Here is a 72,089-nt window from a genome sequence, read left to right on the forward strand (position 1 = left end):
CATTCACGACTCGAGGGTCGGAAAACGAACCAATCACAACAGGAGGGTTGGAAACTCACGACTCGAGGGTTGGAAAACAAGCTAATCACAACACGAGGGTTGGAAACTCACGACTCGAGGGTCGGAAAACAAACCTATCACAACACGAGGGTTGTAAACTCACGACTCGAGGGTCGGAAAACAAACCTATTATAACACGAGGGTTGGAAACTCACGACTCGAGGGTCGGAAAACAATCCTATCACAACATGAGGGTTGGAAACTCACGACTCGAGGGTCGGAAAACAAGCCTATCACAACACGAGGGTTGGAAACTCACGACTCGAGGATCGGAAAACAAACCTATCACAACACGAGGGTTGGAAACTGGGCTTTTTGTAGTATGTGACTATGCTAGATAATATGTATATGCTAATGCGTATGTATATGTTTTATGAGTGAAATGAATAGAAAGGTTGCTATCATCGGTAAGGTTACCGGGATACATCAATCAGGTGATTGGGGATAAACAAACAGTAAGGTTACTATCATCGGTAAGGTTACCGGGATACGTCAATCAGGTGATTGGAAATAAATAAACAATAAGGTTATTGTCATCGGTAAGGTTATCGGGATACGTCAATCAGGTGAATGGAAATAAACAAACAATAAGGTTATTATCATCGGTAAGGTTACCGGGAAGCAGGTGGACAATGTGGTTTAGCACCAGAGTAATGACTTGGATGTTTTGATGTATGGGATAATACTTATGCTCATGCATATGTTGATTGATGTAACGAGTGGAATGAAATAATGTCTTATATAAGACTACCTGAAAAGGTTTCCGGAATGGATATGAACATTTGTCTTAAAGAAGACTACCTGAAAAGGTTCTTAGAAAGGATAAAATTTGTCTTAAAGACTACCTAAAAAGGTTCTTAGAAAAGGATAAGTAATGTATTAAAGAAGACTACCTGAAGAGGTTCCTGGAAAGGATGATGAATGTCTTAGAAGAGACTACCTAGATTGGTTCTTAGAAAAGAATGTCTTAAAGAAGATTACCTGAAGAGGTTCCTAGAGAGGATGATGAATGTCTTAGAAAAGACTACCTAGAAAGGCTCTTAGAAAAAGAATGTCTTAAATAAGACTACCTGGAGGGGTTCCTAGAAAGGATGACAATTCGTCTTAAAGAAGACTACCTGAAAAGGTTCCTAGAAAGGATCGTAATATTTGTCTTAAAGAAGACTACCTAAAAAGGTGCGGTGTAATGTACCAACCAATGTATGTAATGCAAGACTTATGTATGTTTCCAATGATAGGTTGTTGATAACCAAAGCGTATATAGCTCGCTGGAGTTGTAGGTTTGTTTGATAAGGTGGGGTGTGATGCTAGCGCGACTTCCCAATCCCTGTTTTTTTTTTAATTTGAAGATCGTAGTTAGGAGAAAGATTGGTTCGAGGTTGTAAAGTATGAAGATGTCTTTTCCTTTTGTTATGCGCCTTGCCCCAGTTTTTCTTTTTGAAATACTCCACGCCTTTAACCTTTTGAGGTTCTCCCTATGGAGTTGATATCCATTGTTCCAATATTTTTGTGGGAAAAGATGCCTCTGATCTCCAAGCCATGAAGGAAGTGCTCCAAGAGATAACCTTGTGATACATATGCTTCAACATTTAGATTGAAGGGTATTCCCTTGATCTCCAGGATATGAAGGATTCTCCATAGTGTTTTATCCTTTTAAATTTCTCCCATGTTTGACATGCCCTTGATTATTATTGCTTCGAGACGTGACCCAAGTTGATTGGACCTTAGGAAGAATGCCCCTAGTTAATAGGATATTTGAGTGCATGCCCATGTAATCCTTTGAAATTTTGCCCCTGTTTAGGAAAATCCTCTGGGCGTGGTTTCCCCATTCAAGAGTCTTTATCAGAAATGATCGCCTTTGGTTAAACCAATTTCGAGATCTCCTTGAGTGCTAAGTGTTTGTTCGTAGATGATGTTGTACCCTTTGAGAAGTAACTCCAATGCAATGCGTACGCAAGTTTTGAAATCAAAGTATGTTATGAGTTAGGACTGGATGATTAGTAACGAATGTTTGAAGAAGCGTAGTGATTAGAAATAGTTTTAACAAACCTAGGAGCCAGTATAACAAAATCCTGCTTGATATGCTTTCGTAATTAACCTTGCCTCAATTAGGACTTTTGAATGTATTAACTTGGCCTGGTTTGTGGTTTAAGAAACAACAGATATAAGGCTCAAAATTTATTTACCCCACCCCTTTCTCCTTGATGTTCTCCAAATCCTAAAAATTCGCCTAATCTAATGAATGTGCTTTGCTTGTAAGAGAATCGTTTCAGTTCTGATGTTGGGCAGAATCCTTGGTAGAGATCCAAGCACTGATGAAGAATGTTGTAGAGATATAAGCATTGATGAGACGCTTCGATGAGTTAGCAGTCGCAAGATTATCCTTTGTATTTCGCCTTTGTTTTGTTTTATCACTTATTTTTGCATGAGCCCATTCCTTTGAATTTGATCCATCGGGATGCCCTATTTTTTTTTTTGCCTAAGTTGTTTTTGTTTTCTTTCATGAAATTTTCCATTTTGACTTAGCGGGAGTTTTTCTGTTGAAAGCTCCTTTTGAGATTTGATCCTTGGATATTGAATGTTGTGACTGCCATGTTGACTTTGATTTGTAAGCTTCGACTTTGATACTTCCTCGATCTTGAATGATGTATTGAGGAAGAAGGTGTTGTGAATGTTATCTCCATTGCTTCCTCAATCTTGGATGAACGCGAGGAAAAAATATGCTTGAAACCTTGCTTGATCCTTATGCTTGAACCTTTGCTTTAACCTTTGTTCAACCCTTATGCTGGAATCCTTGCTTGGATTGACTGATTCTCTTGACAACCAAAATACACCATTGAATTAATCAAAATCTACCCTGCCCTTGGTTGAAATCAAGGTTTATTTGGAAAGTAGAAACGAACTCCAACTCTTGGCTCGAGGGGGTGACGGGGGATTAACATCCTTATATCTCCACTGTTTAGGAATTGAAATAATGCCTGTACATCGTCGACTCGGTCTTACCTCAAAAGCATATATTTAGCGAGATTTAGTTATTTGCATTCATCATTCTCCCTTAAGTTTGTTAGTAATTGAGAATTGAAATTGAAAATAGAAGTGTGCGAGTGGAAAGTCGTAGTAGTGAGCGAATGAAGCGAATGAATTGACTCCAAAACCTGCATGGTCATCCCATTAGAATTGCTAATCCGAAGGTACAACTTTTATCCTGAATAACACTTAGCGATCGTAGGGGTTGAAATTCCGAGCATGATAAAACCTATTGATCCTAGGGACAGTCTCCTTTGTAAGTCCGTTGACCTTGTTTTACTCCTTAGTTCCTAGACTTGTAGAAGTAAAATGGTAACCTCGAATTCTCCTTGGGCACCCCAGACTTGTCGGGAATAAATTTTCAGCGGTGGGTTTTCGTCGTTTCAGAACTTCATGAGTTTCCTTGACTGAACCTCTTTTGCTTTTTCTAAGGATAGTATCACACCGTCTGCAACCTTCAACGTTTGTAAATTGATGTAGAAAATTTATGATCCTTTTGCCCCTTGGTGGGCAGTCAACATATGTCGCCTTCCCTCCATCATACTTATGCATCCTTGTTCAGGATGTTGCCCCAGTTGGACTAATCCTTGCCCCTGGGTTATCGTAGAGCGTCCTTGTAAGTTTTGCTATGTTCATAGATGAACCCCTTTATGACTAGATACCCCTTGAGTGTATCTATAAGGGAAATTCTTTGTTGAACTAATCCTTGCTCGATGACAACCTTTATTGTGTTTACAATCCTGTTATGAAAAGGCATGGACATGTAACTTATGGCGAAGGGCATCCTCTTTTTTCTTAGTAAGGACCATTCTTCCTTTCTCCATAGTTTATGATCCTCTATGGTCTTCTTCGTGAGTTTCGGGAAACCGGCTAGCACGGTAAGCGTGGATGCGGGTGAAGATGCAAATGTAAATGCATGCATGCATAAAAATACGAATGCATGCGTATGCCAAATACTCCTTTTTTTTTGTATATGGTGACTCCTTATATGCAATGCAATGCAGACGTGCGATTGATATAACCTTAAGGATAGCCTATGCAGATTTAAGGATGACATTAGACCCGAGTGAGATCCTTGCAAGCTAGATGTTTATGACGCACCAATAGAAATCCCTTAGATTAGGGAGTATGCAGAAGGTAGCGGCTGGTGACCGTTCAAGATAGTCACCAAATCTCATGGCCATCAAGAGGCCGTTCGACGTGTACCAATGAAGTTGTCCCTCGTGGGAAGGTTCTCTATGCGGAACACAACCTATCTAAGGACAATGCTTGACAAAGTGAAATCCCTACAGGCTAGGGATGAAAGATGTAAAAACGAGAATCCAAACCCCACAAGTTAGGGGAACGCGGGAGCAAGCATGGGGTGACCGTTCAAGACAGTCACTATATCTCATGGCCATCGAGAGGCCAATCGACGTGTACCAATGAAGTTGTCCCTCGTGGGAAGGTTTTCTATGTGGAACACAACCTATCTAAGGACGATATTAGACGAAGTGAAATCCCTACAGGCTAGGGATGAAATATGTATAGATGGAAATCCAAAACCCTACAAGTTAGAGGGTGCGCGGGAATAAGCATGGAGTGACTGTTCAAGACAGTCACTAGATCTCATGGCCATCGAGAGGCCAATTGATGTATGCTAATGAGGATGTCCTTCGTACTAAGGATGCGATTTTAGAAATAGAATCCAAACCTCAAGTAGACCATCATTTTCGAATGAAATGGTTAAGAGTAAAAAACACTCCTAAAGATATAGAAAGACAGAGCATCAACGTTACACTCAACACGTTGAGGATGAAGGCGAGTTAGTGAGTTCAGAATAAATTCAACAAATGCATAAAAGACCATCCTCAAAATTAGAAAAGAAAGAAGCCAACATGTTTCTAATGACAAACTAATATATCGAAGAGGTAGATGTTTCTCAATCTTGCTCTTTATGTAAACATCTTGAAATAGAGTTTGATAATCTTTTAAATGAATCAAACACTTTGTCTAAAATATGTTTATCTCTAAAAAATCAACTTTATAAGATAAATAAAGAAAAAGAAAAATTTCAAATTAAGATTGATGAGTATCTTAAAGTCATTCAAAATATGCAACTGACTCAGTGTAACAATTCTGACCAACATAAGATCCTCAATGAGAGGATAAGTGAGGTTCATCCTCAAAGTCTTTGTGAAACTCAAAAAGAGAACAATTATTTGAAAACAAAATTTGAATAACTAACAAATGATCTTACTAGCTTTGTGAAATCCACTGAGACATTTCAAAAAATTATGGGATCTCAAGTTGGAATATTTGACAAAGCTGGGATAGGTTTTAGAACCTCACAAAAACAAAAGCTTTATGAAAAAAAATTTGTACCTAAAAAGGAAGATTTAAAGTTCAAAAAGATATACTCTTACTGTAAAAAAATTGGACATGTTGTGTTAGATTGCTATCATAAGAAAAAAGTTGGAAATTTCAAAAAGGGATGTTCTCACTGTGGCAAGCCTGACCATCATGAATCAAAGTGTTATTATAAATCTTTTGAAAAAATTAAGAAAATATGTTCTTTTTGTAACAATCATGGTCATCATGAATCAAAGTGTTATAATAAGAAAATATTTCATAAAGGCATTAACCATCAAGGACCCAAATCATTATGGGTACCAAAATCACTATTAACTTGTGATACAGGAATGTCTTCAGGAAAACAAGAAAAAATTTTGGTACTTGGACACTGGCTGCTCAAGACATATGACTGGAGATATAAAGTGCTTCTTATCATTCAAAGAAAAAGATGATGGATTAGTAACTTTTGAAAACAATCTCAAATCCAAAATCAAAGGTATTGGTATCATTGGTAAGATTTATTCTATTAAGATTGAGGATGTTCTATACGTGGAAGATTTTAAATATAATTTGCTAAGTATAAGTCAACTATGTGATAGTGGCTTTGAAGTTATTTTCAAACCTAACATGTGTGAAGTAAAGCAATCATCCTCGGGAAAAACCATTTTATTTGGATCAAGAAAGAAAAATTTGTATTTATTAGACTTAGATGAACTCTCAATTGATTCATGTTTTATATCCATCGAAAAAGAAAGATGGATCTGGCATAGACGAGTTGGTCATATAAGTATGAAGACTATTTCCAAATTATTCAATCTTGATCTAGTTAAAGGTCTTCCCAAAATCAATTTTGATAAAGAAAAATTATGTGAAGTTTGCATCAAAGAAAAACAAGCAAAGAGTAGTTTTCAATCCGAAAATACAATTTTTACAAATAAACCTCTTGAACTTCTTCATATTGATATTTTGGGTCCTATCAAAACTCCAAGTCTTAATGGAAAGAAATATGGTCTTGTGATAGTTGATGATTTCTCTAGGTTTATTTGGGTTTTATTTCTAAAACAAAAAGATGATTCTTTTGATGCATTTAAATTTTTTTGCAAAAGGGTTCAACATGAAAAAAATTTATACATTATTTTTGTAAGAAGTGATCATGGGAAAGATTTTGAAATTTCATCCTTTAAATCTTTCTTTGATCAAAATGGAATCACTCATAATTTTTCTTTCCCAAGAACTTCTAAACAAAATGAAATTGTTGAAGGAAAAAATAGATCTTTGCAAGAAATGGCTAGAATTTTTTTATTTGAATCAAATTTTGAAAAACAATTTTGGGCCGAAGCCATTAACACTGCTTGCTATATTTTGAATCATTTTTCAATTAGAGATATCTTGAATAAAACTCCATATGAACTTTGGAAAAATAGAAAACCAAACATATCATACTTTCATATTTTTGAATGCAATTGTTATATTTTTAAAAATAAAGAAAGTGTGAAGAAGTTTGACTCAAAATCAATCAAAGGTGTATTTTTAGGATATTCTACATCCTCCAAAAAATATAGGGTATACAATCTCAAAAATCAAACTGTAGAAGAAAATGTGCATGTTATTTTTGATGAATTTAATGATTTTGATGATAAAAGAAAGGAAAATGATGAGGAAGATGAACAACACTACAATTTTGATATCAACAAAAATAGTGAGGGTATACAAACTCCATCTTCTCAAGATCTTCCAAAGAGTTGGAAAATTATCAAATATCATCCTCAAGATCAAATTATTGGAAATATTTATGATGGAGTCAGAACAAGACAATCCTTTAAAGAAGATTCAAACAACATGATCATTATCTCTCGGTGAGCTAAAATTAACAAATGAGCCTGAGGACAATCTAAAGTACAACTTGAAGATGTGTTCACCATTGATACTAAGAATAAGAAACATCACTAAAAAAAAGGTACATGTTATTTCTATGTCTTATTTATATGCATTAATCTCAGATTTTTAGATGATTACTCTCTTTCTCCATGATATTGCATATCTTGCCTGTTTCTTTTTCATGTATTTCCCCATACTTTTTGCATGATGACAAAAGGGGATAATGACTATAGGAGAAATTATTTTAAATCAAAATATATAAAAATCATCAATTTTTTATGCCTAAATTATGGGGGAGCACAACCTATTTATTGATGCATAAATTGAGGGGGAGCACAAAATTTCCACAATTTGAAAAAACAAAATCTTAATTACAAGAAGTTTGTCATTATCAAAAAGGGGGAGATTGTTGAGGAAAAATCTTTTTAATGTTTCGAAGATAACAAACTTTTGTGTAAATATAATTAAGATGATGATCTTATTTGTTATTTGACGTGCGCTCTTTAGTGGAAATAAATAAGACAGGTTCATTCATTCTCACTCAAGATAGTATACTATGATCCTTAAAAGAATAACATTATGAAAAGTCAAGAGTAACGCTCATAGTTACCAGAGTAATTCTTAGAATGAGTCAAGAGTAACGCTCAGAGTTATCAGGAGTAATTCTCAAGAGTAACGCTCAAAGTTACCGGAGTAATTCTCAGAACAAGTCAAGAGTTACTCTCTCAGAGTTACTAGGAGTAATTCTCAGCATCTTTCCAGAGTTATTGTCCTAGAGTTACTCTCCCAGAGTTACTGTCCTAGAGTTTCTGTCCCAGAGTTACTCTCCCAGAGTTACCGTCCCAGAGTTACTGTCCCAGAGTTACTCTCCCAGAATTACTTTCTCAGAATTAGTCCTTGAATAATGAGTCAAAGGTCAGAATTACCAGATGCCAACATTACTCAGAATAAAGACCAAGTCATGCCAGCATAAGACTATGTCCTTCCAGAATAAGACAAAGCTCCCAGCATTACTCAAGTAATTCTCGGTACTTCTCATACAAATATTTCAAGGGTTATTCTGGTACTTGCACTCAAGCTTTGGCTATATAAATAGAAGACACATTCTATGCTCTCACTACCGATTTGTTGAAGCACACAAAGAAAGCCAAAATCATAAAGCCAACATTATCATTCACTCTACAAATTACTTTCAATACTCACTACCAAATAGTGAACACATAAATTTTAGAGTTATCATTCTAAATCTCAGTTCATATACTCATTGCCATATAGAGAGTATCTAGACACTTATTGTAAACATCCTGAGATCACAAAGTATATCACAACAAAGATATAAAAAACCAATTATTGTGTAAGATGTTTGTAAGCTATACCATTCAGAAGTGTAAGCCTGGTGAGGCTAAGAATACATAGAAGAAAAAGTTGTTGTAAGAAGATTCAATAAAGGATAATCTCACAAGGTGTGGGGACTGGACTAACCACATTGGTGAACCAGGATAAATCTCTTGTGTGATCTCTCTTAAACTCCACTCTATTTATTTATTATATACTATTAATCACATTGTTACGCACACTACACTAAATATTATATGAGATTTACTCTAACCATTCTTCTCCAAGGATTCCTTGAGAGGTTGTGTTTTTTATTAAGGTAAAGCTAGATTTTAAAAGGGTCACAATTCAATCGCCCCTTCTCGTGAAATTTCTTGTTACTTCAAATTATGTCTCTAAAACCCTAACTCTCTTACTATCCTTCTTTTCTTAATTGGGCTTAACCCATAATCCAATCTCATATTCTATATAGGCCCAATTGATAATATTCCGCCAATTACTCAATTAAGCCAAATAACACACATAAATAAATAATCACATAACATAACGAATATTATTTCCAATAATATTCTACAATACAATTGCTCCATAACTTAATTAATACCAACTCACGATTTGTATTTTTCTGACTAATCCGACTAATTAATCCTACCATAACTTAACTGCTCAAATCAACATATTAATCCAATTACGCATTTAGAATAATACCGATAAATTCCAACTTCGACTAATTCCAACCAATAAATCCTTGATTTAATTTAATTAAATATATAATTAAATTCGGGGCTGTCGACCTCGGTTTTTTACCGTACCTCTCGCGGAGAGATACGCGAACTGACTCTTTTCTTTATGCTTTTTGTGTTTTTGAAAATCAGAGAGTCGCACCGACTTTTATTTTATCCAATTAAGGAAAGGTTTATAAAAGAAACAAAAAAAAGACCTTTAAGAAATTCTGGGTAAGGGGGTAGGTTATACAAAGGGAAGGTGTTAGCACCCTTTGTATCCATGGTTATCCATGGGCTCTTTAGTTTGCTTAGCTCACTTGTTTTCGATCACTTTTCAATTGCTTTAAAATGCTCATATGTGGTTTCAAATACCTTTGTAAATTGAATTTGTAATGATCCTTGTGCGGATGTATACAAAGTGTTTTTTATCTTTCAAAAGATGTTTTTTTTGAAAAAAAAGAACGTTAACTTCGTAATGATCCTTGTTTGGATATATACAAAGTATTGTCTTTTTGGAAAGTTTTATTTTGAAAAACAATGATATATGAGAGATTTGTTTGTTTTGATTTGAGCAAGCAAATTAGGAGGTCTACCCTAAGTTATAAGGTCTTTTCCTATTTCCTTTAGAAAATTCTCCTTTCACCGGATGTAAACGAAAGTTCGATTTTGCATTTGAAACAGTAGAATTTGATTTTTGATTTTGAAGAGAGTAAAAGAGGGATTACCCTAAGAGGTGCAAGTGTGCTTGTGTTTTGATTCAGATATTTTATCTTTGGAAGTTAGTGACCTAACGCTTCAATTTTAATCTTTGGCATACACGCAGTTTTATATGTATTGAAAATTAAAATGCGGAAATGTAAAATGCGGAAAATAAATCTATGCTATTACATCGATTGTGCGGGAAATGTAAACTACGCTATTTACATGAATTTGACAACCTATACACTTGATCTAGGAATTTAAATTGCAAGAAAATAAAAGAAATATTTTTGGATTTTTGATAATTCATTTTAATTAGAATTAATGCATGATTAATTTAATTAAAATGAGGGAAAAGGTGGAAATAAAATTTAAACCTAAAAATTAAGTTTGAAATATGTTCAAAATGCTTGTCAATTAATTTTAAGACAAAACTAATTTTTTTGGAATTTTTGAAGTTGTTTTGAAAATTATTAAGTTAAATTAACATAATTATGCAAATAATTACATAAATAATTAAAACTTAAAGAGAAAAAAATATTCTAAATATGTACAAAATTAGCCTATAATATATAAACTATATTTAATATAAAGAACAATTTTTTTAATGATTTTTTGATTGGTTGAGATAATTAAAAAGCAAATATATACATATATACTAATTAATTAAGCAAAATATTTTAATATTTAAGAAAAAATAAAATATTTTATGTCAAAAAATAATAGATTATTTTAGAAGCCTAAAAATATTTTTATTATATTTTTTTGATTTTTGAAACTATTTAAATTAATTTTGCAAAGAAATTAAAATAAAAATAGAAAAATATATTAATAGTAATCCTGTGTGGTAATTAAATGAAGTCTATGATATGGGTGTGCATTTTGATGCGTTGGATGTGCTGGTAAGTTGATCTGATGGTTCAGAATTTGAGGAACATGGCATGTACAGAACCTGCAAGGCACTGAATCATAGGTTATTTAAAAAACACGCGCGCGCCCTCCAGCCAATGGGAAGGAGCCACGCATCATCTTCTTCATCAGAACCACCTTTTTACACCTTTCATTTGCAGGTGGTGTAAAAACTCCAACCTATTACACCTGTAAAAAATAGCGAATACAAGCAAACAATGATATAAATTTGGCGCGATGCCATGGTTTAGTTCGTCTGGTCCATACGAATTCAATGGGACATGTTTGAACTTGTAATTTTGCCTAATTTGGAAAGCCCTAATTTTGAGATGAAGAACCCTAGAATGGCAGTTTCGTATACAAGCCTCCAAACCTCATTTAAACTTCCAGAAATGATCAGAGCATCAAACTAAATTAAAATATATGTCTACATCTTATAGAACATGCATGTATGATGAGATTTTTGCAAGTTTTAGTTCGAGCAAACCGTGAGCTATAGTGCTCGATTCTTGGAGTTTTAAAGCTTGAAACTGATTGGAAAAGGTTCAATGATGCTCAGAGATGATGTTTGAATGTTTAGTTTGGATTAAAAACAACTTAAACTGAAAATTCGAATTCCAAGTTTCTTTGAAAATTTCAATTGGATTTAAGAGTGTTACAAGCAAGTGTCTGGTTCTAAATTCGTGTCTCTTGTTTACTGAAGTGTTCTAGCCATTATATAAGCAATGAAGTGCTTAAAAACTAAGCTAAAAGCATTAAGTGCTTTTGTTGAATTTTGGAATTTTTTAATATATGTAGCTTTGAATTCAAGCAACCATGGCTTGATTTTTCCACACCTTTTGCTCTTAGGCCTGCTGTACTTCTCTTGCTACAGAGCTTTAAATGTTCTTTGATGACTCATGCTTAGAAACTAAGCTACATATTATCCTTCCATTTTCCTTTTTTAATTTAATCTTAAATGTGATAAAATTAAATCAAAAAAGAAACAAAAATGCTATGGGCTTTGTCTTGGTCGTGGGATGCCCTTCACATTATGGGAAACATGTTTGGATCATGTAAATTACGTCTCATTTGGAAGAAAAACATTTTTGATCAATGTTGATTTCATGCATTTTCCAAAAATTTAGCCAACTTCAACAAGGCATAAATCCCTCAATTTTTATCATATGAAGGAGTTCTTGTACTTTTTGGAAACCTCAAAGAGTCCTCTAACCAACGTCTTTGTTCTCATATCAAAATGATTTTCCATGCTCCTTGTTAGCCCTTTTGTAAAAAGTGACTTTTTGTTGACTTTGAAAATGAACTGTAATGTCTTGATTCATATTTTTCAAATGGTGAATCTAATGACCGTGGGACCAATTGCATTTGAAAGATAATTTAATTTCCTTCAAAATGAGCTTTGGTTTGATTTTTTTGGATGAAGGATGAGAGAGTTATGACCAGTCAAAGTTCAGTTGACTTTTAAGGAGAAAACCCTAATTTTGAAACTTAGGGTTTTGTTGATTTTTGATCTTTCCTTGATGAATTATGATCAACCAATGATCAAATGATAAATCCTTTGACAAAATATGGATGTTGACAAAAAATTTCATTTTTGACTGTCTGTTGACTTTTTTGGTCAAACGGGTCGTCTATTGACTGTTTGAGCTACTGACTGTGCGTCTGAGCGAATTGAAGTTTGAAAATTTGTATGGTGGTACTTTGAGATATATGGAGGTCCATGAAATCCATTTGAGGTCTCAAAAACATGTTCTCCTGAAAAAAAACAAGAAACCCTAGTTAGGGACTGTTTCTGTAGGAGAAAGTTAAGCGTACCTGATTTTTGTGCAGTGCTGAGTCTCTGCTAATCATGTGATATTCAGAAGACTTTTAGAACAAAAATATTGGAATTTTGAAATGCAAAAGTTTGATTTGATTGATGGTACAAAACACGGAGAATTGCACTTTCAGCAGTTTGACTGTCAACTGACTGTTCAGGTATTAATGTAGCAGTTAGAGTGAAAATTCAACATGAGTTGTTTTTGTTTTGTGATAAAAAATTTATTTACATGAGTTGTTAGAAAAACACAGACATAATAAATAAATAATATATATTGTATGCGAGCAAATTTACCGATAATAACCCTGAAAATCATTTAATGCACAGAAAAATAAATATGTAACTCGCAGAAAACACACAAAATATTATCTGGATAATTAAGCAACAGTACGACAAATAGTAAGACATTTAATACTGACAGTACAAATATTACATACTATAATGAACAGTACGACGAATGAACGGTACGTTAAAAAAATAAAAGATACGACAAACTTTAAGAATGACGATTAATAACCCAAGCTACAAATAATAACATGTAGATGATTGGGAGTGTAAACATCCCAAGTCCACATTTTTCAGGACTATGCAGACAGAAGAAGGACATGATTACCACCACGACGGTGATGACCATAAGAAAACACGTTTCCATCTGCTTCGCCATTTTGCCGGGGAAGAAGAGAGAATGAATATGAAGTAGAAATTTGAGAGATGAGTTAGAATTTGATGTGAGATTTTATGGAAAAAATGAGAAGTATTTATAGAATGAAAAGAAAGATAGAGACGTTGGGGAATGAAGTGATTCCGTACAAAAGGAAAATTTAAGTGGAAGTAGGATTTGAAAGAAAGTGTATGATAATGTTGGAAAAAAGAGAGATGTATAGAATAAAGTTAGGATTTGATTTTGAAAGAAAGAGAATTGAATAGAAAGGAAAAGATTTTGAAAATAATGGAGTATTGTACAAAAATTAGTGGGAAACAAAAATTAATAATAATTTACTTGTTACCAGTACAGTCTAAATCCCCGGACTCTGCGCCTGCAAAAGATTTAATTCTGTACCAATTGCGTCAGTACTATTTATCTTTAAATAAATCCCAAATAAATAGCGTGTGTGAAGTAATAAACAGTAATTGGCGTTTGCGTAAGAATAAACTCAACAGCGAGCCAAAATACCGTATAAGAAAAATTCTAAAAACCAAGTATTCATAAATCAGGATATAAAAATCCAAGATTATATGAAACTCTTAATTTTTAGATTGAAGTTTCCTTGAAAAAAGATGCGGGCAAATTTTGGGGTATAACAGGGGCGTTACACCTGATAGGCTCAAAACCCTAATCTGGTGACTTTGATGGATCTAAGGCTTGATGCCTTGAGATTTGAAAATCATAGGTGGATGAATGAAACATCTTGAGCCATATGATTGTGTTGAGGATCATTCCCATCTTTAGTTAACCCATTGCCTGAATCTCCTGACTTAAAAAAACCTTGATTTGAGTACTTGGTGAACAAGTGGCTCCTCTGGGTCTTTGCCGTGGATTGATGAAGTAATTGAGACGTGACATCTCAAAGGGGTAAACAAATAGGGTATGACACAATCCTTTAAAATTATCATCCCTTTTCAAGCTAGCCTAGTTAGGATTCCTTTTGAAATATGTTCATGGTTTGTAGATAGAATTTGTTGCTACTTTTTCCAATTTTTTGAATCTTCTTTGTGTGACATAGAAGGATGAAAAATGATGTTATCCTACTGACCTATGATGTATATTCATGTATTCTTGTGGACATTTTTGTACGATGTTATAATGCTTTGGTGTTTGGTTTAAAACACACAATTAATTGGTTTGCTACTTCCCTAGGGCTATCTTTCTCCATCCATGATTTACTAATTCTTTCATACATTGATTGTTGTTAGCTTGAATGGTGATGAATGTTTGTTCTCCTTCCACCTTTTGTGGATTGTATTATTTGAGTTTCAATGGTATGGTTTCTCTTCTTTAAGACTAGACATTCCTCAACACTTAGGTGATTGAGAGGAGTTTTATCTCTTTGCTATCTTATTCTTTATGTTTGCCATGATCCCTTAGGATGGTTACTCACTCTTAGGAGAAGTCACATAGACCTTAGGCTCACATCCATGCATGCTACATTAAATAGGGATTCCCCCTTCATCCATTGAACTTAGGGCCATCATTGTATGATAACATTAGGATAGAGATTCCCTTTGTTAGTCATTCCCCATCTTTTTCTTTTCTCTTTAAAATTTCAAAACACCTAATAAATAATAGTGTGAATCATACTATTACAAATCTTAGTGGGAGAGAAACGAGTGGGTGTAGTCCCTAATCTATTTCTCTATCACTCATATACTTTTGTGTGATAGAGAAACAGATTAGGGACTACATACTTAATAAATATTGATGAGAATCATGATTTCATTTACTTAATAAATATTGATGAGAATCATGCTTTCATTTACATAATGGAGAGAAACGAGTGAGTGCAGACTCTAACCCGTTTCTCTTCCATTCACACACTCACATGGTTCAAATATCAGAGTTTAAACAAAGTAGAGAGGTGGTGAGTGACCCGATAGTGGTATTCGTTCATCACTTATTTAAATCAAAAAATACAAACCGATTCACTTTCTCTTGCTTTTAAGAACATGTTAATTCCTTTCCACGATTAGGCGTGTAAGTCTCCAAAGTTCGAGCGACGGTGGAATGTGAACTTAGCATTGTTCACCTAAAAAACACAAAACAAATGGAAACTATTGATCAGAACTACGACCCTCTAATTCCTGAAAGGGATACGTAGGCATCACGTCGCGGGGCTTGAACGAGCATTATTTTGTAAATATTCCTTCTTTTCCCGGTGTTTTCTTTTCTCTCTTTTGCATGAATCTCCCTTAGCATTATGCTTTAGACTCATAGGTTACACCCTTTGATTAGAAAAAAACATAGGTGGATCCCATCGAGTACGACAGACATGAGAGGTGCTAATCTCTTCCTCTCGTGTAACTGACTCATGTACCCTATTTTATGGTCGTAAGACCTATGTTCCTTGCATTTTGAGGTTAGCTGATATTCCTTTCTCTTTATGAGATAAATATATTAGTGGCGATTCTGGTTATTTTTTTGTGGTAGCGACAGCTGGCGACTGTGTTGGGGACAGTTGACCTGTTGCGGGTCCATCCTTAGCGAGTCGATCCTAGCATTTGTTTGTTTTGTTTATCGGGTGTTTCTTTGTTTGTTTTTTCCTTGTTGTTGTCATCCTGTATGTACATGCTTGCATGCATTTGCATATAGCTTTATCGCTTTCCATATATTATGTTGTGATGCTATTTATTTTGGTGGGTGGGATGATGTTCTTTGAGGTAAAAGGTCCAATACCTAGGCTAGAGTTATTACTTAGGATACCTAAGGATAGAGTGGATAGTCATGACGCCAATAAGATGTCAGGTCTTGTTGATTGCGATCATGAGATCCACGACCACTTGAGGTTCAAATGGGATACCATAATTGGCATGTAGATGTAACGATGATGGTATTTCAAGAGAACTGTTAACACTGGAGCCCTTTTGACCTACCCTGACCTAGATTCACCTCTGAGTGGGGAAGGATGGATCATACAGGTACAGTTGGTGACTCAGGTTGTTGGTGATTGTTCAGTTCTGTTGGTGATTGTTATTCCATTGGTTCTGTGATACATATGTTTAAACTTTGATCTCGTGACATCCGATTATTCAGAAATAGTGCAACCGTTCTCCAATGTTATGGGGATCTTAATTGCACCATTCTCATCATAGCATGTTTAATTTAAAAAAAAACGGTATCCAAAAGTCACTACTTTCATCAAGAATGGATGATAATGTGATCATCAACAAGGAGGCCACCAGGCACACATTTGCGTACAACTTCTATCTTGAGGACATGACTCCTTTGGTTAAGCTAGGTACTCTGGTTACTGGCCATAATATGGAAAAGTTTGGTGAGAGTTATGGCAATATCCTACCCATGCTGTCCTCCCATGTTAATGAATGGGCTCTGTACACTCTCCTCCAATTTAATGATCTCATTCTGTGTTGTTTTACTTTCCAAGACTACCCGCTAGCTCCTACTCTTGAGGAGTATGCATACATCCGTCAAATTAAGGTTCAACATCGAATCTCTTTCGTCTGTGTGCTGGAAAAATCCAAGATGGATCGTATTGCTGGTGCTCTTTATTTGAGCATGAAGGACGTTAGTGATAATTGGAAGCCAAATGGTTACACCCATGGTTTTTATTTGAGGTTTTTGTTGAGGAAGGCCCGAGTACTTGCTGGTGAGGGAAATTGGAAAGCTTGCAACGCTCTTCTAGCTATCATGATCTATGGGGTAGTACTATTTCTTAACTGTAATACGGTGGGAGAACTTACTTTTTGATTTTTTATTTCGCAAAACATGTTGCGGTTAGCAAGAGTCCCCACCGACTTTTATTTTATCAAATTTTACTAGGAAAGACATAAAAGAACAGGAAAGACCTTTAAAAGATTTTGAGTTCGCGGGGTAGGTTATACAAAGGGAAGGTGTTAGCTTCAAGGAGATCTAGTCGAGCATATTTGGAAAAATTTCGGACATGAGAATGATGAAAATTAAATTTGAATAATTTTGTTATGTTATTTATTTTTATTGTTTTTAATTATATGTCATGTATTTGAGATTAATTTTAATTATCATTTTAAATTTTATGTTTAATTTTAATTTTATTTATTTTATATTAACTTGAATTTAAATAATTTAAATAATTATTTTAAATCAAATAAAATTTAATATAAATAAAATATTAATATATAGAGTAAAGATGTGGAACCTAATATGAGTTCTTTAGTATTGCACTATTGGAGTGAAAATTGAGTGAGTTGCTTCAAGATGATGTGGCTTAATGGGTCCCACAAAAAACCCAAAATTGGTTTGCACCATTGGAGATACTCGGAAATCTTCAATTTTACTTACGTGGCATGTCCACATAGATTTAATTTTATTATATATTTATTTTTTTAAATCCACGTGGAATTTTTTTTTTATTATGAGAGTATAAATCAAAATTCGCTAACATTGGAGGGGTAAAATATATTTTTTTTGTTTTAGATATAAAAATAATTATTTTTTAAAATTTTTTTTAATTAAATTACATTTTTATTTATTTGATATAAATGTTTTTTTTACTATGTTTTTTTTATATTATCTCAATTATTTATTTGAATTTTTTAATGTTAAATAAATATTAATATCATTTATAATTTGAACATTAAAATGGATGCTTCCATTTAACTTAAGTATTATGATGCTTCCCACAAAATTTGTATAATTTAAGAAGAATTAGGACGATGAACTTTGACATTGAAATTCTTGATGATGGTGAAGTCATTGATGGAGGAGTTAGAAAACTTTTTAGTAATGTTTCCTATAAATGAGACCTTATAAGGAGCATGAATAACCACCTTACATTGATTTAATATGTCGTGATCCTATTAGCAATACGCACCTTTAACAAGTGTTTTGTGGTTTTCTGATGGAACATGCACAAACTGCACATAGAAGAAATATTGTAGTATCACAATCTTAAGTTATCATCATTATGTATTTTACTATGACACAGTTTTCAAACAAGGAAGTTCTTAGAGAGAGGAATGGTTAGATTCCACAAGTACTTGCTCCAAGTGCGAGATTGAAAGTTAATAGATTCGAAGACATATGCTTTTTTCATGGACAAATTACCAGAAGATGAATGATTTCAATTTAGATAGTATTCAATTAAATCTAAGGATGAGATTACAATCATAGTAAGCATAGAATGATTATTCTCTCATTGACATAATTTTTTCTTAATAATTGTTTTTATATCCAAAACAAAAAAAAATGTATTTTACCCACGAATTTTGATTTACCACCTCATAATAAAAAAAATAAAACTATAAAAACAATTTCAAAAAAAAATTTAAAAATAAAAATATTCTACGTGGAGTTTAAAAAATAAAGAAAATCCACGTAGACATGCTAAGTAAGCAAAATTGAAGATTTGATGCCACTTGGTCTGAGAGAAAATTTAATTTTTTTTAATAAGGTTAAAATCAAAATTCGCTAACATTACAAGAAATTTGTATATTTAACCATATTTTTAATGAAATTTTTTATCTATAATTATATATAAAGGGGATAAAGGATTTTTGAATGACCTATTTTTATTCCTATTTTGCCCATTAAAAATTAAAATTTATTTAAAAATTAAACATAAAACACTAATAAAAATATGCAGTTTTTTTAATTTGTAAAAATTAAAAAAATTGATTGAAGATTTGTTCTATGGTGATTGTTCTCAAAAATTGTATGGCACATTTAAACGTTTTTTTCCTTTCTCTTTTTTGGTTGAACTTCTTCCTTTGTTTTTGATTTTTTATCATTCTTGCTTTTATTTATCTTTATTTTTTTATTTTTTAGGAGAAATTATTTTTTTATTTTTTAGGAGAAATGATTTCATAAATATAGAACAAAGAGACTGCAATCCGATGATGGTAAGATAAACCGTGATTAAATTGTAAGGATAAATATATTCTTTCATGTTTTTTTTCTTATTTGTTTGTTTTAATTTTTTTAGTATTTATTCTGTCATCTTTTGTTATATAAACTTTCAGATGATGCTTGATGACATATAATTATGTTTTATATATCGTTTTGTGTTTGACACGTTTAAATTTATATAAAGCACAACTTGACGATGACAAGATAAACCTTGATTAAATTGTAAGGATAAATATATTACACTCATATTTTTTTCTTCTTCTTATTTGTCTGTGTTAATTTGTTAGTATTTATTCTATTATGTTTTGTTATAGAAACTTTTAAATGATGATGACATATGATTATATATATATATATATATATATATATATATATATATATATATATATATATATATATATATATATATATATATATATATATATATATATATATATATATATATATATATATTGTGTTTGACATGTTTAAATTCACATAAATCACAATAAATATAATTTAAAATTATTTGTTTCTATTTTTTATTTTAGCTTATATTTTTTAGATTTATTTAGTCTTTCACTTTTTTTCTTACAACCTATAAAAATATTTGAGACAATTTGTTAGAAATGGTGCAGATGAAAATTCTAGTGAAAGTACTATAATTTTTAAAGAGAGGGAGAAAAAGAGAGTGGGAGAGAAAGGGGAGGGAAGGAGAGGGAAGGGAGAGAGGGAGAGGGAGAGGGGGAGGGGAGGGAAAGAGAGAATGAGGGGGGTGGGAGAGTGAGAGAGAAGAATGGAGGGGAGAGGGAGAGGGAGGGAGAGGGAGAGGGAGGGGGAGGGGGAGGGAGAGGGAGAGAGGGGAGGGGGAGGGGAGGGAGAGGGGAGGGAGACTTCACTACTAAAATATTCGCTTTTAGTATCCGATTTAGTGATCGAAAATTTTTGGTCACTGTAGTGACCGAATTAGCCACCAAAATTTTATATTCATGAGCAAATTTTAAGAGGTCATTAAATCGGTCACTAAAATAAATCAGCCACCGATTTAGAGACCGAAATTTTGTGACCGAAATTTTGGTCACTATAGGGACCGAATTAGCCACCAAAATTTAATATTCATGAGCCAATTTTAAGTGGTCACTAAATCGGTCACAAAAAATAATTTTATATACAATTTAAATTTTATATATAAATTAGAGACCGAAATTTCGGTCACTAATATTTTTTGTTTTCTTTTTCTATTTTTAATCCTCTTTATTATTTTACTATTTCATTTCCATTTTTTTAAAGATTTTAATTCTCTTTCAAATTTAAAATTTTACTAAAATTTTTATATTTTTATTGTTTTAACGTATAATATATTTATAAAAAACTATATGTATATATGTTTAAATATAAAATATAACAATATTTGTTAAGTGGTGTAGTGACAAGTTGTTATTAAAATACACGGAAGTCACAAGTTCGATTCCTAGGTATCACAATTTTTAATTTTATTTTATGAAAAATAATATTACAATTGGTCTCTAAAATCGATCGCTGAATTCGGTCACAAATTCGGTCTCTAAATTTCGGTCACTAAATTCGTTGCAAAAGCTTAGCGACTAGCACTTTTTCAACTGAAAAATAATGATCGCTAAATCGGTCTCTAAACGTTTTAGTGACCGATTTTTAAGCTTTTTCGGTCTCTAATTCGGTCACTAAAAGCGAATTTTCTAGTAGTACATTATTTAACATTTAATCCTTTAAAGTTGTTAAATGGATTTCAAAAACACTTTTTTTTTAGTGTTGAAGTGAATATTTTAGCATCTTATTTTATTTTTAAATAATTGTATTTAAATAATATTCTTTTTAAGAGAATATATGTGAAAAACATCATAAAATAGGTACTTTCTCAATAGAATTTTATTAGTTTGATATCATAGAATAATAAAATTACTATTTATAGAAAATTCACTAAAATACTTTTAAAACATACATTTTTTATTTTGATTTTAATTTTGTTAATTGCGTCTATAAAATATTATTCTCAAGACAAAATACAATTAAAATTTCATATAAAGATATACACATTTATTTTTCTCTGCTATGTGCGATAAAAAAAATTAACAAACGATACGAGAATGCTTGTTTGAACGCTAGTATGTATAAATTTGCTTCCACTATTTAAAATATGGGTCATGCTAACGAGTGTCCCAGGGGCACTGGTTAAGCATTCCAAATAAAAAAAATATTCTATATTCAACCCATTAAATATACCTAATCTTCTTTAAAAAAGTTAATTATTTATGTTTTCAATACATTTAATACATATATTTTGGGTATAAACATATCTTATTAATCTATTAAACAATGCACGATGCTTAAAATATTTTGCTTCGTTCAATGCTTCAAATATGCTTTCAAAGTGACTTTTAACTTCTTGATTGATTTCATCAACACCATCTAGAACCCTCCATTTTTTATACAACAATAATTCTTAATAAATAAATCAATAAATACTGGCATCACATGTGTCCGGGAAAACAGATCAAGTAGTGGGTCTCATATAATTTAATTTGTGGGGTCAATTTATATTTGTATATTGTAATCAAATTTCTATTTAAGGCATGGCCTTGCATACATTTTTCTCATATCATAACAATAACATCTCTTTTATTTCTTCTGTTATTATACATTTAGTTTCTTGTCAAAAATGGTGCTAGCTGGTAAGCTTATTACCGAGCTTGGGATCAAAACACCAGCTGATAAGTTCTTCAAACTCTTTGCTTCAGAACTTCATGAAGTGCAAAACCTTTGTGAAAGAGTTCATCATACCAAGCTGCATGAAGGTGAAGACTGGCATCATTCTGATACGGTTAAACACTGGACTTATGTCATAGGTAATTATATTTCTTGATAACCAAATAATCATCTTGTTTTATTTGAAGTATTATTATACTTCTATACAGAAAATTTAATAGAGATTACCCTATCAACTAGTCTATTAAAATTTGTCTATCCAAATGAAAAGTTATTGTACATGGAGATTTTTTTTTAATAAACAATTTGTGCAAATAGAATTCGAACCTGAGAGACTTTGAGAAGAACACACCCTCTCAAAACTAGGCAACATTTGCCTTGGAGGTTAAATCTGTGTGAGATTAAGAAGCTGACATATATAGACAGATAGAAACTGTTGTATACACTACCTAAACCCTCTCACCTGAAGACCAATGATAGAGACCTAATAATTTAAAATTTATTTTAAAGCATATAATAAGGTTTTCCAGCGTTTTAATAAGATCCATGTGATATGGACATGTACAAAAAGTTTCTTTATTATAATTTAATTAAAAAAATTAAGATCTACATCAAATGAAATAAGATAGAGATGAAGTGATACTAACGATATAAAACTAATTTGGGTAGATGTGGTATAATTTGGTTAGTTATTTTGTGGATATTATGGTTATCTAGGAAGGGTTTTTGCTTCCGGAATGAAGGGTGGGATGTCGATAATACGGTTTGGAAGATTAAATCTTTATTATGGAAGTGGTCGTTTTTTGGAGAAATTACGCACCCGATATATAGCTTTTATGAGTTTACAAAAGATCATTTGTATTTCCTCTCATAATTATATTTGGTTTGTAATTTTCTTTTGGCAGTCTTTTGGCTTTTGTATCCGTCTTTCGTGTAAACAGGTTTGAGAACCCTTAGTTCTCCTATTAATTCCATCTTGCTTAAAAAAAAAACTAATTTACATTTGAATAAATGTGTTTAATTTTACAATAATGATATTTTTCAAGTTGGACTCTACAGACTGAAAAAATACTTTTCAAGTCAACAACCACACTCATCTTTCTATTTAAGTATTTTTCGAGTTACAAAAGAAAAATATATGTATCAATTGGTGTCCATATATGGAAACTTGGCATCTTTGACAACTCTATGTATTAATTGTGTCTGACATGAGAACAGATGGGGAGGTACACACATGTAATGAAAGTATCGAAGAGGTTGATGAAGAGAACAAAAAAATCACTTACAAGCTGTTTGGTGGAGATATTGACAACTTTAGTGTTTTTAAGCTGATTCTTGAAGTAATTAATAAGGCTGACGGCACTGCTGCTGTTAGATGGACAATTGATTATGTGAAAAACAATGAAGATGTTGATACTCCAAATGGCTGGATGGATTACCTTAGCAAAAGCACTAGAGACATTGATGGTCATCTTATCAAGGGGGAAAAGGTTGCTCTATAAGTCATAAAGACATTATATTATATAAAGAGTAGTGGTTTTGTGGATATTCTTAAATATTGCCTCTTTGTAATTAGTGTGATGTTTGTAATGCCATGCATGTATCATATATAATCATGCATCGTGTTTGCTTCTCTTGATGTTTCCTTTGTATGGAATAAATTTATAATGTCTTGAAGATTGTTTTTATATGTTATGTAATGCAAATTAAAGTAATATTTTTGTTTTTACACACTACTATAAAATATATATACATATTAACAATTTTTTTACTATGTTATTTTATATATAATCTTTATACGTCTTGTCACGATTCAAATTTACAATTGTGATGATATGAAGGACTAGCACTAATAAAAAAAATTTCCTATCAAAACTATTAATTATGGTTTCAAAGAAAGAACACTAAAAATTATCTAAAGAATTAAAATTAAAGATAACATTTTTCATTTGATTGACGATTTTTCATCTCTTAGTGAGAGTACATATATAGAACTACTAATAGATAGTAGAATAAAGGTCCAATGACTAAAAAACTCAACTAAACAACAAAAGGCCGACTAAGATAAATTCCACTTCTAACTTTAATAATTTCATGATCATATATTATTACTCACACTTTCGAGAACAACCTTGTCCTCAAAGTTGTAAAAAATGTTATTGTTAAATTAATCTTTCCAAAAACCCAATGTTTGACTTGGAAGGCCCCTTTAATATGTACAAATTAGTCAACACCATCTAAGTTCCATTTGATATATGTCTGACAACTACTTCAAGAAGCTAGTTCTTTTAAAAATAATGGCCGAACAGTGACAACCTTAACATAAAAATCCAATTTTGGGAGTGTAATAAAATAAAATAAATAGCAGGTGCAAAATGATTGGATGGTGACGGGTAGAGGGGACTTCGTTTTGAAAGAAACATTCGGCTAATCAAAGATAGATTGAAGTGGTGGAACAAGACAATCTTCGGAAGTACGATTTGGAAGTGGAGGAAGGAGTTAGGGAGTTGAATGATTGGGATGATGACATTGACTTGAACGCAGAGGTGTTATCTATCAAAAGGAAAGCTAGTAAAAGGATTTGGTTGAATTTAAAGATCAAGGAGAATATGTTAATTCAAAAGTCTAGATTGAAGTGGTTGAATGATGGGGATTGTAATAGCAAATATTTCCATAGGGCATTGAAGGAAAGGAGGAGGAGGAACCGTATTGGGTCAATCATTATTAATAGGGGCGTTGCCAATTCGGTTAGGGAGGTGAAAGAGGCGGTGAAGGAACATTTTGAAGAAAAATTTGTGGAGAATTTTTTGGTAAGACCTTCATTAGTGGGATTCTATTTTAATTCTTTGAGTATGGAAGATAGCTTTTCTCTTGGATTCCTTTTTTCGGAGGAGGAAATAAAGGAAGCGGAGTGGAGTTGTGATGGTTCGAAGAGTCAGAGACCAGATGGTATGTCTCTTCTTTTTCGTAAAAGTTGCTGGAATTTTATTAAGGAGGATGTTGTTGCTTGTTTGAAAGACTTCCACTCCGAAGTGGTGCTATCCAAATCTGTTACTTCTTCTTTTCTCACTCTAATTCCGAAGGTTTCTAATCCTTTGGGGTTGGATGACTATCGGCCTATATGTTTGGTGGGAAGTATATACAAGATTATAACCAAGTTGCTATCAAGAAAGATTAAAAAGGTTGTGTCTTCGGTCATCTCTAATTGTCAAGTGCTTTTGTGTCGGGTAGGCAAATGATCGATGGGGTTTTAGTGGCGAATGAATTGGTTGACTATGCTTCTAAGGAAGGGAAGGAATGCCTTCTTTTTAAGGTAGATTTCGAGAAAGCTTATGATAAAGTTAATTGGAATTTCCTTAGATTCATGATGAGGAAATTAGGGTTTAGAGATATTTGGATGAAATGGATGGAGGCTTTAATTTTTACGAGTACAATGTCGGTGTTAGTGAACGGTAGTCCTACTAAGAAATTCGAGGTGGGAAGGGGATTGAGCCAAGGGGATCCTATTTCTCCGTTTCTTTTTGTTATAGTGCCGGAAGGTTTAAAGCTTTTGGTGAATAAGACGGTTAGCAACGGTGACTCGGGTTGTAACGTCAATGGTAGGTGTTTTGTGGATGTCCTTCAATTTGCCGATGATACATTGATGGTAGGGGACGGAAGTTAGAAGCATCTTTGGGCTATGAAAATGGTTTTGAAAGGTTTTAAATTAGTTTCGGGTTTTAGTATTAATTTCAACAAAAGTAAGTTGATCGGCATAAATATTAGTTCCAATTTCATGGATATAGCTACTTCTTTTTTAGCTTGTAGGAAGGATTCAAAGGAATTTCTTTTTCTTGAGATTCTAGTTGGATATAATCCTAGAAGGGTTCATACTTGGGGACCTATGGTGGACATGATTAGGAATAGGTTGTCTACTTGGAAGAGCCGTTGGTTAAGTTTCAGAGGGAGGATTACGCTTATAAAATCGGTATTGAGTAGTTTGGTCATTTTTACTCTATCCTTTTACAAAGCACCGTTGAAGGTGATTAGGGAGATCAATACAATTCAAAGTAACTTCTTGTGGGGGGGGGGGGATCATAGGAGAAGCGGAAAACTCATTGGGTCAATTGGAACAAGGTGTGTTTACCGGTTGACAATTGAGGTCTTGGTTGTAGGAGGATGGAAGCTTTTAATATGGAATTCTTGTATAGTATAGTATATTGAAGGGCCGATACAGAGATGTTAATCTTTGTGCCACAAATGGAAGAGGTAACTTGAAGTTTCTTAAGACTAAATTGATTTGGTGGTCGGATTTATCTTCTCTGGAGTCCAAGCTTCCGGAGGAGGTTTTTGCATGGATATTCTACATCCTTTTGGCATTCTAGATGGTTGGAAGAGGGGATTCTTAAAGAAATTTTTCCGAATTTGTTTCACTCTTCTTTTTGCAGGATGTATCAATTGCTAGCATGGGAGGATGGAGGAATGGCCAATGGTTTTAGCTTGATTTCGGGATCCAGCCCGCGGCTGCCTTGGCCACCGCAAATGATATCCAACAGCTTGGCGCGCTGCTACCAGGGGCTGTTTCAACAGCCGATACGGACCAGGTTAAATGGAGGCAGACGGAAGATGGACTCTTTTCCGTTTTGTCAGGCTATACCGCTCTGAGTAAAAGGTTTATTCCTTACGGCCTGACCAACCAATTCGATCAAGCTTACGCCTCAATTTTGAAAGTGGAAGCCCCTTTAACGGTAAAAGCTTTTGGTTGGAGATGCTTTATAAATAGGATTCCTACAAAAGACTTGATGGAAACTAGAGGAAGGGGTGTTCAAAACCAAACCAACCCAAGAGAAAACCGCAAACCAAACCGAAACCGCAAAAAACCGCATTTGGTTCGGATTAGTTTGGGTCATCTTTTAACAAAACCGCACGGTTCAGTTCGGTTTGCGGTTTGTATTTTGTAAACCGAACCAAACCGAATCAAACCGCATTATGTTACAACCTAACTTTTACTTAACTCACATCCAACTCAAACTTAAATCTATTATGAAGGATAGAAAAACACTTAGAAAGGGGGGGTTTGAATAAGTGTAGCTTTAAAAACTTGACAGATAAAAATAAATTGCACAGTTATTTTTATCCTGGTTCGTTGTTAACTAAACTACTCCAGTCCACCCCCGCAGAGATGATTTACCTCAACTGAGGATTTAATCCACTAATCGCACGGATTACAATGGTTTTCCACTTAGTCCGCAACTAAGTCTTCCAGAGTCTTCTGATCACACACTGATCACTCCAGGAACAACTGCTTAGATACCCTCTAAGACTTTTCTAGAGTCTACTGATCAACACGATCACTCTAGTTACAATCTGCTTAGTTCACTCCTAAGACTTCCTAGAGTATTCTGATCCACACGATCACTCTAGTTCCTTACAACTTAATGTAATCAATTCTAAGAGTATTACAAATGCTTCTTAAAAGCGATAATCACAACTGTGATATTTCTCTTAATCGTTTAAGCTTTATCTCACTAATATATTACAACAGCAATGTAGTGAGCTTTGATGAAGATGAAGATTCTGAGTTTAGATTTGAACAGCGTTTCAGCAAGTTTGATATGAGTTGTTTTGGTGCAGAATCGTTAACCTTGCTTCTCATCAGAACTTCATATTTATAGGCGTTGGAGAAGATGACCGTTGAATGCATTTAATGCTTTGCGTGTTCCGTACAGCATCGCATTTAATGTTATACGCTTTTGTCAACTACCTCGAGCCTTGTTCACGCTGTGTCTACTGACGTAGCCTTTAATAGCTTTTAACGTTCCTTTTGTCAGTCAGCGTAGCTTGCCACTTGTACTTCCTTCTGATCTGATGTTTGTGAATACAACGTTTGAATATCATCAGAGTCAAACAGCTTGGTGCATAGCATCTTCTGATCTTCTGACCTTGAAGTGCTTCTGAGCGTGATACCATCTTCTGAGCTTCAGTGCTTCTGATCTCATGTTCTTCTGATGCTTCCATAGACCCATGTTCTGATTCTGCTTCGACCATCTTCTGATGTCTTGCCAGACCATGTTCTGATGTTGCATGCTGAACCCTTGAGACAAAGCTTCTGAGCGCTGAATTATGCGTACTCTTTATATATTTCCTGAAAGGGAAATTGCATTGGATTAGAGTACCATATTATCTTAAGCAAAATTCATATTATTGTTATCATCAAAACTAAGATAATTGATCAGAACAAATCTTGTTCTAACAATCTCCCCCTTTTTGATGATGACAAAAACATATATAAATGATATGAATTTGCGATCAGAAAGAGTAGACGGCAAAAGACAAATTACACAGCTATAGCATAAGCATATGAATATGTCTCCCCCTGAGATTAACAATCTCCCCCTGAGATAAATAATCTCCCCCTGAAATAAATACTCGAAGAACTTTAATAAAAGACTTCCCTGATTATTTCGGTAGAGACGATCATATAAGCTTCTGTCTTTAGAGAATTCATAGCTTCTGACTTCTGCTTCCATAGGACAGCTTCAGAACTAGAATTTCTTTAGATCCCTAGAACACTCACAGCTTCTGATTTTTGCTTCCATTCAGGACAGCTTCAGAACTTGAATTTCTTTAATCTTCAGAACATTCACAGCTTCTGATTTCTGCTTCCATTTAGGACAGCTTCAGAACTTGAGTTTTCTGGATCTTTAGAACATTCGCAGCTTCTGATTTCTGCTTCCCTCGGATAGCTTCAGAGCTTTGAATTTCTACCAACATCACTTCATGCTAGATTTGTATCAGAACATTGTTGAATGTACCAGAGCATCATCTGAGCATCTCTACATCCTGAAATGTTACAGAACAAAAACTAAACGACAAAAGTCAGCATGAACGAGTTAGAACATAAAATATATGTTTGAGCACATTATATGTATCAGATCCATAACATTATATGTATCAGAGCAAACAATATATCAGAGCAAATAGAATTTTGTCAATTCAAATGGACAAATATGGATCAAATTCTATTATCAGTGCTTCTGATTCTTTCTTCTTTCTTGCTTCTGATCTCTGAAGCTTGACAGCACTCGGCTTGCTTCAGTTTCCATGGTTTTGCTTCTGTGTTTGCTTTTTGCTTTGAAGATTCCCTTCACTTCTTTATACCTGCAAAACACTTAAACCATGTAGAACTTGCAGTTCTTGTTAGTGAATGTGTGGGAGCTTTACCCAGCAACTGATAGATTAATCAAATCATTTATCATTTATCTTCTCCCCCTTTTTGTCATAACATCAAAAAGAATATTTCAAAAGATTTAGATGCATAAAACGACAAATAAAATCACTGGAATGTAAATCAAAGAAAGTTTTTCATTGATAATTAAAAAGGATTACAAGAAATTCCTATGTTTAACAAGCAGATGCAACAAGGAAAAGAAAACTACAAAGACCAAATCCTAAGACCCTAGCTAAGACAAAGTCTGTGCCAGCATGCCATGAAGGAGTGAAACGCTTCATTGACTGCTTCTCGGGCTTTCAGGCGAGGAGTCAGGGAGACTTGGTTCTGATGCAGATCTTCCACCATCTTTACCAGAGACAGCATTCCCAGCAGGTGAAGATGAAGAGATTTCTTCGGAATCGATTGTTAGAACAAGATTTGTTCTGATCAATTATCTTAGTTTTGATGATAACAATAATATGAATTTTGCTTAAGATAATATGGTACTCTAATCCAATGCAATTTCCCTTTCAGGAAATATATATAAAGAGTACGCATAATTCAGCGCTCAGAAGCTTTGTCTCAAATGGTTCAGCATGCAACATCAGAACATGGTCTGGCAAGACATCAGAAGATGGTCGAAGCAGAATCAGAACATGGGTCTATGGAAGCATCAGAAGAACATGAGATCAGAAGCACTGAAGCTCAGAAGATGGTATCACGCTCAGAAGCACTTCAAGGTCAGAAGATCAGAAGATGCTATGCACCAAGCTGTTTGACTCTGATGATATTCAAACGTTGTATTCACAAACATCAGATCAGAAGAAAGTACAAGTGGCAAGCTACGCTGACTGACAAAAGGAACGTTAAAAGCCATTAAAGGCTACGTCAGTAGACACAGCGTGAACAAGGCTCGAGGTAGTTGACAAAAGCGTATAACATTAAATGCGATGCTGTACGGAACACGCAAAGCATTAAATGCATTCAACGGTCATCTTCTCCAACGCCTATAAATATGAAGTTCTGATGAGAAGCAAGGTTAACGATCCTGAACAAGATTATTCAAAAACACTTGCTGAAACGCTGTTCAAATCTAAACTCAGAATCTTCATCTTCATCAAAGCTCACTACATTGCTGTTGTAATATTTTAGTGAGATTAAGCTTAAACGATTAAGAGAAATATCACAGTTGTGATTATCGCTTTTAAGAAGCATTTGTAATACTCTTAGAATTACATTAAGTTGTAAGTAACTAGAGTGATCGTGTGGATCAGAATACTCTAGGAAGTCTTAGGAGTGAACTAAGCAGATTTTAACTAGAGTGATCGTGTTGATCAGTAGACTCTAGAAAAGTCTTAGAGGGTATCTAAGCAGTTGTTCCTGGAGTGATCAGTGTGTGATCAGAAGACTCTGGAAGACTTAGTTGCGGACTAAGTGGAAAACCATTGTAATCCGTGCGATTAGTGGATTAAATCCTCAGTTGAGGTAAATCATCTCTGCGGGGGTGGACTGGAGTAGTTTAGTTAACAACGAACCAGGATAAAAATAACTGTGCAATTTATTTTTATCTGTCAAGTTTTTAAAGCTACACTTATTCAAACCCCCCCTTTCTAAGTGTTTTTCTATCCTTCAATTGGCATCAGAGCGCCGGTTCTAAGGTGCAAGCACTTAACCGTGTTTAGAAAAGATTCAGGAAGAGAAAAACGCTTCAGTAAAAGATGGTTGATGAAAGTGAAAAGTCTACACCTACACCTGCATCTACATCTGGCTCTGCTGAGCAATACAACGGTAACAATGGTTATACTAGACCGCCGGTATTTGATGGTGAAAACTTTGAATACTGGAAAGATAAACTGGAAAGTTACTTTCTGGGTCTAGATGGTGATCTATGGGATCTTCTGATGGATGGTTACAAACATCCTGTAAATGCCAGAGGCGTAAAGCTGACAAGGCAAGAAATGGATGATGATCTGAAAAAGCTTTTCAGGAATCATCATAAATGCAGAACTGTTTTGCTGAATGCTATCTCTCATGCTGAGTATGAGAAGATATCTAACAGGGAAACGACTTATGACATATATGAGTCCTTGAAAATGACTCATGAAGGAAATGCTCAAGTCAAGGAGACTAAAGCTCTAGCTTTAATCCAGAAGTATGAAGCCTTCAAGATGGAGGATGATGAAGACATTGAAAAGATGTTTTCAAGATTTCAAACTCTTACTGCTGGATTGAGAGTTCTTGACAAGGGATACACCAAGGCTGATCATGTAAAGAAGATCATCAGAAGCTTACCCAGAAGATGGGGTCCTATGGTGACTGCATTCAAGATTGCAAAGAATCTGAATGAAGTTTCTCTGGAAGAGCTTATCAGTGCCTTGAGAAGTCATGAAATAGAGCTGGACGCAAATGAGCCTCAAAAGAAAGGTAAGTCTATTGCATTAAAATCTAATATCAAGAAATGCACTAACGCTTTTCAGGCTAGAGAAGAAGATCCTGAAGAATCAGAATCTGAAGAAGAAGATGAACTGTCCCTGATCTCCAGAAGGCTAAATCAACTCTGGAAGACCAAGCAAAGGAAGTTCAGAGGCTTCAGAAGTTCAAAGAAATTTGAACGTGGAGAATCTTCCGATGACAGAAGATTTGACAAGAAGAAAGTCATGTGCTATGAATGCAATGAGCCTGGACACTACAAGAACGAATGTCCAAATCTTCAGAAGGAAAGTCCCAAGAAAAAGTTTCATAAGAAGAAAGGTCTTATGGCAACCTGGGATGAGTCAGAAGATGACTCAGAAGATGAGCAGGCTAACTGTGCGCTGATGGCGACAGAAGATGACGGATCAGAATCTACATCAGAATCAGATTCTGAAGAGGTATTTTCTGAACTTACTAGAGATGAGTTAGTTTCCGGTCTAACTGAACTTCTGGAACTCAAGTCTCAGATTAGTCTCAAATACAAAAAGCTGAAAAAGCAATTTGAATTTGAAACAAAGAAGCTTGAGTTGGAAAATTCTGAATTAAGAGAAAAACTTTTAAAATTATCCAACAATGTTGGATCTCCTTCTGATTCAGAAAAATCCACTCCTAGTCTAAACCATATTCTGAAAGAATATGATTTAAGTTTCAGGAAGTTCTTGTCTAGAAGTATTGGCAGAAGTCAGCTAGCTTCTATGATATATGCTGTGTCTGGAAACAAAAGAGTAGGCATTGGTTTTGAGGGTGAAACCCCATACAAACTTGAACCTGTTGATGAAATGAAAATCACATACAAGCCATTGTATGATCAGTTCAAGTATGGCCACTCTCATGATATTAGGCACACTTCACATGCTCAAAGTTTTCACATAACACACACCAAAAAGCATGTGACACAACCTAGGAAATATCATGAAACTCACATTAAAAATTATCATGCTGTTCCTCCTATTGCTTACAATGTTAAACCTAAGTTCAATCAGAACTTGAGGAGAACTAACAAGAAAGGACCCAAGAAAATGTGGGTACCAAAGAAAAAGACTATTTCTTTTGCAGATTCTCTTGGTGACAAAGAAGATAAAAGTCAACATGACATGTCTCCTGGACTCAAGTTGATCTCAACACTTGAAGGGAAGAAAGATTATCTTCCAAGTTCTGGTTCTTAAATCTGTTGAAGAAACTATGTTCGTAGGAAATCAGAAAAGAAGTTTATTAGTCTTGGAACCATCTGTATTGTTTGTCTCTAAAGCTTTGATGCTTCTTTCTTGATTATTCTGAATGCTCTAAATGCTACAGAATATACAACATTGAAACATTGATTGTGGACAAATCAATAAACATCTGTTTTGATGATAAACTTGTTTCTGATGAAACAAAGAGCTTAAGAATTTCTGCAGATACAGTTTTGTCTTATCAGAAGCTGCAGAACAAAGAAGTGAACCTCCAGAAGCTGTGTATATCAGAAGTAATGGATCAGAAGATCATTCAGATTTATATCAGCACACTTCAGAAGGAGTGTTTCCAGAAGAGAAAGTAGATCAGATCAGAAGCAGTGATCAGAATCTGAAGGCGTAAAGTCTATTCTGAAATTTACAGCTGTCGTCTATTATCTGATGGTGAACACGTGTCTGTACGGTTAGTACAAAGCGTGCAGTTGAAAAGACGCCGACCTAGGTAACTGTTTCAAATCATTTCATTTACCACGTTCTCTCTCCTCACGTCACTCATCATTTAATAAAATTGATTTCCTTTGATTCTGGAACTGTTCAATTTATATTTCTTATTATTTTCCTTTTCAAATCCGTCTCTATATATTTTTTCAAATCATATCGTACATCTTTTTCGCTCCTTTGTCTCTCTCTCTCTCTCTCTCCTTGCATTCTCTCGTTTGAAAAGTTCCTAGCCGTTTTCTAAAAACCCTAATCGAAAACCCAGTTCGCTTCTCGTGCTCGTTTTTTTGGTCATTCTGCATCAATGGCTGCATTCTCATCCCAAAATGCTGAGTCATCTGTTCCTCATCATCTCCAAGAAGAAACGTTGCAACTTACTCCTGTTGTTGCATGCTCTATTCCCAAGAACAAATTAGAAGTTCTATGTGAACTTATTGTTGACTTTGACAACCTTGAAGAACATGGATTTAATCTTAAAGAAGACATCATCTTTCAAGGATGGACCTCGTTGTTTGCTGAGTTCGTTGGCCCAGTTTATCCAGATCTTGTCAAGGAGTTCTGGGCACATGCTGTGGTTGCTCCAAAATCAATACTTTCTTTCGTCCATGGAAAGTTTGTTGTTATTACTGAAAACATCCTTAGAGTGATGTTTGATTTGAAGAACGCGGAAGGAGCTTTTGAAATCGATAAAAGGGAAGATTGGGAAGATGTTCTATCCACTCTCTATTCAAATATCAAGAAAACAAAACACGTCAAGGAGTTGAGAGATATCTACAAAATCTGGACAAAGATCATTCTTGGGTGCTTCTACCATAGGAAAGCGACACATGCCGCTGACTTCATAAACAATGAGCAAAAATATATTCTTTATTGCATTGCCACTCAGAAGAAAGTTGATGTGGTTTACATTATCTTCAACCATATGTGGAAAGCAGTAAAGGATTCCAGAAACGCTTTCAGAAAAGAAAATGGTGGAACAATCATTCCTTTTGGTAGAATCATTACAAACCTTCTGGTGCATTCCAAGATTGTTGAGAGTCTGGAATCTGAAGGTATTGTGAAAGACCTTGCTGTCACATCTGGGGCTTGTCTGAACGCATTCACTTTAAAGAGGATGAACGTGATTAAGGCTATCATTAAGACTCCTCAACCTCTTGCTGGAACAACAATCAGAAGAGAGCCAGTTCTAGCTGAATTCAAAACCTTCTTCAATAGTGAGGTACCACAAGTCAGAACTAAGTATCTGAAATCACAAAAAGAGGATAAGAGTCTTAAAGATCAAGACAAAGGTGCTCCTATTAAAGTGAATCGTAAGAAGGAGGAAAGGACCAAAAGAAAGTTTGATCATCCTGCTGCTACCACCAATAAAGAAGTGATCCCAGAAGAAGTCATTGCAAAGGTTGCTAAGGCTGTCTCTGCTGATTTTGAGAAGAAAAAGAAGGAAGCTGAGAAAAAGAAGAAGAAGTCAAATAACGATGCTGAGATTGTTGAAGTTGTTGAGAAGAAGAAAATCAGAAAAAGGAAGATGATTATTCAAAGCTCAGATGAAGAAAATGCTGCTCAAGAGGCTGAGAATCAACCAGAAGTTCTGGCTTATGTCAGAAGGAAAGAAATCGCTAGCGGCAAAGCAAAGGTTATTGAAGAGCCGAAGAGTAAGAAGCAGAAAAAGACTGAGGATGTGGCCAAAGCTTTTCTGAGAGGTTCCAAAGGTATATGCATTTCTGAACCTAATTCTGTTCCTGCTGTTTGTTCAGAAGCTGCACCAATAGAGATTGTCCCTACACCTGAACCAGAAAAAGCCACATCAGAATCACCTGTTTTTGTCCATGTTCTTACACCTCCATCTTCTCCTTTAACTATTCCTTCCTCTCCACCTACCATAAATCCTGTTCTGGATATACCACCCCTTCAAACTCTCTTTCCATCTCAACCTTCTCTCAATACCACTCTTGAACATACTCCCTCCACCTCTCAAAACAATCCTTGTGATTCTCCTTTTCCAACCTCTGCATCACATGAGCAGCTGCTCCGTGATTGCAACTACACTCCCAAGCCTCGTCCTGAAGCTGAAGTGGTAGTGTTAGATTCTGATACTGAAGCAGAATCTTCTTATAGGTTGGATAGAGAACCTCATCCGTACTTCACTTCCAAACCTGCCTTTTCAAAAACCCAAATAAAATCCCGCCCCGTATATCCTATTGGTGTAGTTTTTGAAAACATAAAGAGGAATCTCAGAAGTACCTTTGATACTCTCAGACTCGCTGAAAGTTCTGGATTGAATGATGTTGCTATGCGGAACTTCTGGAGGATCTTTCGCAGAGAATCAGATGCTCTGTTTTTAGAACTTCAGGAAGCCTGTGTAGCTGCTGCCCCACGGCCTCGTGGAATTCTGAGGAATTATGAAGACTTCTGGTTTGCTCGTCTCAAAGGAAGATATCTTTTGGAAGAGAAGCCCTTCTTGGATGAGATGGAACAATTAAGACTCGCTGCTGCATGGGAAGCAAATCCTTGCAGGGAGATTGTGGTTTGGATACCTCAATATCCTGTTCTGCTCGGAGATTTCAAGACTCTCTTTGACTATCTGAGGGAAAACCCGTCTGAGAAAGATCCAAACTTGGTCATTCCAGAAGTTGTTGACCCACCAGTAGTTGAAGGTCCTTCTGCTCCAAGGAATCTAGCTGCCATTCTTCAGGCACTTGAGAATGGAGACTCGGAAATTCCTGCTGCAGAATATGGAGATGCTTCTATGCAAGAAGCAGATGCTGAAGATCATGATGCTAAAACTGTCCCTGTTGAGGAAATTCCTGCAAATGATCTATCTATGGAAGCTGCAGATCAACATGCCATTCCTGTGGTTGAAAGCGGTGAAGCTTCTTCTGGTGAATCTTCTCGTCTTGCAAGGACTCTAGAAGAAATTCAGAAGAGACAGGATGAGCAAAGCTCACTCAATGATCAGTATAGCGCTTTCATGGTGAGACAAGAAGGACACAACAATATGGTTCAAGAGATGCTGACCAAGATCTTGTCAAGACTAGGGCCATCTTAGATTGAGTCTGTGTTGTTTCTTTCCTTTCGTTGCATCTGTCTTTGTGCATCTGATCTTTCTTATCTTCATGTACTTTTGTACCTGCTGTTTGCACTTCAATGAAATCGTCTTCTTTCTCCGTGTGTTTCATTTTATTTGTCGTTTTATGCATCTGAATCTTTTGAAATATTCTTTTTGATGTTATGACAAAAAGGGGGAGAAAGATAAATGATAAATGATTTGATTTAATCAGTTGCTCTTACTAACAAGAACTGCAAGTTCTACATGGTTTAAGTGTTTTGCAGGTATAAAGAAGTGAAGAGAATCTTCAAAGCAAAAAGCAAACACAAGAAGCAAAACCATGGAAACTGAAGCAAGCCGAGTGCTGTCAAGCTTCAGAAATCAGAAGCAAGAAAGAAGAATGAATCAGAAGCACTGATAATAGAATTTGATCTATATTTGTCTACTTGATTTGACAAAATTCTATTTGCTCTGATATATTATTTGCTCTGATACATATAATGTTATGGCTCTGATACATATAATGTGTTCTAACATATATTTTATGTTCTAACTCGTTCATGCTGACTTTTGTCGTTTAGTTTTTGTTCTGTAACATTTCAGGATGTAGAGATGCTCAGATGATGCTCTGGTACATTCAACAATATTCTGATACAAATCTAGCATGAAGTGATGTTGGTAGAAATTCAAAGCTCTGAAGCTATCCGAGGGAAGCAGAAATCAGAAGCTGCGAATGTTCTAAAGATCCAGAAAACTCAAGTTCTGAAGCTGTCCTGAATGGAAGCAGAAATCAGAAGCTGTGAATGTTCAGAAGATCAAAGAAATTCAAGTTCTGAAGCTGTCCTGAATGGAAGCAGAAATCAGAAGCTGTGAATGTTCAGAAGATCAAAGAAATTCAAGTTCTGAAGCTGTCCTAGATGGAAGCAGGAATCAGAAGCTGTGAGTGTTCTAGGGATCTAAGGAAATTCCAGTTCTGAAGCTGTCCTATGGAAGCAGAAGTCAGAAGCTATGAATTCTCTGAAGACAAGAAGCTTATATGATCGTCTCTACCGAAATAATCAGGGAAGTCTTTTATTAAAGTTCTTCGAGTATTTATTTCAGGGGGAGATTATTTATCTCAGGGGGAGATTGTTAATCTCAGGGGGAGACATATTCATATGCTTATGCTATAGCTGTGTAATTTGTCTTTTGCCTTCTATTCTTTCTGATCGCAAATTCATATCATTTATATATGTTTTTGTCATCATCAAAAAGGGGGAGATTGTTAGAACAAGATTTGTTCTGATCAATTATCTTAGTTTTGATGATAACAATAATATGAATTTTGCTTAAGATAATATGGTACTCTAATCCAATGCAATTTCCCTTTCAGGAAATATATATAAAGAGTACGCATAATTCAGCGCTCAGAAGCTTTGTCTCAAATGGTTCAGCATGCAACATCAGAACATGGTCTGGCAAGACATCAGAAGATGGTTGAAGCAGAATCAGAACATGGGTCTATGGAAGCATCAGAAGAACATGAGATCAGAAGCACTGAAGCTCAGAAGATGGTATCACGCTCAGAAGCACTTCAAGGTCAGAAGATCAGAAGATGCTATGCACCAAGCTGTTTGACTCTGATGATATTCAAACGTTGTATTCACAAACATCAGATCAGAAGAAAGTACAAGTGGCAAGCTACGCTGACTGACAAAAGGAACGTTAAAAGCCATTAAAGGCTACGTCAGTAGACACAGCGTGAACAAGGCTCGAGGTAGTTGACAAAAGCGTATAACATTAAATGCGATGCTGTACGGAACACGCAAAGCATTAAATGCATTCAACGGTCATCTTCTCCAACGCCTATAAATATGAAGTTCTGATGAGAAGCAAGGTTAACGATCCTGAACAAGATTATTCAAAAACACTTGCTGAAACGCTGTTCAAATCTAAACTCAGAATCTTCATCTTCATCAAAGCTCACTACATTGCTGTTGTAATATTTTAGTGAGATTAAGCTTAAACGATTAAGAGAAATATCACAGTTGTGATTATCGCTTTTAAGAAGCATTTGTAATACTCTTAGAATTACATTAAGTTGTAAGTAACTAGAGTGATCGTGTGGATCAGAATACTCTAGGAAGTCTTAGGAGTGAACTAAGCAGATTGTAACTAGAGTGATCGTGTTGATCAGTAGACTCTAGAAAAGTCTTAGAGGGTATCTAAGCAGTTGTTCCTGGAGTGATCAGTGTGTGATCAGAAGACTCTGGAAGACTTAGTTGCGGACTAAGTGGAAAACCATTGTAATCCGTGCGATTAGTGGATTAAATCCTCAGTTGAGGTAAATCATCTCTGCGGGGGTGGACTGGAGTAGTTTAGTTAACAACGAACCAGGATAAAAATAACTGTGCAATTTATTTTTATCTGTCAAGTTTTTAAAGCTACACTTATTCAAACCCCCCCTTTCTAAGTGTTTTTCTATCCTTCATCGATTAAGGGAGAGGAAGGGTTAGATGAAGAGGAAGCTGAGTCTTGAAGGTCGAAAGATGAGGAAGAAGATGGAGATGATGGAGGGCTTTCACCAGGAGGATGAAACACTCGTCTAGAATAATTTCCAGACAACATTGCTTCGAATGGATTCACCTTGAGAGGATCATAGGTGATTTTGATCTTTTTGGGTTTGGAAGGTGATGTTTCAACAGCTTTTCTTTTGTTGTTTTGATCATTTTCATTATTTCCTGGGCTTGATGAAGAGTTCATGATGGGTTTGCAGAAAATGAACAGGTAGGGTTTGATATGGAAGAGAGAGAGAGAAAAACTTGATGAAGAAATGCAAGGAGATAGAGAGAGATGAGAGGGAAAGAGAAGAGTTTGAAGAGTATTTAAAAGAAAATAAAATGAAACGAATGATGAATAGCATTTAATGTTACGTGACGTGAGGAGAGATAATAAAGACAAATGAGGTGACTAGCACAGTTACCTATGGTCGGTGTCCCTTCAACTGCACGCACGTTTATCCACGAATGGTAACGACAGGTTTACCATCCCGAGATAAAACGTAACAGCTGTTTTGCTTTAAAAGAGGTTCTGAATCAACTTAGACAATGAAACGTTAGTAATAACCGAATCATAATTTCTAAAAGATTTCAATCAGAACTTCTGATATAAAAAATAATCCATTTTCATTTCAGAAGATACTCATACATGAGAACTTCTCATCTTCTCATTCTGGGCATAAATCCATACTGATGTTCTTCAGAATGAACTTAAACCTATCTTCAGCCAGGGGTTTTGTAAAGATATCAGCCCATTGATGGTCTGTATCAACAAAGTTTAAAGATATAACACCCTTCTGAACATAGTCCCTTATGAAATGATGTTTAATCTCAATATGTTTAGCTTTTGAATGAAGAATAGGATTCTTAGATAAACATATAGCAGAAGTATTATCACAGAATATAGGAATGTTACTCTCAAATATCTGATAATCTTCTAACTGACTCTTCATCCAGAGCATCTGTGTACTACAACCAGCAGCAGCGACATATTCTGCTTCTGTTGTTGATAGAGCAATAGTTGCTTGCTTCTTGCTATACCAAGAGATCAAATGACTTCCAAGAAACTGGCAACTTCCTGAAGTACTTTTTCTTTCAATTCTGTCTCCAGCATAATCAGCATCGCAGAATCCTACTAAGTTGTATTCTTTAGATTTTCTGTAAACTAAGCCAACATTAGTAGTTCCTTTCAGATACCTTAGAATTCTCTTAACAGCAGTTAAATGAGATTCTCTAGGATCTGATTGGAATCTAGCACACAAACAAACACTGAACAGAATGTCAGGTCTAGAAGCAGTCAGATATAGAAGAGATCCAATCATACCTCTGTATAACTTCTGATCTACCTTCTTACTTACCTCATCCTTACCTAGGATGCATGTTGGATGCATAGGAGTTTTGGCTTCTTTGCAGTCTAGAAGATTAAACTTCTTCAGAAGTTCCTTCACATACTTGGTTTGATGAACATACGTTCCTTCTGATGTTTGATTTATTTGTATTCCAAGGAAATACTTGAGTTCTCCCATCATGCTCATTTCAAACTCAGCCTGCATAGACTTAGCAAACTCCTTTCCAAGTGTAGCATTAGATGTTCCAAAAATAATATCATCTACATATATTTGACAAATTAAAATATCCCTTTTAAAGGTTTTACAAAAGAGAGTAGTGTCCACTTTTCCTCTAGTGAAACCATTATCCAGAAGGAAAGAACTTAAGCGTTCATACCAAGCTCTGGGAGCCTGTTTCAATCCATACAATGATTTCTTAAGTTTAAAAACATGATTAGGAGACATAGAGTCTTCAAAACCAGGAGGTTGATGGACATAAACTTCTTCATCTATATAACCATTTAAGAAGGCACTCTTGACATCCATCTGATAAAGAGTGATGTTATGTTGAGTGGCAAATGAAATTAATAGACGAATAGATTCTAACCTGGCCACTGGTGCAAAGGTTTCTGTATAATCAATCCCTTCTTGCTGACTATAACCCTGAGCCACCAGTCTGGCTTTGTTCCTTACCACTTCACCTTTCTCACTGAGCTTGTTTCTGAAGACCCATTTTGTACCAATTATATTGAATCCATCTGGTCTAGGAACAAGATCCCAAACATCATTCCTTGTAAACTGATTCAGTTCTTCTTGCATAGCAATTATCCAGTCTGGATCTTCTAGAGCATGATCAACAGAAGTTGGCTCGATCAAAGATACAAGACTTAATTGACAGTCTGCATTGTTCTTAAGGAATGCTCTTGTTCTGATTGGATCATCCTTCTTTCCAAGAATGACATCTTCTGAATGACCAGAGATGAGTCTGGATGATCTTCTGACAGATGGTTCTTCAGAAATACTTAGATCCTCCAGAGAAGCTGATACTTGATCTTCAGATTCTTTGCTTCTGAGAAGCTCTGCTTCTGATGCGTTGCTTCTTGGCTCAACAACTTCTGATATATCAATATCACAATCTGCAAAATTATCAAACTGCTTTGGTTTTTCAGAACCAAGCTTATCATCAAACCTGATATTGATTGATTCTTCTACAATCAATGTTTCAGTATTGTATACTCTGTAGCCTTTTGAGCGTTCAGAATATCCAAGAAGGAAACATTTTTGTGCTTTGGAATCAAACTTACCAAGATGATCTTTAGTGTTCAGAATAAAGCATACACATCCAAAAGGATGGAAATATGAAATGTTGGGCTTTCTATTCTTCCACAATTCATAGGGAGTCTTATTTAGAATAGGTCTGATAGAGATTCTATTCTGAATATAGCATGCAGTGTTTATTGCTTCTGCCCAGAAATGCTTAGCCATATTGGTTTCATTGATCATGGTTCTGGCCATTTCTTGCAGAGTCCTATTCTTTCGTTCTACAACCCCATTTTGCTGTGGAGTTCTAGGACAAGAGAAATCATGGGCAATACCATTTTCTTTGAAGAACTCTTCAAAGGATCTGTTCTCAAATTCACCACCATGATCACTTCTGACCTTTATGATTTTACACTCTTTTTCAGATTGAATCTGAATGCAGAAATCAAAGAACACTGAATGAGTCTCATCCTTGTGTTTCAAGAATTTTACCCATGTCCAGCGGCTATAATCATCTACGATGACTAATCCATATTTCTTCCCTCTGACAGATGCTGTTTTGACTGGGCCAAACAGATCAATGTGCAAGAGTTCTAATGGCCTTGAGGTAGAGACAACATTCTTGGACTTGAATGCAGGTTTGGAGAACTTGCCCTTCTGACATGCTTCACAAAGAGCGTCTGATTTGAATTTCAGATTAGGGAGTCCTCTGACCAGATTCAGTTTGTTAATCTGAGAAATCTTTCTCAAACTAGCATGACCTAATCTTCTGTGCCAGACCCACTGCTCTTCAGAAACAGACATAAGACAAGTCACCTTCTGACTCATAAGATCTTGCAGATCTGTCTTATAAATGTTGTTCTTCCTCTTGCCTGTAAATAGGATTGAGCCATCCTTCTGATTTACAGCCTTGCAAGACTCTTGATTAAAGATTATATCATAACCATTGTCACTTAATTGACTGATAGATAAGAGATTATGTGTTAATCCTTCTACAAGAAGTACATTAGAAATGGAAGGAGAGTTACCAGACTTTATAGTTCCAGAGCCAATTATCTTGCCCTTCTGATCTCCTCCAAACTTGACTTCTCCTCCAGACTTAAGCACCAGGTCTTGGAACATAGACCTTCTTCCTGTCATGTGTCGCGAGCATCCAGAGTCCAGGTACCATGACATGTTGTGCTTTGTCCTTTTTTGCAGTCAAGGATATCTGCAATAGGAATAATCTTATCCTTAGGTACCCACATTTTCTTGGGTCCTTTCTTGTTAGATTTTCTCAAGTTCTGATTGAACTTGGGTTTAACATTGTAAGCAATAGGAGGAACAGCATGATAATTTTTAATGTGAGTTTCATGATATTTCCTAGGTTGTGTCACATGCTTTTTGGTGTGTGTTATGTGAAAGCTTTGAGCATGTGAAGTGTGTCTAATATCATGGGAGTGGCCATACTTGAACTGATCATACAATGGCTTGTATGTGATTTTCATTTCATCAACAGGTTCAAGTTTGTATGGGGTTTCACCCTCAAAACCAATGCCTACTCTTTTGTTTCCAGACACAGCATATATCATAGAAGCTAGCTGACTTCTGCCAATACTTCTAGATAAGAACTTCCTGAAACTTAAATCATATTCTTTCAGAATATGGTTTAGACTAGGAGTGGATTTTTCTGAATCAGAAGGAGATCCAACATTATTGGATAATTTTAAAAGTTTTTCTTTTAATTCAGAATTTTCCAACTCAAGCTTCTTTGTTTCAAATTCAAATTGCTTTTTCAGCTTTTTGTATTTGAGACTAATCTGAGACTTGAGTTCCAGTAGTTCAGTTAGACCGGAAACTAACTCATCTCTAGTAAGTTCAGAAAATACCTCTTCAGAATCTGATTCTGATGTAGATTCTGATCCGTCATCTTCTGTCGCCATCAGCGCACAGTTAGCCTGCTCATCTTCTGAGTCATCTTCTGACTCATCCCAGGTTGCCATAAGACCTTTCTTCTTATGAAACTTTTTCTTGGGACTTTCCTTCTGAAGATTTGGACATTCGTTCTTGTAGTGTCCAGGCTCATTGCATTCATAGCACATGACTTTCTTCTTGTCAAATCTTCTGTCATCAGAAGATTCTCCACGTTCAAATTTCTTTGAACTTCTGAAGCCTCTGAACTTCCTCTGCTTGGTCTTCCAGAGTTGATTTAGCCTTCTGGAGATTAAGGACAGTTCATCTTCTTCTTCAGATTCTGATTCTTCAGGATCTTCTTCTCTAGCCTGAAAAGCGTTAGTGCATTTCTTGATATTAGATTTTAATGCAATAGACTTACCTTTCTTTTGAGGCTCATTTGCGTCCAGCTCTATTTCATGACTTCTCAAGGCACTGATAAGCTCTTCCAGAGAAACTTCATTCAGATTCTTTGCAATCTTGAATGCAGTCACCATAGGACCCCATCTTCTGGGTAAGCTTCTGATGATCTTCTTTACATGATCAGCCTTGGTGTATCCCTTGTCAAGAACTCTCAATCCAGCAGTAAGAGTTTGAAATCTTGAAAACATCTTTTCAATGTCTTCATCATCCTCCATCTTGAAGGCTTCATACTTCTGGATTAAAGCAAGAGCTTTAGTCTCCTTGACTTGAGCATTTCCTTCATGAGTCATTTTCAAGGACTCATATATGTCATAGGCCGTTTCCCTGTTAGATATCTTCTCATACTCAGCATGAGAGATAGCATTCAGCAAAACAGTTCTGCATTTATGATGATTCCTGAAAAGCTTTTTCTGATCATCATCCATTTCTTGCCTTGTCAGCTTTACGCCTCTGGCATTTACAGGATGTTTGTAACCATCCATCAGAAGATCCCATAGATCACCATCTAGACCCAGAAAGTAACTTTCCAGTTTATCTTTCCAGTATTCAAAGTTTTCACCATCAAATACCGGCGGTCTAGTATAACCATTGTTACCGTTGTATTGCTCAGCAGAGCCAGATGTAGATGCAGGTGTAGGTGTAGACTTTTCACTTTCATCAACCATCTTTTACTGAATCGTTTTTCTCTTCCTGAATCTTTTCTAAACACGGTTAAGTGCTTGCACCTTAGAACCGGCGCTCTGATGCCAATTGAAGGATAGAAAAACACTTAGAAAGGGGGGGTTTGAATAAGTGTAGCTTTAAAAACTTGACAGATAAAAATAAATTGCACAGTTATTTTTATCCTGGTTCGTTGTTAACTAAACTACTCCAGTCCACCCCCGCAGAGATGATTTACCTCAACTGAGGATTTAATCCACTAATCGCACGGATTACAATGGTTTTCCACTTAGTCCGCAACTAAGTCTTCCAGAGTCTTCTGATCACACACTGATCACTCCAGGAACAACTGCTTAGATACCCTCTAAGACTTTTCTAGAGTCTACTGATCAACACGATCACTCTAGTTACAATCTGCTTAGTTCACTCCTAAGACTTCCTAGAGTATTCTGATCCACACGATCACTCTAGTTCCTTACAACTTAATGTAATCAATTCTAAGAGTATTACAAATGCTTCTTAAAAGCGATAATCACAACTGTGATATTTCTCTTAATCGTTTAAGCTTTATCTCACTAATATATTACAACAGCAATGTAGTGAGCTTTGATGAAGATGAAGATTCTGAGTTTAGATTTGAACAGCGTTTCAGCAAGTTTGATATGAGTTGTTTTGGTGCAGAATCGTTAACCTTGCTTCTCATCAGAACTTCATATTTATAGGCGTTGGAGAAGATGACCGTTGAATGCATTTAATGCTTTGCGTGTTCCGTACAGCATCGCATTTAATGTTATACGCTTTTGTCAACTACCTCGAGCCTTGTTCACGCTGTGTCTACTGACGTAGCCTTTAATAGCTTTTAACGTTCCTTTTGTCAGTCAGCGTAGCTTGCCACTTGTACTTCCTTCTGATCTGATGTTTGTGAATACAACGTTTGAATATCATCAGAGTCAAACAGCTTGGTGCATAGCATCTTCTGATCTTCTGACCTTGAAGTGCTTCTGAGCGTGATACCATCTTCTGAGCTTCAGTGCTTCTGATCTCATGTTCTTCTGATGCTTCCATAGACCCATGTTCTGATTCTGCTTCGACCATCTTCTGATGTCTTGCCAGACCATGTTCTGATGTTGCATGCTGAACCCTTGAGACAAAGCTTCTGAGCGCTGAATTATGCGTACTCTTTATATATTTCCTGAAAGGGAAATTGCATTGGATTAGAGTACCATATTATCTTAAGCAAAATTCATATTATTGTTATCATCAAAACTAAGATAATTGATCAGAACAAATCTTGTTCTAACATATTACACCTTAGCCTTATGATTACGAACACTTTTCTCATCCTTACACATATGATTTTAGTCTCGATCTTCTCAAATCTCTAATAGCATTATCGCGCCTTCTTTGTCACATACATCTTCCCTCTTTTTCTATAATCTCCACTCTCTTATATTCTTTCTTTTTCACCTTCTCATTTTTGAAGGATAGAAAAACACTTAGAAAGGGGGGATTTGAATAAGTGTGACTTTAAAAACTCTTAAGATAAAAACAATTGCACAATGATTTTTATCCTGTTTTGTTGTTAACGAAACTACTCCAGTCCACCCCCTTAGAGTGATTTACCTCACCTGAGGATTTAATCCACTAATCGACCTTGATTACAATGGTTTTCCACTTAGATACCTTCTAAGTCTTCTAGAGTATTCTGATCACACCTTGATCACTCTAGGAAATACACTACTTAGAATCTTCTAAGTCTTCTAGAGTCTACTGATCACAACTTGATCACTCTAGGAACCTTTTACAAATCAATGTAAAATAAATGTTTACAAGAGTATACAAATGCTTCTTAAAAAGCTATAATCACAATTGTGATATTTCTCTTAAGTTCTAAACTTAAAATCTCACTAAGATATTACAAGAGTAGTGAGGTTGAAGATGAAGTTTGAGAGCTTTTGAATTTGATAGCGTTTCTGTATTTTGCGTAAGAGTTGTGTATCAATTCGTAACATTGTTTCTCATCAGAACTTCTATTTATAGGCGTTATGAGAAGATGACCGTTGGGAGCATTTAATGCGTTGCGTGATCCGTACAGCTTTGCATTTAATGTTTCACTCTTTTGTCAACTACCTCGAGCCTTGCTTTTCCTGCTTTAACTGACTTTGCCTTTAATAGCTTCTAACGTTCCTTTTGTCAGTCAGCGTAGCCTGTCATCTTGTACTTGCTTTTGATCTGATCTTTGTAGATACAACGTTTGAATACCAGATTCATACCAGCTTGGTGCAGAGCATCTTCTTGTCTTATGACTTTGAAGTGCTTCTAGCGTGATACCATAAGAACTTCAGTGCTTCTGCTTCTGAACTCAAGTTCTTCTGATGCTTCATAGACCATGTTCTGATTCTGCTTGACCATCTTCTGATGTCTTGCGAGAGCATGTTCTGATGTTGCATACTTGAACCTTCTGAGTCAGTGCTTCTTGCACTGAATTGTGCACACTCTTTATATATTTCCTGAAATGGAAAATGCATAGGATTAGAGTACCACATTGTCTTATACAAAATTCATATATAATGTTATCATAAAAACTAAGAATATTGATCAAAACAATTCTTGTTCTAACAATCTCCCCCTTTTTGATGATGACAAAAACATATATAATTGATATGAATTTGCAATCAGAATATCAGATGACTAAAGAAATTTACATAGTTATAGCATAAGCATATAAACATAGTGTGTGAATATGTCTCCCCTTGAGATTAACAATCTCCCCCTGAAATAAATACTAGAAGAATTTATAAATAAAAGATTTCCCTGGGTATTTTCCATTTCAGTCGAGACATTCACATTTGCCTAGAACTTCAGAACATTCAGAGCTTCGGCTTCTTGCTTCCATATGACAGCTTCAGAGCTTTGAATTTCTTCTTGAATCATATCATGCTTGATTGTATCAGAACATTCTTGAACGTATTAGAGCATCATCAGAGCATCTTTACATCCTGAAATGTTTCAGAACAAACTAGACAACAAAAGTCAGAGCATGACTGAATCAAAACATTCTTTTAAGAAATAACATGTATCAGAGCAAACTTTGGTAATTTCTTAAAAAGAATATGTAATGTCTTCAATCCTGCAAAAAAATATCAAAGACATAGAACTTGCAAATAATGTTAGGAATGTTGAGACTTAATCCCAGTAACGGATATAGTAAACCAAATCAATTATCATGTTTCTCCCTCTTTTTGTCATAACATCAAAAAGCATTTAAAAGATTCAGATGAACAAAAATATGAGTGAAGAAGATAATATTTCATTGATTCGATAAAATATCAGAAGATACAAAAGAATAGAAGCAAATGCAAGAAACAGATGCAAGAAACAAAAAAACAACTAAGACCAAGACACAATACGACTAGCCTAGCTTAGAAACTATTTTGGCCAGAAGGTTTTGAATCTCAGAAGTGCTTTCTGTCTGCGTCTTCGTGAATGAGTGAAACTCATGTATCTTCATGCTTATCCTAACGAGAAGCTAGATCAGCTTGATTCTTTTGAAGAGCCTTCATGGCGTTCACCAGAACAGAAGATTCATCAGAAGAAGCTTCACAACTATCATTCAACGTAGTAGCATGCTCAGCAGCAACATCAATCATGAGAACATCGTCTTGATTTTCCTGAAAAGGAAGTTTCTCAGCAGGATGATTCTCAGCACTTTGCTTCTCAGCATCAGCTTCTGACATAGAAGCATCTTCAGCAAATTTTGGAGCAGGGATATCAGAATCAGAATTTTCAAGAGCCTGAAGGATCTCAGCTAGATTCCTTGGAGGTGTAGGAGCAGCAATTTCTGATGGGTATTCAACTTCTGGATATACCATATCTGGTGCCTTAGCAGAGGGATTCTCCCTTAACCAATTGAATAAAGACTGAAAGTCTCCAGTTAGAACATGAAACTGAGGCTTCCATACAACCATAGCAAGAAGCTACACTTCCTCAAGTTCATCAACAAACTCTTTTTCTTCAAGTGATTTCCAAATTCTGATTGGATGATAGTACCTACCATCATCAACTTCTAAGAAACAACCAGTAGAACCAAATGCCTCAGCCAAGCATCTCTTCTGGATGTTCAGAGCATCAATCAGGAAGTCCTTCTTAAAGATATTCCATAAGCTTCGAATAGCAACATGATCCAACTTGGAGTCATGAGCAGCTTTCAAAGTTTCCATCCTTGTTCTGAATAAAAGCTTTAGCAGGTCAAAGCAGGTATCAATAGAGGGTTCAGGAGGGTTAAAGGTGAAATGATAATCAGGGTACAGACGGCAATAGGGTTTGGATTTTCTTGAGAACAAAGCAGGGGTTAAAGAAGGTGGAGAATATGTGGTGAAGGTGGATGAAGATGAATTTTAAGAAGGTGCTGGGGGAATGGCATTTAATGTTTGAGGGTTCAGAATTTGTGTAGAAGGAGGTGGTTGGTAACTGTTTGGGATAGAGAAAGAATTGTGGGGTTCAGAATGAGGAGGCTGTTTCTGAGAGAAACAGGAAGAAGAATCTGCACGAAAAGCTTTCTTAATGTGCTTCTCTAGGTATTCATCAGATTGTACTTTGAGAGGATCGAAGGGTTGCTTCTGCTTCTTAGCTGGCTTAGCATTAGGTCTTGCTTCTGAGGCCTTTCTCTTTAATTTATTTTCTTTCTTCTTCTGTTCTTTCTTTCTCAACTCATCCAGAGATGGAAGAGTTCTCCCTCGAATCCACGCAGGATCAACAGAAGTTTGAGCTTTGACACATGACTTCAAATAGTGCTTAACAGACTTATCTAGCTCTTCTTTGAACATGTGAGAGAAGCTCACAACAGGAGTTCTTCTAGTCAGAATTTTTGGAAATATTCTTGGAATAGAAGTTACCTTTTCAATCAGCTGCATCCTTTGTAAATCAAAAGCATTCAGAATACGCCCTTGTATGACAGTTAAGAACTTGGGTGAACCAACAGCTCTCAGAAGATCCATCAAGTCACTTTCCATCAGAATATCTGAGATCATTCTGGCAAGAGGGATAGTGTTCTTCTTGAAATTTGGATTCTTCTTACGTTCTTCATCTCTTGATTCTTCAATATTTGTCTTCAAATGTTGAAAGAGAGTGTTTGAGAGATTAACTTTCATACTTTTTCCAATACAGAAAAGTACATGCTTCTGATCCTGATTTACATACATAGCAGCAAGAGATAGCTTTCTATGATAGAGAGATCCCAGAATAATCTCAGCCCAAACTCTATAGGAAGGCTTCAAAGAAGTAGTTTGATGAGATGCAGATCCAGAGGAAGATAATTCTCTATCAACTTTCTCCCAATCAACTCTACCAAGAAGAGCACCTGTGATTCCATCTATGTCATCAAAACCATACAGCTTCCTTATCATCTTCTCAGTCACAACAACTTCATGCCCTAATACGAAGGAGATGATAGTAGTTGGAGTAACTGTTGCATAAGTCCAGAAATCCTTAACCAAGAGAGGATAAAGTGGTCCAACCAATATTTCAAAGTAGTTTGACCAACTTGTATCAGCATTGTAGCCTTGGTTTTGAAATCATGTTCCAAAAGATTTTAAAAAATCCACCATTGTTTCGCCGAGAACTTCTAGTTCATCATATGGAGTAGAACAAGTTTTCAAGGGATGATATTCATATTTGTGTTGAACAAGATGTGCCGAAGACATTTTGTGTTGAATACTTGAGGATGGAAGCATGAACTCACTCTAAGATTCGGTTTAGAAACTAGGGTTTATGCAAAAACAAGAAAGAGAGAGATGAATGAAAGAGACAATGAATTAAGAGAGAGAATGTAAAGAGATGAATTGTTATGGAGATGAACAGGATTACAGAAAAACATAGAATCAAATGCATTTAATGATAAATGACGTTAGAAGAGATAACGTAATATTTGAAATGATTTGCACAGTTACATAGGGCGGCGTCTCCTTAACTACATGCGTACTTGTCTAAATAGAGTGAACACGTTTTCATATTCTGGAAAAGCTGGTGACAGCTGTTTTGCTTTAAAAGAGATTCTGAATCAACTTAGATAATGAAATGTTAGTAATAACATAATCAGAACTTCTAATTGATCAACATCATAACTTCTTATAAGAAGATAAAACAAAATCATTTCAGAACTAATCCACACGTCAGAACTTCTCATCTTCTCATTCTGGGCATAAATCCATATTGATATTCTTCAGAATGAACTTAAACCTATCTTCAACAAGGGGTTTTGTAAAGATATCAGCCCATTGATGGTCTGTATCCACAAAGTTCAAAGATAGAACACCCTCCTGAACATAGTCCCTAATGAAATGATGTTTAATCTCAATATGTTTAGCTTTGGAATGTAAGATTGGATTCTTAGATAAATAGATAACAGAAGTATTATCACAGAAGATAGGAATGTTACTCTCATATATCTGATAATCTTCTAGCTGACTCTTCATCCAGAGCATTTGTGTACTACATCCAGCAGCAGCAACATATTCTACTTCTGTTGTAGAAAGGGCAATTGTAGCTTGCTTCTTGTTGTACCAGGAGATCAGATGACTTCCAAGAAATTGACAACTTCCAGAAGTACTCTTTCTTTCAATTCTATCTCCAGCGTAATCAACATCACAATATCCTACTAAGTTGTATTCTTCAGATCTTCTGTAGCGAACCAATCCACCCAAGAACTTTGGCGGATCCATCCGAAAGAAGGCACGAAAGTCAGGCCCTGCTGCAGCCTGAGGAGTAGGAGCAGGAGCGGTTGGTTGTTGCCCTTGCATGCCTTGCATCATTTGCATCATCATCTGATTCTGTTGTTGCATCTGTTGCATTATCTGCACCCAAGGCACACCCGCATTCTCAGTTTCAGGCTCAGTCTCCACATTCCTTGTTCTGGGCCTTCCGGGACCTCTGCGTTGTTCAACCATCTTCCTGTTTGTCCTACACACGGAATCAAGTTGATCAGGCTTAATGCAATAAGTAAGACATAAGGAATCATGCCGACACTACACATATGAGGCAGAATTATGCTGACTTATGATGTTTCGTGGCAAAGACGAGAATCGACCTGCTTTGATACCAACTGTAACACCCCATACATACATTGCCTAGGATATACGTATATGGCATTAAAATGGTACTCGAAAATCATAAACATAAGCAGCGGAATAGATAATGTATAAGTACAAGTACAAAAGCCCAAACTGTCATGGCCAAAATACAAGAGTTCAAACTGGTACAAATACATGTCCATAATACAAAAGATGGAGATACAAAGATCATAGACTACAACGGAATGCATCGCCAAGAAACATCAACTCGAAGCTAAGTCATCTTACCCTTTCCACGATCCTGCCTCGAATCACCTGTAAAAAGAATAATTGGAATGGGGTGAGATTACTAAATCTCAGTGAGCCTCCCTATCTTACGGGTTCACTCGGTTCTACAGGGAACATGCAATCAACAGATTCACCAAGAATCCGGGTCATCCTCACGGATAGGAACAAGTACAAGCAAGGGTACACCGTCATTGGTAGTCCCATAACTATCCAATGAGGTAACAATAACAAATACCAAGCCAAATCATTCATTATACAACCCGTACCCATGTACGAGGAATCCAAGAGTAAGTTACATGCCTGCTACATAGACTACGCATCCACACCCTCGGTGAGTTACACCCATGTCTATTGTCAAGAGACTTGTACATGCACATCGCCAGTGAATCAGATGATTCCTATATGGTTTATCCGTGACGAGTTACAGCGGTGATTTACCTACATGGTTTCACGGCCCCGTCATTCACCATACGCCAATGTGGTCGCCACAATGTACAAAACGCCATCAAGACTACATGAGCTCACCGGGCGAAAGCTTAGTGATTATCTATGTGACATCACTAAAGGTGAGTTAACCGAGAAGTGCATCCTATGTGGTACCACTACCTCACCATACCAAGCACGCCGATGCTATTAACCGTTGGTGGAACGCCTTTGAAGACCCACACAAGCACATCGCAATGGTAGCTCAGGAGCGTAAGACATACCCAGATCACAAAGCAAGGTATCCAAGATCACAAAGCATGGCACGCACTAAAGATCACAAAGCATTAGTCGTGGTCTTAAGCGATTTATCATCTATTAGCCAGGCCTACTCTGATTCAAGTATATGTATACATGTCAACACAATCAGGCCACACAGGCAAGGCATCTCCGAACGTTTAACCGGAATGAACGGGAATAACGATGATCACATCAAACACAATTAACAATTGAATCTCTCGAATATACATGCATACAAGCAAGATAGTGATTATATCATAGTCTCATACACTTAAAACATGCACCAGCATATCATACAAGTCATAAGAGGCCTTCGATTCCGATACGAAACGAAACTACACTCAAATAGGGGAAATATCAATTCTGCATCAGACTATTTCGCTACAGCAAACTTCTGTTCGCTACAGCGAACTCAAACAGAAGAAAACTTTCTCAAATCTAGGTTAGTTCGCTACAGCGAACTCCCAGCGAAGCCCCGATTCGCTACAGCGAAGGAAAGTTCGCTACAGCGAATGAATTAATTCAGCTCCCAGGTTTATTCGCTACACAGTTCGCTACAGCGAATGAAAGTTCGCTGCAGCGAACTCTGCAAAATCAGCAAAAATGCAGAAATGTATTTGGGGTCCCCAAGCCCCAAATTTCCACATGCATCCATTCTTAAACGAAAATGAGACATAGAAACAATATGTAAACGAATTATTGCTACCAATAAGGTCTAACACATGCAAAAGAATGAGGATCAAAAGCATTTACTCACAAACCCTTAATCCCCAAAGTTAGCATAAACCCTCAAATATTCCCCATGGTCTCTATCTATGAGACTCACCTGAAAATGGGGAGAAAGTAAGCTGCAAACAGGTAGCTTGATGATGGATTAGAGCTGAGATGATGATCTTCTAAACATGCAAGGTCGATGATGAAGTTGTGATATGGGTTTTCTTCTTCCTTCTTCCTTGTTTCACGTTTCCTTCTTCTTCTTTCTCCAAATTCTGTTTTGGTTCACAAAAATGGAATGAGTCTCTAGCCAAACACTCCCTTAAGCCTTTGTTATTGGATGAAATGACCAAAACAACCCCCTACTAAATTCTATTTACCAAAATTCCACTTAGTTATATCTCAACTAAATGCAATTCTTATTATTAAATCTCTTGAAATAAAAATAAGGATATTACATTCTCCCCCCTTAAATTGAATTCGTCCTCGAATTCGAAAACTTACCAGAATAGGTGAGGATACAACTGCCGCATCTCCGATTCTAGCTCCCAAGTGGCTTCGTCAGGACGCGACTCTTCCCACAACACCTTCACAATAGGTATCTCCTTGCTTCTCAACGACTTACTAGCATACTCCAAAATACGACACGGATTCGGTTGGAAGGAAAGATCTGGCTCTACTTCAATCGTATCTGGTAGGATAGGATGAAACGAATTCGGCACAAACTTCCGCAACTGAGACACATGGAATACGTTATGCAGCCCGGATAGTGGAGGAGGCAACGCTAACTGGTATGCGACTTCACCTATCCGTCTCATGATCTGATAGGGTCATACGTATCTCGGACTAAGCTTGCGCGTTTTAAACGGTCCTTTCAACCTCAACCTCGGAGTCACCTTCAAGAACACATGATCTCCTACGTCAAACTCCAACGGTCTCCTTCGTTTGTCCGCATAACTCTTTTGTCGATCTTGAGCTTGTTTCATCTTATCTCGGATCATCTTAACCTTCTCCGTGGTCTCTTGAATTATCTCCGGTCCAAGAATTCCTTTCTCACCAACTTCAGACCAACACAACGGTGATCGACACTTCCTCCCATACAAGGCTTCATATGGGGCCATACCATTACTCGCATGATAACTGTTGTTATACGCGAATTCTATCAAAGGTAAGTTATCTTTCCAATTTCCACCAATTTCCAAGATACATTCCCTCAGCATATCCTCAATGGTCTGAATAGTCCTTTCTGTTTGTCCATCTGTCTGGGGGTGGTTAGAAGTGCTCAAATTCAGATCTGTACCCATCTCTTGATGAAAAGCTCTCCAAAATCGGGAAGTGAACTTCGGATCTCTATCTGACACAATGCAAGAAGGTACACCGTGCAATCTTACAATCTCCACTACAAAAAGCCTCGCAAGGTGAGAAACCTAGTGAGTTGTCTTAACCGGTAAGAAATGCGCGGACTTAGTCAAACGGTCCACTATCACCCATATCGAGTCATGCCTACCTAATACCCGTGGTAGTCCCACAATAAAGTCCATAGATATGCTGTCCCATTTCCAAACCGGAATATCCAATGGTTGCAACATACTACCAGGCCTTTGGTGCTCAATCTTCACTTGTTGGCAAATCACGCACTGCTCTACATAATCAGCCATATCTCTCTTCATACCAGGCCACCAAAAATTCCCTTTTAAGTCTTGATACATCTTGGTAGATCCGGGATGGATGGTGAATCTGCTCTTGTGAGCCTCGTCTAGAATTAACCTCCTTAACTCCGCATCATTTGGCACACACATCCTCCGTCCAAAAATAATTAGTCCATCAGATGTACGAACGAATTCTGGAAGGTTTGCTTTAGCCTGCAATTCCACATCACCCCACCGTGCTTGACGGATCCTTTCCCTCAACTCATTCGCAATACACAAGTTACTAATCAATACACCCGTTGGTGCCCATTCAAATTGCAGATCCAAATTTCTAAACTTCTCCATAAGGCCAAATTCTAACATCATCAGCTCTGCAACTTTAATCTCCTTTCTACTCAAGGCATCCGCTACCTTATTAGCTTTACCGGGATGGTACTTCAAATCAAAGTCGAAGTCCTTCAAGTACTCCATCCATCTCCTCTGACGCATGTTAAGTTCCTTCTGATCAAAGAGGTACTTCAAACTCTTGTGATCACTAAACATCTCAAAGTGAACTCCATACAAATAATGACGCCACACCTTGAGTGCAAACACAATTGCGGCGAGTTCAAGGTCATGAGTAGGATAATTCTCTTCATGCGATCCCAACTGTCTGGATGCATAAGCTACGACTTGCCCATCTTGCATTAACACTCCACCTAAACCTTTCTTAGAAGCATCACAGAAAACTTCATAAGATCGGTTTGGATCTGGGATCACCAACGCTGGAGCCGTAGTTAACTTCTCCTTGAGTTTCTGAAAACTCTTCTCACATTCTGAATTCCATTCGAATGAAACATCCTTCCTTGTAAGCCTGGTCAAAGGTAATGTCAATTTGGAAAAGCCCATAATGAACCTCCGATAGTAACCTGCTAAGCCTAGGAAACTACGGACTTCAGTTGCATTCTTGGGTCGTTCCCAATTTATCACTGCTTCTACCTTTGAAGGGTCTACAGCTACACCGCCGCCAAATATGACATGTCCAAGAAACTTGACTTTCGACATCCAGAACTCACATTTACTAAGCTTCGCGAACAACTGCTTTTCTCTAAGAACCGACAACACAATCCTCAAATGCTCCATGTGCTCTTCAATAGTCCGAGAGTAGATCAAGATGTCATCTATGAAGATTACCACGAACTGATCCAAATACGGTTGGAACACTCGGTTCATGTAATCCATAAAGACAGCAGGAGCATTGGTTACCCCGAATGGCATAACCAAGAACTCATAATGACCGTATCTCGTCCTAAAAGTAGTCTTGGATACATCCGAACTCTTAACCCGAATCTGATGATATCCCGACCTGAGGTCAATCTTCGAGAACACACAGGCTCCTTTTAATTGATCTAGGAGGTCATCAATCCGCGGTAGAGGATACTTGTTCTTTATGGTTACCTTGTTCAACTGACGATAGTCAATGCACAAACGCATACTACCATCCTTCTTCTTCACTAATAAGACTGGGGCTCCCCATGGAGAAATACTAGGACGAATAAAGTGTTTTTCCAACAACTCTTCTAACTGGCCCTTCAACTCCCTTAGCTCTGTAGGAGACATTCGATAAGGGGCAATAGAAACTGGAGCGGTACCCGGAACAAGATCAATAGAGAATTCAACTTCCCTTTCCGGCGGAAGAGAAGTAACATCCTCAGGAAATACATCGGAAAATTCACACACGACCGGAATCTCCAACATACTCTTCTTGTCTTCAGAGTCCGACGTAAGAACCAAGAGGAAAGACTCCTCTTGAGCAAAAAGGTAGTTGACCATGTTAATCGTACCTTCAAGAAGATGTTCAATGGCATCGGTTGGTGCAGTCTCCTCAGCAGGAATGAAGATAGCCTTCTCTTTACAACCAATGTACACCGAGTTAGCTGACAACCAGTCCATACCCAGTACTACATCGATCTTCTTAAGCGGTAGACAGATAAGGTCAATCAAGAATCTACGACCATTGAAGGTAATAGAACACTCCCTACAAATTTCCCGAGCTTCTACTACATCATCCGTAGCCGACGAGATAATCATAGGATCAGGAAGAAGACTCGTCTCAAAACCAAGCCTCCGCACACAAGGATAAGAAATAAAAGAATGTGTTGCTCCACAATCAACTAACACAAACAAGGGCTGATCATTAACATAACACGTACCAGCAACAAGATTAGTGTTTCCTTGGGCCTTCCTAGCGTCCAAGGTGTAAACACGACCTGTAGTCCTTTCTGGGACATCCGGGGTTGCACAGTCTTTCATAAAGTGACCCGTCATCCCGCATTTGTAACACTTCTTTGAACCTGTTGAGCAATTTCCATAATGCTTCCTGTTGCACTTGCCACGTTGAGGGGGCTGATTAGAGCGATCCCCATAAACTGGTTTCTTCATTGTTGGAGAATTACGGGGTCTCAAATGCTGCCCCGACCTTACTTGTTCCCTACGAATCGGCTTATTATGTTCTCTTTCATCTTGGACTCTCTTCAACGTGTTCTCGGCAACATAGCATTGCCTTAAACACTCAGCATAGGTGGTGAACTCCCTCTGAGACACACTGTGTACAATATCGGAATTCAGCCCCATAAGAAACTGATCAATCTTCCACAACTCATCTGGTGCATAAGCCGCTTGTCTAGAATAGGCAGCCATGTCTTCGAATTTCTCAGCATATTCAGATACCGACATGTTGCCTTGCTTGAAAGATTGAAATTCACGCTCCTTCAAAGCACGCACACTGTTGGGATAGTACTTCTCCAAGAAAGCTGTCTTGAAATGTTACCAATACTTTGGAATCCCCCGGTTAGTGAAATACGTAGACTCCGTATTCCACCATCTACCTGCTGGTCCCTTCATTTTCAGAGCAGCAAAGATCACCTTCTCTTCTTCTGTGCACTGAATAGCCTGGAATATCATCTCCATAGCATATAGCCAATCATGAGCAATCACCGGATCCAAGCCACCCAAGAACTCTGGCGGATCCATCCGAAAGAAGGCACGAAAGTCAGGCCCTGCTGCAGCTTGAGGAATAGGAGCAGGAGCGGTTGGTTGTTGCCCTTGCATGCCTTGCATCATTTGCATCATCATCTGATTCTGTTGTTGCATCTGTTGCATTATCTGCACCCAAGGCACACCCGCATTCTCAGTTTCAGGCTTAGTCTCCACATTCCTTGTTCTGGGCCTTCCGGGACCTCTGCGTTGTTCAGCCATCTTCCTGTTTGTCCTACACACGGAATAAACTTGATCAGGCTTAATGTCATAAGTAAGACATAAGGAATCATGCCGACACTACACATATGAGGCAGAATTATGCTGACTTATGATGTTTTGTGGCAAAGCCGAGAATCGACTTGCTCTGATACCAACTGTAACACCCCATACATACATTGCCTAGGATATACGTATATGGCATTAAAATGGTACTCGAAAATCATAAACATAAGCAGCGGAATAGATAATGTATAAGTACAAGTACAAAAGCCCAAACTGTCATGGCCAAAATACAAGAGTTCAAACTGGTACAAATACATATCTATAGTACAAAAGATGGAGATACAAAGATCATAGACTACAACGGAATGCATCGCCAAGAAACATCAACTCGAAGCTAAGTCATCTTACCCTTTCCACGATCCTGCCTCGAACCACCTGTAAAAAGAATAATTGGAATGGGGTGAGATTAATAAATCTCAGTGAGCCTCCCTATCTTACGGGTTCACTCGGTTCTACAGGGAACATGCAATCAACGGATTCACCAAGAATCCGGGTCATCCTCACGGATAGGAACAAGTACAAGCAAGGGTACACCGTCATTGGTAGTCCCATAACTATCCAATGAGGTAACAATAACAAATACCAAGCCAAATCATTCAATATACAACCCGTACCCATGTACGAGGAATCCAAGAGTAAGTTACATGCCTGCTACATAGACTACGCATCCACACCCTCGGTGAGTTACACCCATGTCTATTGTCAAGAGACTTGTACATGCACATCGCTAGTGAATCGGATGAGTCCTATATGGTTTATCCGTGACGAGTTACAACGGTGATTTACCTACATGGTTTCACGGCCCCGTCATTCACCATACGCCAATGTGGTCGCCACAATGTACAAAACGCCATCAAGACTACATGAGCTCACTGGGCGAAAGCTAGTGATTATCTATGTGACATCACTAAAGGTGAGTTAACCGAGAAGTGCATCCTATGTGGTACCACTACCTCACCATACCAAGCACGCCGATGCTATTAACCGCTGGTGGAACGCCTTTGAAGACCCACACAAGCACATCGCAATGGTAGCTCAGGTGCGTAAGACATACCCAAATCACAAAGCAAGGTATCCAAGATCACAAAGCATGGCACGCACTAAAGATCACAAAGAATTAGTCGTGGTCTTAAGCGATTTATCATATATTAGCCAGGCCTACTCTGATTCAAGTATATGTATACATGTCAACACAATCAGGCCACACAGGCAAGGCATCTCCGAACGTTCAACCTGAACGAACAGGAATAACAATGATCACATTAAACACAATAAACAATTGAATCTCTCGAATATACATGCATACAAGAAAGATAGTGATTATATCATAGTCTCGTACACTTAAGACATGCACCAGCATATCATACAAGTCATAAGAGGCCTTTGATTCGATACGAAACGAAACTGCACTCAAATAGGGGAAATATCAATTCTGCATCAGACTAGTTCGCTACAGCGAACTTCTGTTTGCTACAACGAACTCAAACAGAAGCAAACTTTCTCAAATCCAGGTTAGTTCGCTACAGCGAAATCCCAGCGAAGCCCCGATTCGCTACAGCGAAGGAAAGTTCGCTACAGCGAATGAATTAATTCAGCTCCCAGGTTTATTCGCTACACAGTTCGCTACAGCGAATGAAAGTTCGCTGCAACGAACTCTGCAAAATCAGCAAAAATGCAGAAACGTATTTGGGGTCCCCAAGCCCCAAATTTCCACATGCATCCATTCTTAAACAAAAATGAGACATAGAAACAATATGTAAACGAATTATTGCTACCAATAAGGTCTAACACATGCAAAAGAATGAGGATCAAAAGCATTTACTCACAAACCCTTAATCCCTAAAGTTAGCATAAACCCTCAAATATTCCCCATGGTTTCTATCTATGAGACTCACCTGAAAATGGGGAGAAAGGAAGCTGCAAACAGGTAGTTTGATGATGGATTAGAGCTGAGATGATGATCTTCTAAACATGCAAGGTCGATGATGAAGTTGTGATATGGGTTCTCTTCTTCCTTCTTCCTTGTTTCACGTTTCCTTCTTCTTCTTTCTCCAAATTCTGTTTTGGTTCACAAAAATGGAATGAGTCTCTTGTTAGACGCTGGCCTAAGGATCTAGAGGGGGGGGTGAATAGATCCTACACAGTTTTTACGGGATTATTACAGACTATAGCGAAAGCGGTTCTGAATTGACTTGCGTCTATTCCGGACCGCAATTGCAAAGGGTTATATATGTTACAAAACCACAAAATAGTTGAAATTACAGATAAAGAGATATGCTATCGAATCAATACGTGTCACAGCTGAATATCAATTAACTTCTAGATTGACAAACTTTGATTTGCAATGCAGTAATAGTGGATTAAGCAAATAGACAAACACTTGGTGACAATATTCAAATTGATGCTAATTCAAGGTGTGGTGAATTGTGATGTTTATGCAGAACTTTTAATTCACAATTTTAACACTTGATTCATTAATCAATTTTACAATTATACCAATTATGAACAGAATGTAAAGGAAAAGATAAAAGCGATAAGAACACGATATTTGTTTAGGCAGTTCGTCGACCGTCCTCGCTACGACTACGTCTGCCCCCAATTCCAAATTGAAATTGGGAAAACTTTCATTAATGTTGAAAGCAGTTTATACAAAGAAGATAACAAAGCGATAAACGATAAACCACTTATGTCGATCCTTTGAATCTTCTTCCCCCTTAATCTTGAGCAAGATCAAGGTTATCCAAGAGTCTCACTTTGATTCCTTTCTGCAGTGTCTTGATTCCTTGAACCCTTGTTCCTCAATCGTTACACTCAGCCGAATCCTCAATGATGACCTCTTGATAAAAACCCCCAAGAACCACCTGTCGTGGAGAACAAAACCCGCAGATTTTATTCACCAAAAACCCCACAAATCTTCACCCACTAGGAATCTTCAATTCCGTTCCATGGACGTTATCGAACTCATCACTAACCCTCAACGCAAGAATGATTATGTGTAATTGTGTTGGAGATGACGAAGAACGAAGATGAGAAGCCTTTGTGTATCTTTCAGTCGTTGGTGTTGAATGTAATGAATGAACACTTGATAATATATATGAGTGCTTGACAGTTGGAGAGAATAGAAGCAGAATTTTTGCATTCTTGATCAGTTAGGTCGACCTCTTGTAGAGGTTAGGTTGACCTAGCAGTGCTTGCAGAAATTTACTCCCAGTTAGGTCGACCTGTTTAAGGAGTAGGTCGACCAGAATCCCCTTCAGATGCGTTCTGGGAACAATTTCTTAGATTAGGTCGACCTAGTTGTTGTGTAGGTCGACCTAGCAGACTGATATGTTGATTTCTTCATTTTAGGTCGACCTAGATGATCTGTGAGTCGACCTAGCAGAAGTATATGGATTTTTCTCCATTTTAGGTCGACCTGGGTTGACAGTAGGTCGACCTAACTGCTTATTTTCTGCATTCTTCTTGTTCTGCTTGTGTTGAGTCGACCTATATGCATAGTAGATCAACCTGTACTATCATGAGTGATCAATGCTTGCTTTTCTTTGAGTTTTCTGCTTCCGCCTTGTTGTTTGAATGCTTATTTGAGTTTTCCATAAATCAAAAACATCTTTGAGTGTAATCTTGTATTCACATACTCCCCCTTTTTTATGATGGCAAACCATTTGTCGAAGCTTTGGTGATAAGTGATAAGGACTCAACAAAGCTCCCCCGTACATCTAGCATCTATCTCTCAACCAAGCAATCTCTTCACAGAGCTCCCCCTTACACTCAGCATCTATCTCCCCCTTTGTCAACATCAAAAAGAGAAACAGAGAAACAAAAGAGGAGAGTAGCAAGAGAAACATAAAGAAGATACCGGCATTCATAGAAATAGATAACATGTAGATAGTGAAACTATAAGAACCAAACATGTTTTAAAGAAACACCACAACATACATAGGAATCCAAGAGATTAACAAAACAAAAAAATACGACAACATTTATGGAAATAATAATGAGATGAGATGCAATGAAATGATGATGTGATGGAGAATGCATCCTAACGCCGGCCCCTTCTTCCTCTTCCTCTTTGAAATGTATGAGGTCGGTCTTCTTCAACTTGTTCCAACAGATCCAGCACAGACATGTTGAGAGTGTTGAAGCTTTGGCTTATGTTAGCATGACAATGCAATGCCGTTTCCTCAAACTGATTCTGTCTTAGAGTGGAGTTGGAAGCAAACGTCTCAAAATCGCTTTTGTGGTCTTGAACTAAGTTGAACAACGATTGATATTGTTGTTGTTGTTCGTCATAGCGATCTTGTTGGAGTTGTTGCATATGTTGGAATTGGAGCTGTTGAGTGTCGAAATGTTGTTGTTGTAGGAGTTGCATGTTCTCTAACATGGAAATGATGTTGGTTTGATCCGGCTGAAGCGGAGCTGTGTATCCCCAAGGAATATCCTCTTGTTGTGGTGGAACATATCTCCAATTTGCATCCGTATCTTGTGCTACATCTTCCATGTGGTGATCATCATCATTTGCATTGTCTTGATCAAGTCCTTCTTCTTCATTTCCTGCATTGTTTCCAAACTCCGTGGGATCATCATAATTGTAAATGATCTTTCCGGTTCCTTTTTGAATGAGATAGTAGGTTTTCCTAACCGGATTCCAGTGGTATCCCATGAGAGTCAAGGTAGTTTGTGAGAATTCTTGAGATTGGTGTATGCTGATGTAGTGTAAGTGATTAAGCCGCATACCGAAGTGATTGACAATTGTTTGAATGATTGATCCATAACACAGGGCTGTAGTTTTCTGTTGAACCTCATGAAACTTAGCAGCTAGGAAGTAAGGCCAATGTATACGCGTTCTGTTTTGCAGCAGATACATGAGTATGACTTCATTCCTTTCAATTCTTGAGTAGCCTCCTGCTCTTGGTCGAATGATTCTTGAAATGACCCAATTTAGGAGCCTAGGATCTCTCTTCAGGTGACCGGCTGTTATTGTTTCATTAGGTTTGTCAAAGACGGAAGGGTCTTTGAGGATAGACTTCATGTAGGCCACATGGTCATAGATTCCCGGTATATCCCCGTCTTCTATACATAATTCATCACCTACAATTTTGAGGCCAAAGATACTAATCCAATCCCGTTTGTCAACAACATGCGATCTAGAGCCCATTTTGAAACGGAAATTACAACCATCCCCTTTTGTAAATCCGGCATAGAAGGCCCTGACGGTATTTTCACAGTACGGAGTATCACATTGTACTAAGGGATGAATATTTTGATGTTCAATCAAAGCAGCGACATCAGGGATATTCATGTTTTTGACAAGATTTGGATCATAGGTATATTGCTTAACGATTTTTCTTTTCATCTGCCATTTCTCAAAATTTTCCTTACAATCAGGATGAACAAGAGCACTTACCGGTTGAGATTATGAACTCGAAGCAATTTCCTTTCCCTTTCTTGATTTTGGAGGCATGGTTGTTGAGTGGTAGAGAAAAGGAGATGATCTTTGACACTCTTTGAACTTGGAGAGTTAGGGTTGGCCGTACACAATGATATGAGAATGAGGGGGAAAATAAAGATGGATGATTATGAATGAGTGGGTTGGGTCGGGTCGACCAACAGACCCAAATTTGGAAATGTAACAGCAGTAGGTCGACCTAAAAAGAGGCTGGGTCGACCTAACAGAAGTAACATGAAGACAGACCAATTTAGGTCGACCTGAATTATGAGTAGGTCGACGCAACTGGACCTTTTTAGTTTCTGTAAAGAAAATTCTTCTGTAGGTCGACTCAAAAACAGAGTAGGTCGACCTAAGTTCCCTTAAATGATGAAAATGCCTTAGAAATGTTTCTATATGATGTATTTTTGCTTTGTTATTAGCTTGCATGCCTAAACATGATATGTTATGAATGAAAATGATGAACACATATAGGTAATCGAGATATATGGATAAACATACATGAAGTCACTATAAGCATGTTAATTGATAGCATATTATAGTATCAATGAAATTTTTGGAAGTGAACAGTGAACATGTTACCGTTTTCTCAATGTGTATGTGTTTTGTCTTGTTAGAGAGTTTCATGTCTTGGTTTCTTGATTTTGCGAAAAGCTCATCTGGTGTCGATATACTTGATGTTCTCCCGGATGTGGGACAGGGTCCCAACCATTTTTCTGATAAGAGTAGGTTTAACTTTCCTTGCAATGCAATTTGCCAATTGCTCATCAAGTAATGCGTCCTTTGGGTTTTTCGAGTTAGCTTGTATGCGTGATGTATCTTATACATTTGTGGTTGCCAAGTCAGCTACATTTCTTTGCCAAGTATAGTTCTTTGATTTTCTGTCTTTATAGATGACATACCAAGAGTGATATGTCGTCCTTTATGTGTCTTGAGCATCAGCTATCAAGGGACCATCACCTTTAGGCGATGTCAAGACACTTTTCCTGCAAAAATTAATTTAGAGAGGAAGGTCCCCAATCTTCATTGGGTCCTAGATGGTGAGTACAGACATTGTTACACTTAGGCAACCATTGAAATACGCCTTTAGGAACTAAGATTCTCCTAAACTTGCATTTTTCAATAGTATGTCCCTTTTTGCAACAATAATGAGAGGTAATATGAGGAGAATATACCGTTTTACCGGTTGATGCTTTAGGTACGAAGGAGTATTTGCTATATGGCGGAGTATAAGTTCTCTTGAATTTGTTTGGATCAACCGCAAAAGTCACTTTTGGTTGTAGAGCCTTGTCTAATTTGGTCTTTAGATTTCTCACTTCTTTTTGCCAAATGTGACATGTCTCACAACCAAACCATGACGTAGGATCAATATCAACTTTATCCTTTTGAATGTCCAACATAGATTGTTTTAAAGCTTCCATATCCTTTTCGGTCTTCTCAACTTTTGATTCAAGGTATGAAAAGATTTTCTTATTTGAAGCCAAAAGTTTGAAAGCTTCAATTGCATCTCTATGTAGTTTTTCAAAAGCTAATTTCAATTTATCATGAGATACCTTATCTACAAGTTCAGGTTTAAGATGACTTACAACTTTCTTTCTCTTGTATTGATGAGCCATAAAGCATAAGTTTGCTAATTCTTCTTCATCGCTTGATGAGCTTTCACTAGATGAATCACTTTCCCATGCTATGTAGGCTCTTTTAGATTTGCTATGACCTTTGCTTTGGTTCTTCTCTTTTTCTTTCTCAAGGTATGGACAGTCCGGTTTGTAGTGACTGGCTTTCCCACAATTGAAGCATAGCCCTTTGATTTTTCCTTTGTTGTTGTCATCTTGTTTGAACTTGGTTGATTGCTTTCTATAGTTGATCAGTCCTTTGTTAGAATGCTTTGCTCCATTTTTCTTTAGATATTTGTTATATATTCGCACAAACAGTCCCATATCCTCATCATCGGAGTCTTCGTCATTACTTGTATCACTATCCTTTGGCTCTTGTCTTGAGGTCTTGGCGCTCGAAGCTTTTAGAGCTATTGACTTCTTCTCTACCTCCTTTTCCATGTTCTTTTCTTTCTTTGCCCTTTTCTCATGCATGTCAAGGCATTTTAGGTGTTGTTCATGTTCCTCTAGTTTACCAAAAAGAGTGGTAATATCTAAAGTGTTGAGATCATTTGCTTCCTTTATTGCTGTAACTTTGGGTTGCCATTCCCTGTTCAAACACCTTAAGATTTTATTAGTAGCAACTGCATTGGAAACAATTCTATCAAGAGAATTTAACCGATTTTTCAGGTGAACGAATCTTTTCTGCATGCTTTCGATGGTTTCACCATCTTCCATGTGGAATAGTTCGAACTCTTGAGTTAGCGTATTGATCCTAGCTAGTTTGACATCATCAGTTCCCTTGTGGGCAACTTGCAATGTGTCCCACATAGCTTTAGCGGATCTACAATGGGAAACGCGATAGTATTCATCAACTCCTAGAGCTGAGATTAGAATGTTTCTCGCTTTCCAATCGTATGCATATTTCTTTTCATCTTCAGCATTCCAAGTATTTTCTGGTTTTGGAACAACTGCACCAGCTTCATTTGTCATAGTGATCTGAAATGGACCATTGACAATAGCTGTCCAGATGTTCCTATCAATTGCATTGATATGGACACACATACAATCCTTCCAATAGCCGTAGTTTTCACCGTTGAAAACTGGAGCTCTATTATGAGCCCCTTTAGGTCCGGAAGCCATCTTTCCAATAAGTGTTTCACGTAGCACGGAATTAACCAAGCTCTTGATGCCACTTGTTAGACGCTGGCCTAAGGATCTAGAGGGGGGGTGAATAGATCCTACACAGTTTTTCCGGGATTATTACAGACTATAGCGAAAGCGGTTCTGAATCGACTTGCGTCTATTCCGGACCGCTATTGCAAAGGGTTATATATGTTACAAAACCACAAAATAGTTGAAATTACAGATAAAGAGATATGCTATCGAATCAATACGTGTCACAGCTGAATATCAATTAACTTCTAGATTGACAAACTTTGATTTGCAATGCAGTAATAGTGGATTAAGCAAATAGACAAACACTTGGTGACAATATTCAAATTGATGCTAATTCAAGGTGTGGTGAATTGTGATGTTTATGCAGAACTTTTAATTCACAATTTTAACACTTGAATCATTAATCAATTTTACAATTATACCAATTATGAACAGAATGTAAAGGAAAAGATAAAAGCGATAAGAACACGATATTTGTTTAGGCAGTTCGTCGACCGTCCTCGCTACGACTACGTCTGCCCCCAATTCCAAATTGAAATTGGGAAAACTTTCATTAATGTTGAAAGCAGTTTATACAAAGAAGATAACAAAGCGATAAACGATAAACCACTTATGTCGATCCTTTGAATCTTCTTCCCCCTTAATCTTGAGCAAGATCAAGGTTATCCAAGAGTCTCACTTTGATTCCTTTCTGCAGTGTCTTGATTCCTTGAACCCTTGTTCCTCAATCGTTACACTCAGCCGAATCCTCAATGATGACCTCTTGATAAAAACCCCCAAGAACCACCTGTCGTGGAGGACAAAACCCGCAGATTTTATTCACCAAAAACCCCACAAATCTTCACCCACTAGGAATCTTCAATTCCGTTCCGTGGACGTTATCGAACTCATCACTAACCCTCAACGCAAGAATGATTATGTGTAATTGTGTTGGAGATGACGAAGAACGAAGATGAGAAGCCTTTGTGTATCTTTCAGTCGTTGGTGTTGAATGTAATGAATGAACACTTGATAATATATATGAGTGCTTGACAGTTGGAGAGAATAGAAGCAGAATTTTTGCATTCTTGATCAGTTAGGTCGACCTCTTGTAGAGGTTAGGTTGACCTAGCAGTGCTTGCAGAAATTTACTCCCAGTTAGGTCGACCTGTTTAAGGAGTAGGTCGACCAGAATCCCCTTCAGATGCGTTCTGGGAACAATTTCTTAGATTAGGTCGACCTAGTTGTTGTGTAGGTCGACCTAGCAGACTGATATGTTGATTTCTTCATTTTAGGTTGACCTAGATGATCTGTGAGTCGACCTAGCAGAAGTATATGGATTTTTCTCCATTTTAGGTCGACCTGGGTTGACAGTAGGTCGACCTAACTGCTTATTTTCTGCATTCTTCTTGTTCTGCTTGTGTTGAGTCGACCTATATGCATAGTAGATCAACCTGTACTATCATGAGTGATCAATGCTTGCTTTTCTTTGAGTTTTCTGCTTCCGCCTTGTTGTTTGAATGCTTATTTGAGTTTGCCATAAATCAAAAACATCTTTGAGTGTAATCTTGTATTCACATCTCTAGCCAAACACTCCCTTAAGCCTTTGTTATTGGATGAAATGACCAAAACAACCCCCTACTAGATTCTATTTATCAAGATGCCACTTAGTTATGTCTCAACTAAATGCAATTCTTATTATTAAATCTCTTGAAATAAAAATAAGGATATTACAAGTGAGATTCTCTAGGATCTGATTGGAATCTTGCACACAGACAAACACTGAATAAAATGTCAGGTCTAGAAGTAGTAAGATATAGAAGAGATCTAATCATACTTCTGTAGAGCTTCTGATCTACCTTCTTACTTACCTCATCCTTACCTAATATACACGTTGGATGCATAGGAGTCTTTGCTTCTTTACTTTCAGAAAGATTAAACTTCTTCAGAAGTTCTTTCACATACTTGGTTTGATGGACATACGTTCCATCAGAAGTTTGGTTGATTTGAATCCCAAGAAAATACTTGAGTTCTCCCATCATTCTCATTTTAAACTCAGCCTACATAGACTTAGCAAACTCCTTTCCAAGTGTAGCATTAGATGTTCCAAAGATAATATCATCAACATAAATTTGGAAAATTAAAAGATCCTTTTTAAAGGTTTTACAAAAGAGAGTAGTATCCACTTTTCCTCTAGTGAAACCATTATCCAGAAGGAAAGAACTTAATCTTTCATACCAAGCTCTCGGAGCTTGCTTCAATCCGTATAATGACTTCTTTAGTTTAAAAACATGATTTGGAGACTTAGAGTCTTCAAAACCAGGAGGTTGGTGGACATATACTTCCTCTTCTATATAACCATTTAAGAAGGCACTCTTAACATCCATCTGATATAGAGTGATGTTATGTTAAGTGGAAAAAGAAATTAATAAACGAATAGATTCTAACCTGGCCACTGGTGCAAAGGTTTCTGTATAGTCAATCCCTTCTTGCTGACTATAGCCTTGAGCAACCAATCTGGCTTTGTTTCTTACAACTTCTCCTTTTTTGCTTAGCTTGTTTCTGAAGACCCACTCCGTACCATTGATGTTAAATCCCTTTGGTCTATGAACCAGATCCCAAACATCATTCCTTGTAAACTGATTTAGTTCTTCTTGCATGGCAATTATCCTGTTTGCATCTTCTAGAGCTTGATCAACAGAAGTTGGCCTGATCAGAGAAACAAGACCTAATTGACATTCTGCATTGTTCTTAAGGAATGCTCTTGTTCTGATAGGATCTTCTTTATTTCCAAGAATAACATCTTCTGAGTGAGCAGAGTTGAGTCTAGAAAATCTTCTGACAGTTGGCTCTTCAGAAATTCTGAGATTCCTTAAAGAAGCAGCAACTTGATATTCTAATACTTTGCTTCTGGGTTCTTCAGCTTCTGATACTTTGCTTCTTGATTCTTCAGCTTCTGAAATTGAGATATCTATATCTGCAAAATTTTCAAACTGCTTTGGCTTTTCAAGACCAAGTTTATCATCAAATCTGATGTTGATTGATTCTTCAACAATCAATGTTTCAATATTGTATACTCTGTAGCCTTTAGAGCGTTCAGAATATCCAGAAGGAAACACTTTTGTGCCTTAGAATCAAACTTACTCAGATGATCTTTAGTATTCAGAATAAAACAAACACATCCAAAAGGATGAAAATATGAAATGTTGGGCTTTCTGTTCTTCCATAATTCATAAGGAGTCTTATTAAGAATAGGTCTAATAGAGATTCTATTCTAAATATAGCATGCAGTGTTTATTACTTCTGCTCAGAAATGCTTAGCCATATTGGTTTCATTGATCATGGTTCTGAATGCAGGTTTGGAAAACTTCCCTTTCTGACATGCTTCGCAAATAGCATTTGATTTATATTTCAGATTAGGGAGTCCTCTAACCAGATTTAGTTTGTTAATCTGAGAAATCCTTCTCAAACTAGCATGGCCTAATCTTCTTTGCCAGACCCATTGCTCTTCGCTAACAGACATAAGACAAGTTACCTTCTGATTCTTAAGATCCTGAAGATCAATCTTGTAAATGTTGTTCTTTCTCTTGCCTGTAAATAGGATTGAGCCATCCTTCTGACTTACAGCCTTACAATACTTTTGATCAAAGATTATGTCATAACCATTGTCACTTAATTGACTTATGGACAATAAGTTATGAGCTAATCCATCTACCAGAAGAACATTAGTTATAGAAGGAAAGTTACCAGTACTTATGGTTCTTGAGCCAATTATCTTGCCCTTCTGATCTTCTCCAAACTTAACTTCTCCAGCAGATTTAAGCACTAGGTCTTGGAACATAGACCTTCTTCTCGTCATGTGTCGAGAGCACCCAGAGTCCAGGTACCATGACATGCTTTCCTTTGTCTTCTTTGTAGCCAAGGATATCTGCAACGGGAATAATCTTTTCCTTAGGTACCCACATTTTCTTGGGTCCTTTCTTGTTAGTTCTCCTCAAGTTCTGATTGAACTTGGGTTTAGAATGATAAACAACAGGAGGTACAACATGATAATTCTTATTCTGAGTTACATGATATTTCCTAGGCTGTGTCACATGCTTCTTAGTGTGTGTAATGTGAAAGCTTTTAGCATGTGATGTGAGCCTAATATCATGGGAGTGGTCATACTTGAACTGATCATACAAGGGCTTGTATGTGATTTTCATATCATCTACAGGTTCAAGTTTGTATGGGGTTTCACCCTCATATCCTATGACAACTCTCTTGTTTCCACTAACAGCATATATCATAGAGGCAAGTTGGCTTCTTCCAATCCCTCTAGATAAGAACTTCCTAAAGCTCAAGTCATATTGTTTAAGAATATGGTTCAGACTAGGAATAGACTTTTCTGAGTCAGAAGGAGATCCAACATCTTTGGATAGTTTTAAAACTTTTTCCTTCAGTTCAGAATTTTCTACTTCCAGCTTCTTAGTTTCAGATTCAAATAGCTTTTTCAGCTTTTTGTATTTGATACTGAGATGAGCCTTGAGTTCCGGAAGTTCTGTTAAACTGGAAACTAACTCTTCTCTAGATAGTTCAGAAAATACCTCTTTAGAATCTGAGTCTGATGTAGATTCTGATCCATCATCAACTGTGGCCATTAGCGCAATGTTTGCCTGCTCGCCTTCAGAGTCTGATTCTGATTCTGAATCATCCCAAGTTGCCATAAGACCTTTCTTCTTATGAAACTTCTTCTCGGGTTTCTCCTTCTGAAGCTTTGGACACTCATTCTTGTAGTGACCTGGCTCATTGCACTCAAAGCACGTGACCTTTTTCTTGTCATATCTTCTGCTTCTAGAAGATTCTCCTTTTTCAAGCTTTTTAGAACTTTTGAAGTTCTTGAACTTCCCATGTTTGCTCTTCCAGAGTTGGTTTACCCTTCTGGATATCATGGACAATTCATCTTCTTCTTCTGATTCTGATTCTTCAGAATCTTCTTCTTCAGCCTGAAAAGCGTTAGTACATTTTTTATAATTAGATTTTAACGCAATAGACTTACCTTTCTTCTGAGGTTCATTAGCATCTAGCTCAATTTCATGACTCCTCAGAGCACTGATCAACTCTTCAAGAGAGACTTCATTCAGATTCTTGGAAATTTTGAATGCAGTCACCATCGGACCCCATCTTCTTGGAAAGCTTCTGATGATCTTCTTGACGTGATCAGCCTTTGTGTATCCCTTGTTAAGAACCCTTAATCCAGCAGTTAGAGTTTGAAATCTTTAGAACATTGTTTCAATGTTTTCATCATCCTCCATCTTGAAGGCTTCATATTTCTGGATTAAAGCAAGAGCTTTGGTCTCTTTGACTTGGGCATTTCCTTCAAGAGTCATTTTCAATGATTCATATATGTCATGGGCAGTTTCCTAGTTAGATATCTTCTCATATTCAGCATGAGAGATAGCATTCAGCAAAACAATCCTTGACTTGTGATGATTTTTGAATTGCTTCTTCTGATCATCACTCATTTCTTGTCTTGCCAGCTTTACTCCACTAACTTTCGCAGGATGTTTGTAACCATCCACCAGAA

At 36.8% G+C, this 72,089-nt stretch overlaps 2 protein-coding genes across 2 annotated transcripts; both read left to right on the top strand.

Annotated features, from left to right (window-relative positions):
* Positions 1-21,952: 21,952 nt before the first annotated feature.
* Positions 21,953-23,799, top strand: LOC131618540 (MLP-like protein 31). The gene is made up of 2 exons (XM_058889745.1): positions 21,953-22,206; positions 23,285-23,799. The coding sequence occupies exons 1-2, from the start codon at positions 22,020-22,022 to the stop codon at positions 23,566-23,568; spliced, it is 471 nt and encodes a 156-aa protein (XP_058745728.1). The 5' UTR covers positions 21,953-22,019; the 3' UTR covers positions 23,569-23,799.
* Positions 23,800-25,301: 1,502 nt separating this feature from the next.
* Positions 25,302-26,544, top strand: LOC131620174 (uncharacterized). Its single transcript, XM_058891184.1, has 4 exons — positions 25,302-25,725; positions 25,867-26,087; positions 26,272-26,391; positions 26,494-26,544. Exons 1-4 carry the CDS (start codon positions 25,302-25,304, stop codon positions 26,542-26,544), a joined length of 816 nt encoding a protein of 271 aa, XP_058747167.1.
* The last annotated feature ends 45,545 nt before the right edge of the window (positions 26,545-72,089 follow it).

Source organism: Vicia villosa, linkage group LG7 (assembly GCF_029867415.1).
Source record: "Vicia villosa cultivar HV-30 ecotype Madison, WI linkage group LG7, Vvil1.0, whole genome shotgun sequence".
Taxonomy (NCBI): Eukaryota; Viridiplantae; Streptophyta; class Magnoliopsida; order Fabales; family Fabaceae; genus Vicia; species Vicia villosa.

Bases quoted from the DNA above. Each gene is read 5' to 3' on its own strand.
- LOC131620174 (XM_058891184.1), top strand. From the start codon at position 25,302: ATGATCGATGGGGTTTTAGTGGCGAATGAATTGGTTGACTATGCTTCT. The intron at 26,088-26,271 runs GTGATTAGGGAG...AGTATATTGAAG, and splicing joins TTTACAAAGCACCGTTGAAG to GGCCGATACAGAGATGTTAA. The intron at 26,392-26,493 runs GTTTTTGCATGG...TTCTTTTTGCAG, and splicing joins AGTCCAAGCTTCCGGAGGAG to GATGTATCAATTGCTAGCAT.
- LOC131618540 (XM_058889745.1), top strand. From the start codon at position 22,020: ATGGTGCTAGCTGGTAAGCTTATTACCGAGCTTGGGATCAAAACACCA. The intron at 22,207-23,284 runs GTAATTATATTT...ACATGAGAACAG, and splicing joins ACACTGGACTTATGTCATAG to ATGGGGAGGTACACACATGT.